The sequence below is a fragment of the Vanessa tameamea genome, chromosome 28 (genome assembly GCF_037043105.1).
Source record: "Vanessa tameamea isolate UH-Manoa-2023 chromosome 28, ilVanTame1 primary haplotype, whole genome shotgun sequence".
NCBI classification, from domain to species: domain Eukaryota; kingdom Metazoa; phylum Arthropoda; class Insecta; order Lepidoptera; family Nymphalidae; genus Vanessa; species Vanessa tameamea.
In genome coordinates, this window is record NC_087336.1 from 6,637,538 (window position 1) to 6,709,626 (window position 72,089).

The 72,089-nt window shown below is 34.6% G+C and overlaps 4 protein-coding genes across 9 annotated transcripts in view; 2 read left to right on the forward strand and 2 right to left on the reverse strand.

The window, feature by feature from the left end:
* Window positions 1–3,509, reverse strand: part of LOC113391797 (uncharacterized) — an 8,262-nt gene extending 4,753 nt beyond the window's left edge. Inside the window, exons 1-7 of the mRNA XM_064219407.1 lie at window positions 3,385–3,509; window positions 2,650–2,770; window positions 2,052–2,147; window positions 1,527–1,661; window positions 1,158–1,341; window positions 757–809; window positions 1–100 (exon numbers count right to left, since the gene is read on the reverse strand). Coding sequence (XP_064075477.1) covers window positions 1–100; window positions 757–809; window positions 1,158–1,341; window positions 1,527–1,661; window positions 2,052–2,147; window positions 2,650–2,770; window positions 3,385–3,463 — 768 coding nt within the window. The 5' untranslated portion in view covers window positions 3,464–3,509. The remainder of the gene's footprint in view (window positions 101–756; window positions 810–1,157; window positions 1,342–1,526; window positions 1,662–2,051; window positions 2,148–2,649; window positions 2,771–3,384) is intronic.
* The window catches only part of LOC113391780 (aldo-keto reductase AKR2E4-like), a 168,458-nt gene extending 145,184 nt beyond the window's left edge, over window positions 1–23,274 (forward strand). Inside the window, exons 1-7 of one of the 3 annotated variants that reach the window (XM_026627853.2) lie at window positions 7,149–7,210; window positions 14,920–15,015; window positions 15,804–15,986; window positions 16,336–16,452; window positions 16,748–16,915; window positions 21,951–22,151; window positions 22,441–23,274. In XM_026627853.2, the coding sequence (XP_026483638.2) occupies window positions 7,175–7,210; window positions 14,920–15,015; window positions 15,804–15,986; window positions 16,336–16,452; window positions 16,748–16,915; window positions 21,951–22,151; window positions 22,441–22,662 (1,023 nt within the window). In that variant the 5' untranslated portion in view covers window positions 7,149–7,174 and the 3' untranslated portion in view covers window positions 22,663–23,274. Of the gene's footprint in view, window positions 1–7,148; window positions 7,211–12,774; window positions 12,891–14,919; window positions 15,016–15,803; window positions 15,987–16,335; window positions 16,453–16,747; window positions 16,916–21,950; window positions 22,152–22,440 lie in introns of those variants that run through there. The other 2 variants (XM_026627854.2, XM_064219573.1) reach the window with 2 other exon arrangements.
* A 1,076-nt stretch (window positions 23,275–24,350) lies between these two features.
* Window positions 24,351–36,686, forward strand: LOC113391818 (F-box/LRR-repeat protein 20). Its single transcript, XM_026627906.2, has 13 exons — window positions 24,351–24,562; window positions 29,185–29,298; window positions 29,648–29,731; window positions 30,429–30,536; window positions 30,794–30,891; window positions 31,265–31,331; window positions 31,776–31,878; window positions 32,956–33,041; window positions 33,111–33,293; window positions 33,376–33,477; window positions 33,673–33,760; window positions 33,979–34,103; window positions 34,251–36,686. Exons 1-13 carry the CDS (start codon window positions 24,533–24,535, stop codon window positions 34,353–34,355), a joined length of 1,293 nt encoding a protein of 430 aa, XP_026483691.1. The 5' UTR covers window positions 24,351–24,532; the 3' UTR covers window positions 34,356–36,686.
* A 7,050-nt stretch (window positions 36,687–43,736) lies between these two features.
* Window positions 43,737–60,533, reverse strand: LOC113391811 (protein quiver). 4 transcript variants are annotated; one of them, XM_064219451.1, is made up of 6 exons: window positions 60,306–60,530; window positions 59,128–59,266; window positions 53,201–53,260; window positions 52,346–52,393; window positions 49,023–49,169; window positions 43,737–48,487 (listed from the first exon to the last, which is right to left on the reverse strand). In XM_064219451.1, the coding sequence occupies exons 2-6, from the start codon at window positions 59,150–59,152 to the stop codon at window positions 48,288–48,290; spliced, it is 480 nt and encodes a 159-aa protein (XP_064075521.1). In that variant the 5' UTR covers window positions 59,153–59,266; window positions 60,306–60,530; the 3' UTR covers window positions 43,737–48,287. The 4 variants fall into 4 exon arrangements, with proteins under 4 accessions (XP_064075521.1, XP_064075523.1, XP_064075524.1 ...); XM_064219453.1 differs by having other exon boundaries at window positions 60,374–60,527; XM_064219454.1 differs by having other exon boundaries at window positions 60,396–60,525.
* Between the last annotated feature and the right edge of the window lie 11,556 nt (window positions 60,534–72,089).

The following is a 72,089-nucleotide window of genomic DNA, read 5'->3' on the forward strand; positions in this document are numbered from 1 at the left end:
CTTATCACTAGCAGGCGAGTCTTCGAAGTCCACTTCATTATGATCTCTGTTCTCTTCGATGGCTTCAGACCTTGATTGTGGTTTCTTGACGCGTTTGTGCCTAAAGATCGACAACGTTAATTTTATAATTTGCTAAATATTGTATCTTTACTATCGAGATAGTTTCAATCTCTCTAGTGGTACCACCTGTACCTTTGTCTACTCTCTAAGGAGCAGCGTGGTGGAGTAAACGTTAAGGTAGAATATGAGATGATTTCACAGCAGTAGGGCACTTACGCGGTCTTGCTACATTATGTTAAACTAATACTTTTAGGGACAAAATTTAGTAAGCGCTAAGAAATTGAGCCGAGATGGCCCAGTGGTTAGAACGCGAACATCTTAACCAATGATTTCGGGTTCAAACCCAGGCAAGCACCACTGAATTTTCATGTACTTAATTTGTGTTTATAATTCATCTCGTGCTCGGCCGTGAATGAAAACATCGTGAGGAAACCTGCATGTGTCTAATTTCAACGAAATTCTGCCACATGTGTATTCCACCAACCCGCGTTGGAACAGCGTGGTGGAATATGCTCCAAATCTTATCCTCGAAGGGAGAGGAGGCCTTAGCCCACCAGTGGGAAATTTACACGCTGTTAATGTAATGATGTAATGTAAAAAAATTAACAATCTTCGGCTCACTTTAGTTTCCAATGTTTTACTTTTTAATATTGTAGTCGATATAATTTGATTGTGAAATTAACTGATATTACTGACCTCGTCTTATCACTTTTCTGTGGCTTTTCATCGTTTGAAGTGGAGAGTGCGATCTGAGGAAAAAATAAACGAATCAACAAAAACCAAAGATTTTCCATTATTTATATCCGCTTTAATTATCGTTCCAAACTTCCGATAACGACTTCGCCGAAAACAAAACGCCATTTAAACACGAGCATTGATGGTATCGCTGCAAAGCAATGTCAGAGTTACAAAAAAAAAATCGAATAACTCCTTTTAAATTTAATAACGTGCTTTTTAAACATTTGTTTATTATTGAACTGTAATGTAAGGCTTATATTATTTTTAACGTTTTTTAGGCATAGTTGAATATGTCTGCGGAATTTTATACCAGAATCATAATTATTGTATCGAAGGATAAGACTATTAGTAGTGGGTACGAGTGCGGGTACCACGATGTCGGGCGCGGGAGCGGGAGCGGGCGAGGGCACGGACGCGGGCGCGGGCGCGGGCTCGTCGCAGTCGGGCGCTGGAGTGACTTTTTTCGACGATCTTAACATTTGGTCTTGCGACTTCTGTTCCACGTCCGATTGTATTTCGTAAATGGGGCCCGTCGCGATGTTTCTGTAACATGCTTTGACTGAAATTAAACTTTCTACGTCAGAAATATTTCACTGAAACGTTACAAACTTAAAAGTTGCATCAAATTCGACAGAATGTTACTCGCATCACATCTCATCATTTGAAATATCGCTCTAGTCTCACTCAATCGTACTGACACGTATATAAACATAAATATAATTACTAACTTATTTCCAAAATGTTCATCAGATGGCGGCGGTTTCTTCATCTTGTACATATGGCTCCAGGGCGCGGCCGGCAGCGTCTCCCAGGGCTGGCCCAGCACCCTCGTCCAGACCTCTCCCCGAACCACCACCAGACATCTTCACAAAACGTATTTTATATTACAATTAAAGCAATTGCAACTTCTAAGAAAATCTCAAACCAAATTGCTCATTATAAATGTTATATAACATTTATTGATTTTATTAATATCTGAAATCTGGAACATATGAAAGCTGGAATTAATTTTAGGAAGTGCTTTTTTATTTTATCGAGGAAATACGTTTATATATTCGAGAACATTGGTGTCGTCTATCTGTTTATAGACGATAAAATACTGGTAATAATATTATGTATATATTTGATAAGCTAGAATGTCGCACATTCAGGGGCTATTTCACAGACGGCGTAATGAATCGAACCATCTATCAATAAAATCACAACAAAAATGTATGAACTACATATTAGAAGTTAGCTTGAAGGCGTCTTACCTGAGCCTCGTGCAGCAGTACGGGAACTGCATGTTGGTATCCTCCACGACCTCCTCGCATTCTATTGCGGACTCGGGAGCTTCCACGCGCTTGCAGCTGTTGTTCAAATAACGTTAGTCCGATATAATATACGATTGATTAAGCTGATGGCACAAAAACTGCCAGCATTTTACAAATTTTATTATGTCAAATTAGTGATGATCTAAGAGTCGAGATGGCCCAGTGGTTAGAACGCGTGCGTCTTAACCGATGATTTCGGGTTGAAACCCAGAAAAACACCACTGAATTTTCATGTGCTTAATTTGTGTTTATAATTCATCTCGTGCTGGACTGGGAAGGAAAACATCGGGAGGAAACCTGCATATTATGTCTAATTTCAACGAAATTCTGCCACATGTGTATTCCACCAACCCGTATTGGAGAGCAAGGAGCAGAGTGGTGGAATATGCTCCAAACCTTCTGCTCAAAGGGAGAGGAGTAATTTACAGGCTGTTAATGTAATATGATGTAAAAAAGTGATGATTTTAATTTTGGGTGCTACTGTCAGGCCGGTCAGCTTATCGATGAACTCAGTTTAAGTAGTGTTTTGAATACTCACCCCACAGTGTAAATAGCTAGGTTGCGCCCCCCCGGCTGGCAGCGGTGACGCGAACACGAGTACGCGTCTGCCCACTCCGTGTACGCGGCGTGTTTCGTCATCGTCCGTGGATCCGTGCAAACTGTTCATTTTTAATAATAATTTATAAAAAAGAGGTACTTCGATTTTAGTTTTTATTGTCGATAATAATTATATTTAAATCATCAAAATAAACAACTTCGCAAATCTTGCTACCATGATGCGATCCAGATCCTGTAATAAAGATTTGTGTCTTGTAACCATACCTATTTTTAACTTAGTTGTGGGTGTAACATAAGTCCCGCCCGATTTTTTTACTGACATACTCTGTAATTAAAATGGTGGGAAAGATTAACTACTGAGTTTCTTCCCGGTTCTTCTGGGTAGAATCTACTTTCTGAACCGATGGTAGCTTTACATTTAATTCAACACTGTAGTACTTCAAATGTGCTTTTATGAGCCTACTTGAATAAAGAGATGACTGCATTAGAAAACGTCTTGCCGTTTGCCGTCACGGCACATAGCATACGGCGTGACGGTCTTGCAATATGTGCCTTAGATGTTATGGTACATCAATGAACTACTACTAAATAAACTAGCTCAATGATTGATTAGATTTAATAGATGAAGTATTTATATTCTATAAATACTTCAAGATTAATCTTTAAACTTCGTTACAGCATTAGTATATATTCAGATGTAAACATATTTACTCACATTGGTCCTTGTAAGATTCTGTCGCCGGACCGGCCGTTACGACGGCTGTGAAGCATAACGCACTTATAAACTTAAACATCTTAAGCCAAGCAGCGTCAGCGTCTCGGTGCTTTCTATCCTTTAGGTTTTTCCGCAATGTGAAAATGTCAACAGCGTTCAGACAATGCAAGGCGCTCTGCGGTACTGTCGCGGAAGAAATGAGCTCAATTTTAATTGTGTTTTTAATTTTGTATCTTCTCCATATTATAAAACAAAGTCCTTCCACCGCGTCTGTCTGAACGGGATAATCTAAAATTTATCGAAATTATTCTCATTCAGTATCCATCATTGGACGAAGTGATTTTCGAGTATTTTTTATATAGGTGGCAAACGAGCAGGAGGCTTATCTGATGGAAAGTAACGACCACCGCCCATGGACATCTGCAACACTGGGGCGCAGGCGTTGCGTTGCCGGCCTTTAAGAAATGTGTACGCTCATTTCTTTAAGGTTCCCAAGTCGTATCGGTCCAGAAAAAGCGCCGGCCAAAGCTGGTTCCACATATAATGCTTGAGAGCTTTACTGGATCATGATATTTAAACGTTTCATGAACCTCACCTTACTCTATCCATATGGGACTTGTAGCTAGTAATAATAAGTAAAATTTTCTTTTCTAGTGTCTTGTTTTCGAGGAACATACAATTTAAAATAATATAATATTAGTACGCTGTCAGCTCATGCAACCCGCAATTGCCGCAAGTAATGATTAATTTCATTTGTGACGTATAATAACTAAAATAATGAAATGTTAATAATGGCTATTGTTTTCGACGCATGTTCTGATTTCATTTTTTTTATACCTGTAGTCGTTGGGTTTGAACGGCCCCACCTTATTAAGACCTAGGTATTTCGCCTGATCGACCGTTAGTTCCTTCAGATGAGCGTCGAACCTCAGCAAATGTAAGCTTGCTACGTACTCGTCCATTTTCTTTAGTTAGAGGTATACTCTGCCTGAAATTATATATTATTGTTTTTAAATATCCGTACAAATTAATGTTTCTTGTGGCATTAGCTCGTGGTCGTGCAAGTGAGCTACCTGATGGTAAGTGCCTCACATCGCCGTTGCACCACCGACGGGAACTAAGATGTTGTCCCGTGTGACGATTCAAAAGTGCTCGTAAAAGCCTACTTTAATATAGTATATTTTGATTTTGATCGATAAAACGGTGTCGAAGTATTAATCTCAACAGATAAACTAAATAATGTTAAGCTTAGTGATATTCATTTATTTGAGCTTTAAACAATACAGCTTTAGTTAATCTGTAGCGTTTCTTCGTAACGATACATCGCACGTTCACACCGCTAAGGTGTTTTGTTTAAAAATAAACTACAAACACACGTCCGGAGAAGTTGTAAAGATTGCTACCGAGAGATTAACTGCTTTAACCAACTACGACGCGATTAAGTCGGTAATGGTTTAGCACTTTATTAAACGTATTATAGACAGAATATACTTAATAGGTATAGCTTGGAAGCCTGTAAAGGTGGTGAGACGGAGTGGATACCGCTGATTTTTTAGTGGGTATTTCGGTAAACTGGGCGCACTTTAAATTACAGCCTGTGTAATGCCTCAATCCTGATATTATTTACTAAAATATCTAAGCGGAGATGTTCGATTATGTTATCTTTGTATAGTATTTGTCGAGACCATCAATAATGTTTACATTCTGTATTACATGGTATTGATAAGGACATGGTGTAGCGCCATGTCCTTATCAATACCCATAAATTGTTTAAAGATATTTCATATATTGATTCTTTTGTGTATTGAATAAGAATTATTTACATTCAGGACACGAATTTATATAACGTCGAATTGAAATGATTTAAAATGCCAGGATGAGGGCCTTCTTTATTTAATTGATTAAGTATTTAAAATACTTAAGATTATACATATATATTACATTTACATTACATTAGCAGCCTGTAAATTTCCCACTGCTGGGCTAAAATTTCCCACTGCTGGGCTAAGGCCTCCTCTCTCTTTGAGGAGAAGGTTTGGAGCATATTCCACCACACTGCTCCAAAGCGGATTGGTGGAATACACATGTGGCAGAATTTCGTTGAAATTAGACACATGCATGTTTCCTCACGATGTTTTCCTTCACCGCCGAGCAATTATAAACACAAATTCAGCACATGAAAATTCAGTGGTGCCTCCCTGGGTTTGAATCCGAAATCATCGGTTAAGATGCACGCGTTCTAACCACTGGGCCATCTCGGCTCATTACATATATATATAATGGAATATATCAACCCACTTTCTAGCATATTCTTTATCATAAAATAATAAAAACTATATGAAAAGAATCCATGAAAGAAATCCAAGGAGCTTTTTTGTAGTATTTACAAAAATATGCTCACAATAAGTGACGTATGAGTAGCATCGGAATGAGGGTTCCGTACCTCCACATAATACTAAAAACTTTTTTCGGTTTTTGGATTTTTAATACATATAAGCTAAGTTTTTTGTCGAATTTCATGATTCTAGGTCAACAGAAAGTGTGGGTTTTGACTCCCTTTCCGAATGTGTGGGAAATACGACGCACAACAGTCATATCTTGTGATTGCGTCGATTTAGAGTTTCGTTTTCCCAACTCCAAGGAACCGCAGATTTCAGTATTTATTTTATATTAATATCAACTTTATGCGTTCCTGAGTAAAGGCCTCGACGGACAGACGGACAGACAAGGAAGTGGTTCCTTTTTAACATGTTCCACACTCGTGCTCGTGAAGCCATTGGTTTTAAGTTGAACCTCCTTCTATCGGAGGAGAGAGTAGAGGTTACTTGTATTTATGCACATACATATACGCTGTTTTTAGTGCCGGTGTATTGATTACTCCCGTGACTGTCTATCGTGAAAGTTAGTATTTTTTATTATTTTTAAGTGAAATTGAACATCACCTAAATCATATCTGATAAGCGCCAGAGTCCTTCCGAAGCATTGAACTTGGGCCCTATTCCGATAACGTATCTCACCACAACATCACGGCCACTCATGGTAAATCCAAAAGTTCATCGCTTTCGTTATCAGGAACATACTATATATCTAATATGTTTAGAATTGAAAAAACAATTTTTGAACGTATCCGTCTGTTTGTGAATATTCTGTGAACGTGCTCGTCCTTGTGATGTATGAAAACCATGAAATATAACTTGATTAATGTGATAAAATCCTCTCTATCCAAAAGTCTCATGAACCAGCGAATTCTGACCTCCCCAAAATTTCATTATGGTCAGGTTTACCTACCCGAGGAACTGATATATTTTCATTAGGGAAACTATTAATAGTCATTCCATGGTCTCCGCCTTCCAAACATATCCCCGATCGTGGAAACGGGATGTGGATGATACACGCTGCTTCCATAATAGCCGAGATTACCTTAACTATACTAGAAATTTATTTTAAAGGTACCTTCACCTTGTCACCAATCTAGACAAATATTTGATCACAGACACCCACCCGGGACACCAACCTCTATACTCTTTTCCAGTTTGATGGTCGAGTGAGTTAGCGTAACCACAGGCATGTGCCGTGTCTATGGACAAAGTTTGACCTCATGTCCGAGAACGGTCACTTCCTACCAAGTAGTCCGTTTACACGTCTGGCTTCCAAAAAGAAATTAATTCAATATCCCGACGACCGGAGACGCGCGTTTTATCCGCTCGTATTTCGTAAATAGATAACGTATCAAATAAATACAGAATGTAGACGTAACAGGAATCCAGTCAAAAGTCAATCTTTGGACAAAATGGACGTTATTGGAGCCTTCGTCTTTTTCATATTGGTGAGTGATTTTACGTACATAATATTAAATCAATCATGAAAACAATAATAAATAATTCATGTCTTTTTTGTAATGCTTAACTGACAAAACTATTCAACCAATTTACATAAAACTTATACCGGAAGATGCGCGTGCCGGGGAAGGTTTAGTATATATGTATATAATATTCTTATAGAAGTACCTGCGCTTCGCAGTTTTAAACTGAGTCTGTTGACGCAGCAAACGTGAATTTCTTGTTCTTGTTAAATACAATTATTTTCACAAATCAATCATGGTTTAAAGTAAGGTTTCTAAACTAACGTTCATATTAAAATAACCCCCTTATTGACATTGTATTGTTGAGTAATGTTTTTTGATATTCTTTAGAATGTCAAAAACTGATGACAGAGGTTTGTGCAATAATCACCTCGTATATTTGTTATAGTCAGTTTATTATAACGCTCTCCTAATTAAATACTGACTGTAATCAAAATCACTAAGTTTTAGTAATTTATTTTATATATTTTATTGTAAATACGATATTTTTGAAATATCTGTAGTATTGTAACTAAAAATCGTAAGACAAAATTTAAACCACACCTATTGTCTTAAACATATACTTGTAGTAATGACAACAAGGTAAAATACCTTCATTAATTTAAAATATTGTTTTTTAATTTAACCCTTTAGAGTGGAGCCGTTATTTTTAAAAAACATATATTTTTTTGTTTTACTAAGGAGCCTTTGGTATTGGCTTCGAAACATCGGACACGAATTACAAATTCAAGATCTATTTTGTGTACACTAAACGAAAGCAGCTGTCTGTCCGTGTACCGAACTTTTCGCTCTTTATTCAATTAAATAGTTTATTATAATATTTTCATACTAATTATATCTATACCTTTAAAACTGTAGGTTTTCGTTATTTCGAACGTGGCGGCCGTGGTTTTCAGTACGAACTCACTTCGCATTTAAACTGACTTGGATAGGTAGTTTTGATGCTTGTATCCTTTAAGTGTTATGATTTTATAGTTTATATCGTATACACGTTCTGATATTCCACGCCACTATTCAGTAATAATAATATAGTAATTATTTATGTTCTTGTAAAAATGATTTTACAAGACTTTTTGTTTTTTTTTAACCATAAATATTACTTATTTAACATAAGAATTGATAACATTAAGTGCTTAAATATATATACAAATATGAATTAATAATAGTTACTGTACAAATATTGACCGCGTGGAATTGAGAAATTGAGACTTGTCCGCTATTAATATAATATTATAATAACAAAAAACTCGAATACTAGCGGATAACGGTTACGCTAGTCGGCGTAGTAAATCTTTTGTGGGACGATGTATTCGGTTTTACAGTATGATCATGGAAAACGTTGCAAAATTCCCCACGAAATGTTTCCATATAGGTTTTCATATAACTTAAAATATAGGTGCAGTCCATAATTGTATCACTTCTGGGAAAAGCGCTTCCAAAGCGGGTCAACTACAACTTTTTCTCATAGCACAGTTAGGAGGAAATCCCAAAAGATAACCCATTCCTTACGTCACCAATGTGCAAACGACCTTGGGAACTGAGATGTTATATATCCCTTGTACCTGTAGATGCACTGGCTCACTCATCCTTCGAGCCAGAACAACAATACATGAATAATACTAAGTATTGCTGCTTTCGGTAGAATATACGACGAGTGCGGGTAGCTACTCATAACGGCTTGCACAATAGCCTACCACAGAGTGACGCAATTAATAAGCAATACATCTTAAAACAAAACGGTTTCGGACGGTGAAGTTCAACACGAGAACAATTAATATAATCATAAATTAAGTACTTAAAATCAATATAAATAAATAAATAAATATTACATTATACATTACTCTGAACCCAATGTAAGTAGCTAAAGCACTTGTGTTATGAAAAATCAGAAGTAACGACGGTACCACATACACTCAGACCCAAGACAACATACAAAACTAATGAACTTTTTCTACATCGACTCGGCCGGGAATCGAACCCGGGACCTAGGAGTGGCGTACCCCTGAAAACCGTTGTACACACTACTCGACCACGGAGGTCGTCATATCATTGCTTCTTGGGTTGGCGTATTTAATATTTGTATTTAATCATTTCAATGAAGTGAATACTTTTGGTACGTACTATTGTGTTTAAAAATCAATTTGAATACGAATACATTGTTTTGTTCGACCTAATTTGCAAATGTACACGTCAGCGTTACATTCAAGTGATGCCAGTCATTTAACATCACGTGACGGTTATTCATATTATATAAAAAAAAAAAACAAGTTTATTTTACAAGATATTTTTAACGTAATTTCTTTTTTAACAATTTTAGACGATTTTATTTATTAGCAGAACACATCAGATGTGATTGTCCTGTCCATATAATTTATTGTTATGAATATATCGTGTTAGTAAGAACTAATAAAGTTATCTGTGATCATGGCCCATTGAAGTGAAAGTCTCTTTAGCCGCGTTGAGCGATTTTTCCGGAGAAAACACCGAGCTCGTCACGTATACATATGTATGTATATGTACATCAGGGATGTTATAGATCATTTCGGATCTGGATCAGGATATATGAAAAATATTTTACCGGTTTCAAAAACGGTTCCGGGTACGAAATAATTTCGAATTATCCGATTGTTTCGAATGGTTTTAGTGACGGATACTTGTTATTTAATATATGTTTCGATAATTATTAAACTTTATGGATATAATTAACTTAGGTAAGGTTTGGTAGCATTCAGTGCTTAAATATATACAAATTTATTACATTACAATTAGTTGAGAAGATTCTTAGGTAATAAAATAAAATTTTATAAATTTGGACCTCCGACGTCTGAACTTATAAACTAAACCTTTATTGTTTTAATGCTCGAGGGTCATAGGTACTGCAGCAGGACAGCTTAACTTGAACTTGTGGGCTACACGGCTGTAGCCCAACTGTATTTTAATGATTTCCACAAATACCTCAAGTATGCCATGAATTCAGACGAGATAGGAAATATGGTAATGTTGCTCTTGGAAAAAAAATCGCGCCGTCATATAGCTCCGCCAATAATTTCAATACACCTTGCTGGTGAGTTTTATAAATTTTACTCAAATTAAAAAAAGTCCCACCAATTTTATACAATATATACTTACCCTACGCCTTCCCAAGGGTTCTCTGTGCAATTAAAATATTCATGACATCTTTATCCATAGTAAAAATACATGCGTCCAATCCTCACTAATATTATAAAGGCGAAAGTTTGAATGTATCAATACTTGTTTCTCTTTCACGTAAAAGCTATTGTACATATGCATCAGAATAAAGCATATGCTATCATTTATAAAGATATTGTGTAAATAATTCCTGACAACCAACGGAAGCTGCGGGCAAAAACTATCAAAATAATAAAAAGGTGAGGCACATGGCATTCGCGATGCTGCGACGGTGGCTTACTCTCGCAGGTTCTTCCGTCAAGAAACTATATATGAAAAACAAAAGTACAGTACAGAGGACAGAAGTCCCACTGCAATCGTCTAAATGAAAGAGTACCCTAAGATCTGATAAAAATAAACTTTAGAAATCCACTCTGTATCCACAATTCAATCCAAGACAGGGAGGTTCTGCATGTTCATTGTTCAACCCTGGCTTAGGTTACGTGACCTTTCCCTAATCTTAGCCCAACATCAGATATTAGTACAGTCACCCCGAGATAGATTCAATTCTTTGTTATAAGTGGTACTTGAGCGGCGAGAGGGCAAACAAAAACACGTTCTGTTATAAAAACAAGCGAAGGTTTTGTATTTAATTAAATAAATATCTGCATCGAATACACTTTTCGTTTACTATAGAATAATTTAACGTGTGAGTATTAGAACTTTATACTTGATATTTTAAGGTATATTTCCGTTATAACCGATGTATTTGTTCCATTTTTATGCGATGTTGATTCTCGTGTTCATATTAAGTACTTTGGGATAACGCTACAGATATTTAATTTGTTTTTATTTTACAAAATAGAGCTGACCGGTCTATTCATAACCTTGGAGCTAGAGACTCCCTTCGAGATGTTTTTAGCAAACTAGATAAAAAAGCGTGAAATAATACTTGTTGAATTTCAAGCATATGGGTATATAATATATATTATTGTATTGAACTAAAATAATATGTCTCAAATTTTGGAAAATACCAATTACTGAGTTTCTTGCCGTTTCTCCTTGGTGGAATCTACTTTCCAAACCGGTGGTGGTAGCTGTACGTTTAATTCAACCCTGTCATTCCAAAAGTGCTTGTAAAAGCCTACTTGAATAAAGTTATTTTGACTTGATTTGACTTGAACTCTTGGATATAAAAATAGATATCCACTCTGTTTCTTGAGTCAGTAGTGTTTATCTCATGCTCGGTGATGAAAAACGCTACGGACACATGCAGTTAGATAAAATTCTACTTCGGATAAGTTCCAACCCCTAAATAGGAGGAATTTGCTCAGGAGTGACACATTTAGCGGCCATTACTTTCTCCAACAGCCTTTCTTATATTTCTACTGTTCTCTATGTCATAATACAAGCTGAAACTTAAGTTTCTACCGCCTAACATTAAGTTAATACTTCCTTTGATTAGACAATCTATATATCCCTTTAATTTGAAGCAAGAGGTAACTTTATTCTCTCGCGTGAGGAAGCACTTTAATTCTCTCTAAAAAATAATGTATAGTTTCATCACTGTTATGTTGTTCGTCTATCGCGCTCGTGTGCGTTCAGAAAAACATCAAAATATTACTTCAAGCAGGTAGGCTTTTAAAAGCACTTGCGAATCGATGTTAAAGTTAAATTGAATGACACGTAACAGACCTGTAAAGTCCCACTGCCGGACAAATACCTCCTACTGAGAAGGAAATTTGGAGCTTATTCCACTACGCTACAACAGTGCGGGTGGAAACACGAGACCTAATATCATCCGATATATTCAGGTTTCCTCACGTTGCTTTCTTCGCTGTCTAACACAAGTGAAATATAAACCCTAATCAAACTCACATAAGAGAGAAGTGATGCTTGCACGGGTTTCAAGTAGCTTAAAAACCCACCCACATTTTGGCCTTTTTTATGATATAGGTAGGCGGACGAGCAAATGATGGTAAGTGGACTCATCTCACGCTTTAAGAAATATTAACCATTCTTTACATCGCCAATGCGCCACCAACCGCGGGAACTAAGTTGTTGTGGCCCTTGTGCCTGTAGTTACACTGTCTCACTCACCCTTCAAAACGCAACACAACAATACAGAGCAATGCTGTTTGGCGGTAGAATATAGGTATATATATTTGATGAGTGGGTGGTACCTTGCGCAAAGCCCTACCACCAAGTAAAAATCGAACAGTATAGAATCAAAAAACGTTGTAACCACGTGACATTTAGTTCGCTAATGATCATTTTTAATATGAGAATAAAAGGCAACAAATCAAAATCGGCCATTATTAATATTCGATGTACCACTAAAGATGGCCACTCTCGTCAAGCGAATACAATTATAAAAACGTGTTTTGTACGTTGTTCGACATTGTGCTGAACACTCGCGGGCGAGACGGTGATAACAATCGCCTTGTTTACATAAATAAACGTTGTATATCGAGCAATGAAGTTGTTTATTGTACTATGACGACGCTCTTACAAGGTTAGTGTTATTCAAAATATAATTTTACTTATCAATATACTCGTAATGCGAAAGTGTGGCTGGATGGATGTCTGTGACTCAATCACGCTAGAACGGCCGAACGGATCTGAATGAAACTTGGCAGAGAGATAGATTATAATCTGGACGTAGGCTACTTTTTATCCCAAAAAATTAACGCGAAGCCGCGATTTTTAACTAGTGACATTTATAAGTTAAGTTTAATTTTATTTAAGACTTTTAAACTATGATGTATCTTTCTTTTTCGAATGTCAAATCAATGGTAACAGAGAGCGAGAGGGAGGATATTTTATAAAACGGATAAAGATATCATAAAATAAAACTAAACAAACATACACAACTTATAGAATATACATCGTCCAAAACATTCTTCTGAGGCACTGTACCAGCACTCTGGCTGTGTCTGAACTGCTACACTGTCACTAGTAGTGGGGACCAGCTTCTAAGATGGCTCTTTTGTTATGTTTTTGGTATCTATGAGTGGCGTTTCAAAACCCAGTTGAATTTATTAAAGTTATTTAAGTAAAAACATCTTGCTGTTTATGCGTATTCAAGTCATGACCGTGTCATCGGATACTGTGTGAATTGCTGTTATAGAGCTGATTGTAAGCTGATATAGTTTTGAGGGAAGCATTAATAGAGCCGAGTTCACTAGTGGTTAGAACATCTTTATCGTATACAGATTTTTCTTGTACTTAATTAGTTTTTATGAATATGACCTCCTAAAAGTCTTTACCTGCGACCGCGCCGGTTGTTATGAAGTTTATCTATATACTTATTATGTAAAGATGATGCTAATCAATTAGGGTCATTGAACTGCGTGCGTAACGAGTTCTGTACCAGCTGTGTAGAGACCTGATATGATACGTGACGTTACTCGGGACCGAAAAGATTAAAATTTCAAGAGCAACAGGACCAACAGCAAAAATGTGTCTATCCCGTTTGCTGTCGCTATTCCGAACGCCGTCAAAGCTAATAATTACATCTCCACGCGATTTATTGATATGTCTGCTATTTTACACTACAAAGATTGATCTATAAATATATCTATTTTGTAATACAACAATATCAGCTTAAGTACTTATATCCATATTTAATTTTACTTTTAAAGTTCTGATAACCACTCTACCGATATACCATAGACTATTAAATATATCGACCAATGGTATATCGGCAATTCAAGGTCAAAGATTTTTATTTGTTTTTACTCCTTCCTTAACTTGAAAAGGTTCTGTAACATCGAATAGCGGGCCACCTCATAAACGTTTGAAGGGTTAGCAAGAACTACCTATATTTTTTTCGCAATTTTTTCGCAAATCCATAGTGAAAATCATAGATTATTCAAGCTTTCGACCAATGATGTCGCCTCAATTTGCTGTCAAATGGTGTTTATTTGGCTTTTTACCTGTAATGGTTGGAATAGAGTGTATGTGTATTATTTTATTCAAGTAGGCTTCCACCAGTAAGAATACGAATCTCCACCAGCTTCCTTTGTGGTCATTTAATTTCGGTTGCTTTGAAATAAGTTTCTAGTGTTTATACATTTTTCGAGAACTAAGAAAACGGTAATATTTTTAATCACATTCGCAGTCATCCGCGTCATCCGCAGGACAGATTTCATAACGATGGCATTTTTGTGGAAAACAAAATCCAAAAAAATATTGAAATAATATCGTTTTCCATCTCGCATTTTTAAGTTTGGACCGATAATTATTATTTTAATATTGATAAATAACCAGTGTTTAATTTTTATAATTCAGAAGAAAAAATTAGATTTAAACTGATAATTAAAAAAAAAAATTAACTCAAAAAGGGTTCACTTTTGCATCATGCATATAGGGGTTAAATTTTTCACAAATAGTTACCCCTACTACCTCCAAACAGAAATATCCTGTCCAGGTATCAACAAATTCTAACTTCACACTATTTTATATTTAATACATATAAGAAGAATAACAACAAGGATCATATTTATTTAATGATTACACCTTAATATTTTCTTTTTAAACAGATGTCAACAGCGCTCGCTAGTGTGCCGAAATACAAATTGAATAATGGAAGGGACATACCGGCTATCGCCTTGGGAACCTTCCTGGGTTTCGACGAGGTGAGTGACTTTCTTGTTTCTTCATATCGTCATACACAAATTACATTATATGACGACACTAATCTTGCATATTTGTAAAAGTTAAACTGTGATTATAAGTTTAAAATTTAAAACAAAACTTTTGACACTTGGTGAATTTAACCGCCATTTTATATTATTCTGTGTTATTAATCTATTTTTCTTAAGTTGAATTTACAAAGAAGTTAATTTTAATTCTTATCTGAATTAAAAGTTAGTCTCTTGTTATTAAATTATCTCAGACTGAATATTCAATATTTTTAAAATTAAATTCTAACCAAATACATGAAATGTTTGAAACAAGTATACGCACACTGTATATTTTGTACTTTATAAAATTTGTTTACAACTCAGTGTTCAATTAAAATTACTAAAAACGTATTTTGTACTCAGAACACTGAATAGGTAGCGTATAGAGATGTTCGAATGAAAGGCGTGTCGCTTAATAGATCTAAGCAATACGCCTTCTTTAATGAGACTGGAGAAGTGGAACATTTAATATTTTTGGAGTTTAACATATAAACACCAAGCTTTCGTAGCAATTCTCCACGCCACTAAATATAAAAAAATACCAAAAAGATAAAATCCTAAATTATACTAATGTATAATGTTTATAAATGCCGCTGTTACTATTGGAGACCTGTCACTCACAGGCGTCAACATTCAATACTTAAATTTACAGCACAAACAAATAACAAACTCGCTATCCCAAAGTGTTATACGATGTTATAAAAATTGAGGTTATTTCTTAAAACCATACGTTTCAACAGCGTGGCATGGCGAAATCACAAAACAAGCAGCTGAGAGACGTGATCCTCGGAGCCATCGACGTTGGCTACAGACACTTTGACACGGCTTCAGTATACGAGACGGAAGGGGAAATCGGAGAGGCTGTCAGGATGAAAATTGAAGAAGGAGTCGTCCGGAGAGAAGACGTCTTTATAACTACTAAGGTATTACTTTTGTTATACTATATGAATAACTTCTTAAAGAGAAAGAGAGTTGGCTCATCACTGGCACGAGGGATGAAACCTCTTAGATCCCATCGGGCCGTTTAAATATAGCGTCTGTGAAGCTATTGGCTCTTTCGCATGACAGTCTTCCTAAAGTAAGTTTAATATAATGTTAATGTATCTTAACATTCATATTATGCTGCTGAAAAAATACTCCATTGGAAATAACTGTAAAGATTTAGTCGTAAGTCGTAAGCAATTATTTACGATAAGATTTAAAACAAGTTCAAATTCAACAGTTTAGCATTTTCAAAACTATGATAACAGTTTTTTTATGTTTATATTTCAGCTGTGGAACACTCAACATAAGAGAGAGCAAGTGGTGAAAGCCTTAAATGAATCGCTCCAGAAGATGGGGCTGAACTATGTAGACCTTTACTTGATGCACTGGCCAATCGGACTTAACGTGAGATATTAATTTAAAAATTTCAAAGGATTTTCTTCTATAAATCTAACGATTTCATAGATTTTAATATATTTTTTTCATTATACGTCGGTATTACCTATATAACTTACAATGCCTCGTCTTATTTAATGGCGACAGTTTTTTCATTTTTCACCCAGCGGATCGGAATGCGAATCAACGGGGAAATCCTGCACTGTTGCTACACGTGAAAAAGTGGTCATGATTTGTTCATATTTAGATCGGCATTTTTAATCAATAAAATACAATTTGCTATTTTACTCCAAATATATCTCAGGAGGACTACAGTCACTCCGAGGTGGACTATATGGAGACCTGGCGCGGTCTGGAGAACGCACAGCGCTTGGGTCTCGCGAAGTCCATCGGAGTCTCCAATTTTAATAAGGAACAGCTGCAACGGGTGATAGAAAAGGGGAATATTAAGCCTGTCGTTATAGAAATCGAGGTAATTATCTCGATTTTAAAGACATTAGAAAAGCTTTGTGATTATAAAACATTTACCACTAAACGGTAATTATGTTGTCGCTGTACTCGGCGTGTACACATCTCGCACACAGTTTTCGTCTTTTTTTATGTATATTTATAAGATTTTTTCTTGTATTCTTTTTATTAAGACGACACAGTTAATGAAACACAATTGAGTTTCTCTGTAAAAAGAGAAACGACATTTAATGTTTATTTATTAACAATGTCTGTTCCTAAATCACAAGATACTTTATACTTTACTTTATACAATTACGAGATTGATAATATTTTTCATTATTATATTTTTTATAAATTAGTTGTCATGTCACTGCGCGTTCGATGACGGTTGATGCGCGGAATTCAAATTAAAGAATAATACATTTTTTCTTTACATCTCCCCCCCTCCGTAAAGAAAGTCAGGTGAAGATGTTTTTTCATGCACGGTCTTTAATCGTAGATAGGAGCTGGTGTTAGCTTTGAAATGTGGAAAAAAGTGGACTCTGATCTCTTATGTTCAATATTTATTTTGTAAATTGAGTTTGAAATTTTTTGTAAAATTTTGTACGGTCCAAGTTTCAATTCATCAAGCTTCTTTCGATTCAGTTTATTTCCATTTTCTATAAAAACAATATCACCGACTTTGAACTCTATATGTTTTCTATTTTTATCGTAAATTTTCTTGTTATAATTATGTGATTTGATTGTATTTTCTAAAGCTTTTTCCCTAGCCTGGATTAAATCATGGTCAGTCTTCTTCTGTTTCAGCTCATTTGGCAAAATCGTAACATCTGTACCATAAAGTAGGTATTTAGGAGCATATCCAGTAATAGTATGCTCCGTTTCATTGTATTTTTGCACACAGTTGTGGGCTATAGTCGTCCATGCCATTTTAGTGTCATGTTCGTTTATCTTGCACCGGATTTTATTAACCAATGTCTGGTTTAATCTCTCATTTAAGCCATTTGAAAAAGGAGAATTCACTGCTGTAAAAATTATGGGAATATTTTTTTCATCCAAAAATCTTTTAAATTCCTTAGAATTGATACCTGGGTATTGGTCTGATAGTATTAATTCAATACCATCACTTTCTGTACAGTTTCTTATTAATTTAATGAAGTCATTAGCATTTTGAGTACTTGATGTTAGAATATACGCGTACCTGGTAAAATGATCTAATAAAAGATGTAAATATTTCTTTGTTGATCTGGAACCTCCGAAACCTCCAATGGTATCAATAGAGCATATCTGAAAAGGTTTTGTGGCGGGACCCAAGTGGGACATCAACCCATATTTAATTTGTCCTCTTGATTTATTCTTTAAGCATACTGTACAACTTTCACAGATTTTTTTTATGTTTTTAGTCATATTTTCTGCTGTATACACTGAGCTAATCATTCTCTGCATTTGTTTAATTCCTATATGCCCCAGATCTGTATGTACACTTTTCATGAAATCTATGCTAAATTCCTCTGATATAATAATTTTTTCTTTCTTCCTTACTTTTTTGTAGTAAACATTTTGTTTTTTCATTAACTTGTTTTTTCTGCATTGTATATATTCATTATTAACCTGGTCTTTTAGAATATCTTCTAGTGTTATTATATTAACTACTTTTAACTGTTCCTCTGAGTTTTCATTTGGCCCAAGTACCGGGTTTCTGCTTAGACAATCAGCTTCAATGTTGTATCTTCCTGGCGAATATTTAATTTCGAAATCATATTGTGATAAGTAGTATGTTAGATCTCCTAATTCTTCGTCTGTTCTAGATCTTATGTTCATATTTTCCAATGGTTTGTGATCAGAAAATACAGTGAATTTCCGACCTATCAATAGATGTTGCCAATACTTTACACATTCCTTAATTGCCAGACATTCCAGATAGATAGCTTTCTTCCTTTTCTGTACTTCAGTCAATTTTTTCGAAAAGTACGCTACTGGTTTTTCTTCATTGTTATTTTGTGGTTGTTTTAGTACTGCTCCTACTCCTAATATACTAGCATCTGTGTATATATGAATAGGTAGGTTTTGGTCAAAGATTGTTAATATCGGTTGAGAACATAATATTTGTTTCATTTCATTAAATGACTCCTGACATGCATCAGTCCAGTCAAAGGTTTGTCCTTTTCTCAAAAGGTTATGCAATGGTTCCAATTTAATGGCTATATTTGGCACATATTTATGATAAAAATTTATTTTTCCCAAAAATTGCCTCACATTCTTTTGAGTTTTAGGAGTCGGGAAGTTTTTTATTGATATTAAGTTATCTTTCAGTGGTCTGACTGAATTATTTTGTATTATGTGACCCAAGTATTTAACTGTATCAGCTGCAAATGTGCATTTAGAGAATTTTAGTTTTAAGCCTTCGCATTTTATTGCTTCAAAGAGTTTTTCCAAATATCTGATATGATCCGAGAAAGTTTCTGAGAAAACTAAAATATCATCTATGAAACATACTGCGAAATCTCCAAGCTTGTGTTTCCGTATTATATTACACATTATTCTCTGAAATATAGCTGGGGAGGTTTTCAAACCAAATGGCAAACAGGTCCATTGATAGTGTCCCTCCTGCGTCACAAACGCAGTTTTGTGTCTATCTGTGATACGTAAAGGAATTGACCAAAACGCTGAGTTTAGGTCCAGCGTTGAGAAAAACTTGCAATCTCTCGTCTTTAGTATTAGGTCGTCAATAAGAGGGAATGGTTGTGATTGAGGCACAACAATTTTATTTAAGTCTCGAAAGTCGATGCACAATCTTGATCTTTTGTTTTCATCTCTTTTATAAGCTAATGTGACTGGTGCTGCGAATGGGCTATATGATTCTTCTATTATATTTCTTTCCAATAATTTTGCAATTTGATCTTCAATCTCCTTCTTATCTTCTATTGTGCAACGATATGGTCTTTTGGAGCAATATTTTTCTATAAGTAGATCAATGTGTGCTTCATAACCTGTTACCTGTCCTATGTCATATTTGTCCTTTGCAAACACAGACTTATATTTCGAAATTAATTTATCAATCATGGCCTGTTTTTGAAAGTCTAAATGATTTATGCAAATTTTGAACTTTTCTTCAAGTATGTCTTCATTGAAGTTTATTAAATTATCATATTTAATCTCTTTAGAGACTATATCTATTTTGTCTGTTTCCTTGGAAACTATTTCACTTCTTTTTATAGGTAATTTCTGCGTAATTTTTAAGTTTTCGTTTTGAACTAGGTAAAATTCTTTTATACAATCAAGACCCACTAAAAAATCATAATCGAAATTTTCCTTGTCTATTACGAAAACATTCATTTTTTTTTCCACATCAAAGATGGCTATATCAAGTGTTATTACTCCATTTGCCTTTTTAACGCCATTAATCGTTTTTAAATTAGTATTGTTGCAATGACTGGTTTCCTTATTTTTTATTTTTAACAATTTAGAATTTATTAACGAAACGTTAGACCCAGAGTCATAGATTCCAGACACTTCAACATTTTTATTCAGTACTAATTTCACTTTGATCAATGGCGGTACTATTAGTTTTTTGGATCTTCACACTGCAATTCACATTCCAATTCTGAATTATTAACGAGCTTTACTTGCTTTTTATCTTTTTCAGTATTTGAATTTGTTTTAAACCAGCAAGAATCTTCTGAATGATAGCGTACGCCTTTATTTAATTTTTCACAAATGCTACATTTTTTTTTCTCTGGCTTAGTATCTTCTTTCTTCTTAATAAATTTTCTTCTTGAAACTAAATGTTCTAATTTTCCAAGTTCACTAAACAAATTTTTTGTTTCTACGATTTGGTCTTTGTTGATTTTGTCTGTTATAAAATCTGGTAAGCCGGCAGCAATGATATCAATAAGAGTCCCTTCATCTATTGTTTTTCTTACCTCTAGTAAAAGTTTTTCTTTCTTTACTGCATATTCTAGTAAAGATCCTGATTGGTATTTGTAAGATAAAGCATACTTACTAGCAGTCCAACCTCTATTAGCATATGTTTCCAAAAAACATGATTTCCATTTTGACCACTCGGAATGTAAGCTAAGTTTCATCATCATGGAAGAATACCAATCAGTGCATGATTTTTCAAGAAATAATCTGAAGATTTCAATTATTTCTTCTTCTTTTACGATACTAAACCTTGTACATTCTTTTTCAAATACTTCCATCCACTGGTGTGCATTCGAACTTTTACCATCAAATTTTCCAATCACAAACTTGTCAGCTAAATTTTTAATACTTTGTTTTTCTTTGTCTTGTTGACTTTTAACAAATGTTTCCAAAATTTTCACTATGGGATCTTCTGAACACCTTTTACTACCAATAGTCATTTGTTCTTGGGTAGTTTCCTCTAAAAATTGATCCTGAAACATCATGTTTCCATCCTCATCAAAATATGTTTGTAGTATATCCTGTGTTGTTTTTATCCAAACACTTCTAGTTTGATATCTTTTCTTTAATGTATTTTTCACGGTAAAGAAGGTTTTCGAGGTTTGGATATGTTTGTGAAGTGATACTGCTTGATATTCTTCAGGCATAACGAAAACTTTTCCATCTTTTGTGGCAATTGCGGTTATGGCGATATAGTTTGACTTTCCGTCTATTGATGGTTTAATTTCAAATGTAAACTTCAACGACTCCATTTTTTTACAATAAATGTCGTTTTATAAGATTTTTTCTTGTATTCTTTTTATTAAGACGACACAGTTAATGAAACACAATTGAGTTTCTCTGTAAAAAGAGAAACGACATTTAATGTTTATTTATTAACAATGTCTGTTCCTAAATCACAAGATACTTTATACTTTACTTTATACAATTACGAGATTGATAATATTTTTCATTATTATATTTTTTATAAATTAGTTGTCATGTCACTGCGCGTTCGATGACGGTTGATGCGCGGAATTCAAATTAAAGAATAATACATTTTTTCTTTACATATTTACTTTATTGATTAACTAGTATACTAGATATTTCTGGAATGACTTTCATACATTTTCACTAATATCGGTTTGTTCTAGATTCATCCACAAATAATCCAAAAAGAACTCGTCGATTACGCCCAGGCACAGGGCGTCGTAGTGATGGGCTTTAGTCCATTCGGTTCGTTAGTTATGCGGTACGGCATGCACTTCCCGGGACCCAAACTCGATAACCCGTTGCTGTTGGAAATAGCAAACAAGTATGGGAAAACCACTCCGCAGGTTGTTCTCAGGTGGCTGGTAAGTATTCATCAGGTGACGGCAAAATTAAAACTATTCCGAGCTTTGTAAAAATAATTTAGCCTATTTTGTTTGGACTCTGTTATTATTAATTAAATTAAATTAAAATCAAGCTTTTATTTTAGTAGACTACGATATAATGATGGTGGCTTGCGTTATGGTGAAGGTATTCAAAACGGTTACATAAAATGTAACCATTTTGAAGTTTTATTAAAAAATAACTTGCGATAAATTATTGTTTTTTTTTTGTATTTTATCGCTATAATTAACAATAAATTTTATTTAACAGGTGGACAGGAACGTTATACCCATACCGAAAACACTAAAATACAAGCGTTTGAAGGAAAATATTAATATTTTCGACTTTGAATTGACATCTGAAGAGATTGAGAAAATCAACGAGTTCGACACTAAAACAAGATACACTTTACCATCGTTTTGGCAAACTCATCCTTATTATCCGTTTGATAGAATCGATAATCCTATAGCGGATCCATTCGTGAAGAACTAATGCGGGCATCACATAGTTCTCGTTAAGCTTGAACGTTCCATTTTGTCCTCCGAGGTTGAATTGTTGATATTACCCTCCTGCCCAAATAAGGAGTGTAATATGTTAAACTGAATGTATGTATGTGAGTTTTCTTATTTTACTATGACTTTTATATGCCTGGATGTGCGGGGTATCGTTTCGTTAGCCTCCTCACATCACCGCTAGTGATTTTGGTTTAAATCAAGTCATTTATTCAGGACTGTTGTGACTTTTAGTTTTTAAGGTCAAATTGTTTATTTCCATAAACATATTCTTTACTACAGAAGTCAATTAGAGTAAAAACTTAAAGATGATACTCCCGACAAAACATCCGTCTGTAATGTAACAAATAGGGATGTAATAGCGAGCGTCCATTACATTATATTCGAATGTTACAAGCGTGACGTGTTGACGAATATCTGTATAAGTATGTATTGAGTTATTCTAATATTACCAATCGAATGAGACTGTATCGTGTTACATTACAAGCGAAGTGCTGTGTTCGTTGCAATGTTTGTCTGAAGCTGTTTACTGATAAATTATTTTAAGGCCATATTACATGCAAATCCTTTTTGTCGTCTTCCTTTAGCAACTAGTAAATTAATCAGTTTCAAATCAAATATGTTTAAAATATTAGGTATTAAGACTTTTCGGCGAACCAGTGAAAGTGTTGGCATAAGGTATTTAACATCTTATTTCCTAGTTGGTGAAGCATTGGCGATGTAAGCGATGGTTCATATTTGTTATAGTGCCAATGTTAGTAACCACTTACTATTAGCCTACATATTTTAAATAAAAAGAAATGTTCTCATACGTTGTTTGTAACATGATTTGGGATAATATCTACGTATTTTAATAGTGTTAGAAGTTTTATCTCGTCCACATTTTTCGTAACATCGAAAGAAATACTATAATAGCATTTATATAGAAATACAAGTAGGAAAGTATTATATTAAGACTCATTATATACATATTTTTTAAAGTGTAATTAAATAAAAATAGCTTTGTACAAAGAATGTGAGCTTCTGATGTGAGCGCGTTTTTTACTTGTGTTTGCGTAATAAAGTCTGAAATAAATTAAAATGATACAAACTTATAAGTAATTTTTATTTCTTGGTAGCAATTTGCTTTTAAAATATTTGTGTATACGGCTATTCTTCTAGGTGGAGAAATTATATACGGATTTTATTGTTGATTGAGAGTTATTCACACTCGGAAACCAGAAAACAATTTTATTAAAATAATCAAATAAATGATGAGGTTTTATAAAAAAAATATATGTTTTTTGGACACTATATTGCACTCTAAAAAAATTAAAACCGCTTCCAGTTTTTCAAAAATTAATTAGCTTAGATTTAATATATCTTAATAGTATAATAATGTTGAGAGATAAGTAACTGTGTGTAGTCACCCTATTACCTTGTCAATGTCATTTTAAGACGTTTAAACATAATCTGTGAATTCATAACTGTCATAATATCAAAACAAAACTGCTAGTCTGTTCCGAAATTATATTTTCTAGCCGTAGGAGTTTTATAAATATATTATAGATTATGGTTTAATATATGTTAAAAATACAGAAATTAAATCATATTTATCATTCAATAAAACTGCGACGTATAAAACCATTTTTGGACAGATTAAATATACATACGAAAGGTGTTTGACGATGAAATTTCAGAACGCACTGCAAGTGCAACAGCGAAGTACCTATACCGCGCACCTAGTCGGTCGGCGAAAAATCAAAAAGTCCTCCATATTTGTTTGTGCGATATTTCGCTAGTGTTTAAAATTTATAATAAGAGTGTGAATAAAATTCAACACTGTGGCTAAGGTGACGCCGTTCCCGAGTATGACTTATTCCGGAAGGAATAAATTTGAGGTGAGCAATCGATCCTTACGACAGAACTTTGTTTGTGTTTTCATATGATATGATCAAAAACAGCTGACATCGTATGTACAGACGCAGCGAATCCTTTGTTCTCTAGTGCGTTTTAAATTTCATCTATTAACCATTAATCGCACGTTCAAAACTGATTACCAAATATATTTAGATCTCCGTGTTAAACAAGTCAGATCTATTTTTGAACATTATTATTTTATTACAATTGTTATTTTATGCGCTATTCAATTGTTTTTCGTTTTAAAATAACCAATACTTATCGCATTAATCAATTAGGTCTAATTGATATTTTGTCGTAAGTGTAATGACCTAAGTTCAATAAACTCCGTAATGGTTAGATACCGTTATGTAGGCGAAATACTAAAATTATTTCGTTATCTTAACCCTATTGTTGAAATAATTCCCATGCACTTAAAAAAATGATTAATTATCTCTTTTAATAAATAAACAGTCATATAGAATTACTATAAGTGGTCATTACTATTATTAATTATCAATAATTACTTTAGCATTTGATAGTTTACCATATATCATATGTAACAATCAGTGTTTATTCTCATGTTATAATATGTCAACATCATATTTGACCTCCAAAAACTCAATAAAAATAAGATGTTAGAGTTGCTTATCGAGATCTCAGATGTGTGAATATGAATATATTTATTTAGATGGGATTATTAAATACAACATACTAAAACACAAAAAGAGACTATTTGTCATGCACTGTCGATTTAAATCACTTTATTTCTGCTATATTAATCTGTATTTAAATTACTTAGTACATATTTTGCATAGAAGATCAATGTAAGCCAAAGATGATGTACTTTCATGTCCTTAATTTGCTTGCTCAGTTGTGAAGGAAAACAGCGAGGAAACCTGCATGTGTTGATGATATTCTGCCACACATGTTCACTGTTGCCTTGACTAGCATGGAGTAATTTGTTGCAAACATACTTCTCAAGAAACTTGTTTCCATGAGTAGGGTAGTAATGTGTTATTGCTTAACATATTTTTATGGTGGTCTCCGACTGGGTGCCTCTTTTAATAGGGGCATCCTCATAATGACTATTTATTTCAGTTCAGCTACTCTTGTCCAAGTAGCTTTTATATCATCGTTGGATATCTCCTGTATGGCCCGCTATGTAATTCCTTACATTTATAAATCAAAACAAAACTGCATTCAATGATTTTTCAAATTTTTTAGTTAATTGTATTTCATGTTACTGTAACGTAATTTTGGCGCACGTTAAATGTTTACATTCTTTTAAAAAAAATTCAACAAAATGATTCAATTTCTAACATAAAATATTGGATGTCATCTGTGAATTGACTTTGACAAATATTTCTAAGGTTATGTTTATGCATAATTTAAAATTCGCGCAAATTTTGACATTTGAAATTAAATGCACTTTTTATGCATTATGCATTTCCGAACTAATTGTAATTTATTATCTTTGAGATGATCTTTGACATTTGTCTAAAGCTTCACTTTCCTTCCGCTTTTTGAGTCGAAATGTGATCCTAATTTATTTTCGAAGTTTTTATAACTTTTATTTTGTTTTAAACTGAATATTGTTGAAAATAGTTGTTTGAATGAACAGTGAGTTCTATTATTTGTCGCCTCGTCGTAAGTTTTGAATCTCTCTTCGAAATTTGAATTTATTCGAATTGTACTGTGTCGTAACAACGATTGTGGTTCTTTACAGGGAATTTTTAGAATATTTCCCACGATGCATTTTGTTATTTGTGAAAAATAACCGGAATTGATAGCGTAAGTCGTTTGGAATATTAAAGTAAAAGGTATAGGATTTTCAAATTTGTAATAGATTCTAATCAGAATTATTTCTCCTTTTACAGTTATTTTTCAAAGTTATTTTTTAACGTTATTTTTCAACGTTGTTTTTCGTCGCTTCATTCATCGTCATTTATTTCATGGATTAATCTTTCAGTCATTTTTTGGGATGATTATCTTGAATAATTTTCGGGAATTATTTTCTTTGGCATTATCTTCGATTGGATATTTTCAACGCTTTTCGAGGAACATTTCAACTTCATTTCGTTGGATAATTTGAAGTTTACTTGGTGAAGATGAATTTTTGGAAACTTTTAAGGAAGTAAAACTTTATCACACTAATTTATATTACTGGATCTTGGTATGTAATTTTTACATATTTATTTTCGCCGAAATTTAACCGCGCGAGATTTAATTAGAAATATATTTACATTTATAAAAATTTTGACATTCAAACTTTATTCAAACCTTATCGAAACATTATTGAAATTTTATTCGAACATAATTGTTCACTATTTGAATTTACTGTTTAAATTAATGTATAATTATTTAGACATTTGGTTTAATCAAGTTGATAAACTTGACTTGTTAATTTAAACGGATGTAAACATCCTGGTGCCCGATTATGTTAACAATTAAATTTAGAATATTATAAGAAAATTACTTTTTCTTGTATAATGTTAAAATAATTTATCTGACTTCAGGAGCACTTTCTTTTGCGGATTTGTTTAGTTTAAAAACTATTCCAACACTAACGGTTTTTTTTTTGCCTCAAAGAAATTTAATTTTTTTTTTATTGACAGTTTATTCTTCAATACCCACACCCAATTTTAACGTTACATTACATTACATTACATCAGCAGCCTGTAAATTCCCCACTGCTGGGTTAAGGCCTCCTGTCCCTTTGAGGAGAAGGCTTGGAGCATATTCCAGCACGCTGCTCCAATGCAGGTTGGTGGAATACACATGTGGCAGAATTTCATTGAAATTAAACACATGCCTCGTTTCCTCATGATGTTATCCTTCACCGCCGAGCACGAGATGAATTATAAACACAAATTAAGCACATGAAAATTCAGTGGTGCCTGCCTGGGCTTGAACCCGAAATCATCGGTTAAGATGCACGCGTTCTAACCACTGGGCCATCTCGGCTCATTATTTATTTCATAGTATAGTATTTCATATAGGATTTATAAATTAATTAGATTATTTAAATGTTCCTGTAAGGTGCTACTTGTATTAAGTATTTTATCTTTTTTAAAATATGTTTTTCTTCTTTGTATTATGTCTCCTTTCACAGAATACCTGGTGCTCTATAATATTATATAATAATAAAGGTACACATTAAAATTTATCATTAACAAAGTATCAACCATTTTTGTGTCTAACTGCCACACATCTTACTAAAATCTTTACTAAATAACTGTTAAATATCTCTGAGTGCGGCTGTAAGTCAGTTTTAATGCCTACCTATAATACACAAGACCATGTCCTGTACTGTCACAGATTATCAACTCACTGTTTTATTTCATCGTAATTTTAGTTTGTATGTGTGACTACACACTGAGAATGGTTTTATAGGTGTTATGTTAATGATGACATTGACTCCTTCAAAGTGTCATACTTTTTCAACATGTTTGTGGGATGAAATAAACTCTGAACATTCATGTGTACATTTTTTCACTGGACAAAGCTGCAATAACTAGACCTAATTGAAAATCAATTATATATGTTTATTTCTTGAGATCTCGAATCTGACAACTATGTCAAGTGATTTTGAAATTATTTAATAAATATGAAAGTGTTCTTACTAATCAGTCTATATCTCCTATTTTAAAACAAACTGGTACTTCAAATGTGATCTCATATTTAATTAAAACAACTCGACATGTTCCCCGTATAATAAAAGTGTGTTCCACAAGGATCTATATTAGGTCCTCTTCTATTTTTAGTATATGTAAATGATCTATCTATTAGGTTAAAGGTATTTATGATATTCTATTGTTTACTGCCGATAATCAATTACTTTTTTAAATAGACAAGATAAAATTCCACTGAAACGACGTAAGCAACGCATTATTTGATATCACACAATTACAAATATTTTTTTTTAGTTTCGGACAAACAATAAGCGTTGTTTATCTTATTGTAAGCGATCGAATTATAAAGCTTTAACTGATAAGGATTTTATAAAATTCAGTATTCACTGACTTCACTGATTCCTTATTTATCATACTAAACAAAAACACTCAGCGTCGCAGACCGCGTAGTTGAAAAAGGTCAGATTACAAACTGATATATCATTTTTCGGTTAGCATACTTGTATTTATTTCATAGAAATAGCATACGCTACCCTGATAGCATTACAAAAAACAGTCCGGACTATTCATTATATTGGGGCTCTGCACTACTTTCGGAATGGTTTCAATGAATAAAGGACCCATTGCAATTGCGTCACAATATGCTTACAAACAGTGTTGTGTAGATTCACAATAATTTCTTAATAGTATCGTCGACAATCATTGTGTAAACATGAGAAATAATCAAAGGCGATCCCGGGGCAAGGTATACGTTTCTATTCGTTAAATCCCACAGATGTTTTTAACTTTGCATATTATAAATTTATATATTGCTTTAAAAACTATTAATTATTTCCTATAAACGAATACGCAAATATTATAATACTTTGTAAAAATGCACGTGTTCTTTTGTTGCGGTATGCGATGTATGTATAAGAGATACAGCGATTTTCCGTCTGAGTCTAATACCACGACGATCAGCTTAAGAAATGTTGCTATTTCTGTTACAGATTGCTCGATTTTCGAGCGATGACGAAAACCACATAAACAAAAAGCTGCCGAAGGAATTACTGCTGAGGATACTCTCGTATTTGGACGTCGTTTCGCTTTGTAGGTGCGCTCAGGTGAGTCGACATCCATGGAGAACCCGACCACGGCTCACTAACAGAGAAACATTTTCTAGATTAATGCAACAGACGGCGTTTGAACAGCGTGAAGCTCCAAGACTAGTAAAATAGTATCTTTTCATGCTAAGTGTGTGAAAAAGTTTTATGTATTGAACTCATCATCACTAATGGAAGTTGTTTTAAAAACAACTCGTTTTGCTTAAGGACGGAACAATTGTCCATGATGTCTACTTCTGTTGTAAATCTTTTAATCTATTCTAAAGATTAATAACATTACGTTGGTGAGAATAATGTTTAATTGTTGTCAGTCTCCATATAAATGTATGTAAAATATATTTTATTAAAGGTGTCAAAACTATGGAACATTCTCGCACTGGATGGCTCCAACTGGCAGAGGATAGACTTGTTCGACTTTCAAAGGGATGTCGAGGTATTTAGTTCTATTTAGTTTATTAAAACTAAATTTTTAAAGTCATTCAATTCGTTTTTCAATACTGAAACATTATTTATTTATTTATGGTCGAAGTAAATACAACAATCCTCGGAAAAGTGACAATTGTATAATGGCTTACGAGCCGCCTAGCTAGGTGAAAATCTCTGATTCGATCCTGTATCCTGGGGTCATTCTAGTTCCCAACACTAGTAGCTAGCTTATAAAGCTACGGGTCCTGAAGTCCTGGGTTCAAGTGTCGTGTTCACAGCAGCCTGGAGTTTGGAAGTTTCACGTCAAGTCACAGTAACGCCAGAACTCATTCCGGTTTCGTCGGATTTGCCGTTCCATCGGATTACAAGGGAATGAAGAGTGCACTTATACTCTGCACTCTGCGCAGTTAGCCAAATGTTTATGATGATGTATCCTGGTATCGGTTAGGGAGACATCGTCACTAGCCGTAGCAGCCTGTGAATTCAACCGCGAAACAGTAATACTTAATATTGTTGTGTTCTGGGTTCCAAGCCAGTGTATCTACAGCCACAAGGGCCATAACAACTTAGCAGGAGTGATCGCGCATTGGTGATGTAAGGAACGCCTAATGTATGTTGCGCCAATGTCTATGGGCAGCGGTAGTCAGTTACCACCAGGTGACCCATTTGCCTGTATTATATATTTTGTATCGTCCTTATGTCAGGGTCCGGTAATAGAGAACATCTCCCACCGCTGCGGCGGGTTCCTGCGCCAGCTGTCGCTGCGCGGCTGCGAGAGCATCGCCGACGGTTCCATCAAGACTCTCGCGCAGGTTCTGACATCTTGTAGTTATACACATTATAACAACAGTCAACCGCAAGATCCGATTCGGTAAAATTTTAAATCTTATATTATAAATACGAATGCCACTCTTTCTGTTTGAAAGAGAAGGTATATGACACACTACTGGCCTTAGGCCCGCCATGTAGGAGTTTTCCACTTTACACAGGCAGACTCCCTCACGACTTTTAATACTTATGAAGGAAGGTCGCTAATCCCTGAATTTAATGTGTTTGATGACACTTTCAGTCGTGCCCGAACATCGAAGACCTGAACCTGAACAAGTGCAAGAAGCTGACGGACGTGTCGTGCCAGGCGCTCGGCCGGAAGTGCAGCAAGCTACAAAAGTACGCTGGTTCCGTTACATTGGTATTCGATGCGCTTTCTATTACAACACACACATATATCTTATCACACCTTTCCGTCATCCGTGAACATATACGAGATATAATCGGACTCGTGAGAAAATATCGTTTTGAATCCAATCCTTATATCGTCGAAGCACCATCAAGCGAGGGAACTAAGATGTTGTTCTTGTGCCTACAGCTACCAATGTAGCTGACGCACCTTTCCAACCGGACCACAATTACTCCTGCTTAGAGTTAGAATTTGTGATGGGTTGGTGGTACCTATTTAGACGGACTTGAACAAACCCCTCCTACCGAGTGATAGCACCACATATAGTATATCACAGTCAATACGAGTGTTATTTGCTTCCAGGATAAACCTCGACTCGTGTCCAAGTATCACTGACATATCGCTGAAGGCGCTGTCGGACGGCTGTCCGGTGAGTGACGTCATCTGGTGTACCTTCGTCCATAGACAGCGGTGTTCGAAGAAATATTGCCGTCAAAAGCATGTTTATAGAGCGGGTGGTAGCTTTACTGTCAGAATGTAATTTCATTTACATACCAAGTATTGCCATTGAGTCCTTAAATTGTTATCATTATATTTGCCATAAAGTGATTATCCAATCGTCTGCATGAATTAGATATTTTGATATGAAAAATTTGATGATAATTTTCTAGTAAGAATAAATATGAACTCCAAGGTATTAATTTGTTCCACTCAACAACTCAAAGATTCGCAACTTAAGCAACTTAAGCGACGTTAAAAAATCTCCTCTTTCAAGATTCCATAATGATACCATAGATTATTCAACAGTATAATACGCCTTATTTATAAATAGTCTCAACACTTTTGAGACAGTAATTTGCAATTAACATTCCAGCTCTTAACACACGTGAACGTGTCCTGGTGTCAGTCGATCACCGAGAACGGAGTGGAGGCGCTCGCGAGGGGCTGCCCCAAGCTGAGGAGTTTCATATGCAGAGGTAAATATGATGACGTCACGTCGGTGGTCAGCCTCGGTCCGGACTAGTCAAGAGAGCTGAAGATATTACAGTGAGAGTGGACAAATACTCTTGATATGATGCGACGGCTATTCGATAACGTTGGAAGGAATAAGGCGCAGGACTAATGGATGTATGTGCCGTCTGAGGTATGGGGTTGCAAGCGTTGCTAACTTCAAATCGATTTTTTTGTGGCCCAACCTCAAAATAGGTATTCTTATAAGCCAATCCACTCTTTGTGTTGAGTTCTAAGATGTTATGTCCCTTGTTTCAATAAGCACACTTATCCCAAAATCAAAAGAACAAAGATAAGGTCAAAGTTCAAAATAAAGTTGGTTAGGTAATTTAGAATAAGGAATTATGGACGGTTTACATCCCACTGTTGGGTAGTAAAGTTCTCTTTTAAGGTACTACTTAAAATCAAAATATACTTTATTCAAGTAGACTTTTACAATCTACTTTTGAATCGTAATTTTACAAACTATATTAAGTGAAGCTACCACCGGTTTGGAATGTAGATTCTACCGAGAAGAACCGGCAAGAAACTTAGAAGTTACTCTGTTTCCACGTTTAAAATAAAAATGCTGTATTGATTAATATGCCTTTTTTATTTACTTTTTACAAATGATTTATGAATCGGCAAAGTTAAAAATATCTGCGGAATTTTATTTTAGAAACGGATCTTGCCCCAAGAAGCATTTATTGACTTTGCGTCTTGCCGTCTGAGCTTATCCTTACGTCTCGTGCTTGTGTATACACTAGGAATAGAAGTGGACCTAAAATTGATCCTTGCGGAACATCCATTTTTAACGTAGCTCCAGAAGACTTTATTCTATTAATAAAAAGGGCTACATAGGCTTTCTCACAGTATTATCTTTAAATCCTGTGCTCGGTGTGAATTATTGACACCTACTATGCAAGTTGCCACTTGCTTAGTCTCAGTAACTTCAGTCCAGATTCGAACCCGTCTTTGGGTTCAGATTTGTCACTTGTTCTCCGTGTATTGTATCCGACGGGTCGCCTCTGTGCTGTCACTCTATGCCTGCTTCACCTTCGCAGGATGCAAAAACGTAAACGACAAGGCCGTGTCCTGCCTGGCGACGTACTGCCCGGACCTGGAGGTGCTCAACGTACAGGGCTGTGACGTGAGTGCTGCACACCTCGGTATTCATTGGTCTTGTGTCGTTGTTCGCGTTCTGCACGAAATCCCGCAGAGCCTGACGGACGAGTCGGTGAGCCGGCTGGGCGGCGCGCTGCGGCGGCTGTGCGTGTCGGGCTGCGCGCGCCTGTCGGACGCGGCGCTGGGCGCGCTGGCGGCGCGCTGCCCCGACCTCGTCACGCTGGAGCTGGCGCAGTGCGCGCAGCTCACCGACGCCGGCTTCCAGGCGCTCGCGCGGGTGGGTGCGGGGGCGGGCGGCCTGTGCGCCGCGGTACGCCAGGGACTCGAACTCAATTTATAGAGGTAGCCTCTCGTTGCAGAGTTGTAGGATGCTGGAGCGGATGGACCTGGAGGAGTGCGTGCTGATCACGGACGCGACGCTCGTCCACCTCGCGATGGGCTGTCCGCGACTCGAGAAACTGGTAACGACATATATCTATTTCAAATTTTAATCTCGTTTGGTGATCAGATCGGTGACCGGGACCTTTGCAGGGTGAGCCTGAGTTGCCAAGGCTATTGACGTGTTGAGAATGCGACGGATCGCTAGAATGTCTCCTGCCAATGCTTGGTTTCGTGCTTCGTTGTTTTATGCTTGAACACGAATTTGTGTGCGTCAGACGCTGTCGCACTGCGAGCTGATCACGGACTACGGCATCAAGCAGCTGTCGCTGTCGCCCTGCGCCGCCGAGCACCTCTCCGTCCTCGGTGAGTGCAGTTGTGCAGTTGCCACACGTGCCTGTGGTCGGTGAACCATTTCTCACACTCGTACATCCCGGACGTATGTTTGTGGCTTCTATTCGAACACTTTCATCGACATGGCTCACCCCACGAATGGGGATTCGAGTGCGCCACAAAAATGAGGACTGACCAATTTTTAAGTTAAATAGAAAACATATAAGTATAAGTAACCACATAAGTAACAGGTCTCGACAACTGCCCGCTGGTCACGGACGGCGCGCTCGAGCACCTGATCTCGTGCCACAACCTGCAGCTCATCGAGCTCTACGACTGCCAGATGGTCACCAGGAACGCCATCCGGAAACTCAGGGTGAGTACGTCGCGGCTCGTCCGCCGAGTCGCGAGCCACGGTCGGAGAGACCCTAGAGTCGTTTCGGATTTCGAGCCGGCCGAGTCACGGGGCCCGGCACCCGGTGCCCGGCTCCGTGACCGCGCGTAACCCGCCGCCCGCCCGCAGAGCCACCTGCCGCGCGTGCGCGTGCACGCGTACTTCGCGCCCGCCACGCCGCCCGCCGCCGCGCGGCCCCGCCCGCGCTACTGCCGCTGCTGCAACATCATCTGAGCGCCGACGGGCGGCGGCCGGTGCGACCTGCGATGCTTTAATCTAGATACTACTTCGCTATACTGTCCCGCACTGTTAGCCTCCTGTCTCTGACCCCTGACCGCAGCCCGGTGTCCCTCTCCGGGCAGAGACGCCCTATTTTTTGGCACCTCGGGACCGATTCTTCTGGAGAGACTCCGGTCCGTTCTGTCATCTCCGTCTCTGCCGGGAGCCGCGAGGAGCCCGTGTGGTCGTAATTGTGGCCTCGACGCAGAACTCATGAGTAGTTCTCGTTTAAAAAATGAAATTAGTCTGATCAGTAGAGCGCTGTGTCGTTTGAATAGTATTGAAGATATTCGAGTGCTGTCGATATTACAATGTAAACAAAATATACAAGGTGAGATATTTAATAATTCCTCGGGACGTAATCGTTTAGACGTAATGCTATTCACGCCTCCCGCGAACGCGTCTCGTTATGTGAACAATGTTGTTTTTATTCTACAACACGACTGGCTGTTTTGTGCTCCCCACACGCGTTGGACGTGATTGCTAACCCTCCCCCGTGGGAGGTTGATGTTATATACCATATGATCTCTCTCAATCGATGGTCGATCATTTGATCATTGTTCTACCAAACTCTTCGGCTTCAGGCACGTAGCATCTAAGTTTTCAAGGTTAGTGGCACATTATGAACGACCAAGAGAGGCTATATCATATTAATGCCCATTTTACACAATATAAATGTCGCGCGGAACAGCCAGCTTGCAGAAACATAAGGCCTCAATAACTGAATATAAAATATTGTTTACAAAATGTAACGATTTCGTCGGTTCGAGGTCTAAGTAGAATTATTAGACATAAGATTGTTCTAATAATATTAGCATTTTTTTTAACAATAGTTATATGTCATTTACTAACTTAACTGTTAATTTTAACGAAATATGTTTTATGTTTTTTAAATAATTTAATTTTACACGTCGCTTTATACGTTTCGTTGAAGTGGACATTATTTATTGAATGGTCAATTTTTTATTTAAAAAGTGCATAAATGCTATGCTGATAGTAACATATATAAATATATATTAAGAGAATTATATATCAGCTAAAATATTCGTCTTATAAATACATAATTATTTTCTGATTTTCTTTTAACATATATGTATATACATTTAAGTTTTTGGGTTTTCTAAATCGTGATAGTATTTAAAGCCATACACTTATACTGTGGCAAGTTGACATGGAGCAAGTCGTGAGAAAGTACAACTCAAGTGGTACCACTTATCACTGGTGTCTTCATTTGTAAATTATACAAATGCCAATTGTTCATTTGAGTATCATGTTGTCATGCTTGACCGCTTTTGATTAAACTTTTTGCGTTTCAAGTTTATGATCTGACTGAAAAATTAGTGTGTAGTTTTATGTAACTGTGATATAAAAGAGCTATGATATGACCTCTATAGCTGTAATTACACTGGCTCACTGGCTCTTCAAGCTGAAACAGGAATATGTAGTGTTGATATGTGTCTACTTAAACAATGTGATGTCTACTTAAACAATTAATATGCTTAATTTCTATTGAGGTTTAGGACGTGGCCCAGTATCTAGCAAATGAATGAATTATTCTGCCACTAAAATCAATAGTCTACATATATTGTTGTGTTTGAGGGACGAGTGAGTGAGTGAGTGAGTGAGTGAGTGAATGAGTGAATGAGTGAGTGAGTGAGTGCCAGTGTATGTACAACAAGAGAAGTAACTTTCCACTTCACGGGACCTTGTATGGAGTGGTGTATATTTCTTGTCATACCTTGCTACTATTTGACTGCCTCTCTCCTACCATAGAGTATAGTTTAACGGATTTTTGGTAGTTATTGTACCAACATCCACATCGAAGCTGTGTTTTGCAAGAACCAGCCCAGCAGCGGGTTATTTAAAAGCTGTTCCTTTTTTGCCGATCACAAACTCCATGGACTTGTCGCCGTATACTTATAAAACAGATAATAACTGAATATTTAATTGTCCAATAGAGAATACTTTAATTTATGAATAATGTATTTATAATTTGCAATCGGACAATAAGTGGGTGGGAAGCGTGTGCGAGGGTGTTATCTGCTAAGAGCTTGTTGATTTGAAATGTTTTTACACTAAGTACTTTATTTGTACTACAAGTGTGGTACATTATAAATAGATATATACAATACCAAAAAAATATATTGTTATATGTGATGTCTTAAAACTAAGTTATAACTTTAATTGGCAGTCAGTTGCTGACATTGGGATATATTTTTATAATAATGTATGTATTTTACATAATGTTTACAAGACTTGCATCGAATAAAGAATGCATATTTTTTATTTTGTTTATTTTTTTTCCCGCTTCTTTTTTTTTTTTTTTTTTGAGTTATATTTTTTCTGTCTGGCGTGTTGTTACATAGAGCCTGACGTGGACTTTGACTCATCTGTAAATTGAGTGTGGATTACGGTGAAACAGGAATATATTAAGTATGTATATATTTTTAATTATTTTCCATTTTATTTATTTTTGTTCGGTTCTAATAAAAATATGAATAAGGTTACGACAGATTCCGAAATTAAATATTTTAGATGAGGTAGCGGGTGCTGTTAACGTTGTCGGTAATCAGCAATTCACCACTAACGAGTTAGTAACTTCTTACTTAGAAATGCACTTTATGCGTCCGTGATCAAATTTTGTAATTACGATATACTAGCCTTGCATATCGATAGACAATCGTCTATCGATAGTTTGGGTGTCACCAATAGTATCGATAGTATTGCTGTTGCTCACGGAGAGCCATAAGATACTGACGATAGTATTGATACAAGACGATATCGATATTTCCTGAATAGTTTTCTAGGACAAATATCGATATTCAAACTTACGAAGACTGCAACATTGATTTACGCGGGCCGCGCCGGCATTTAACAACTGTGACAGATGACGCTTGTCAAATGGTGACAGTTTGACACACGTCTAGAAACACAAAACATCTAACCAGCTGTCAAATTAGACGTGAATTATAAAGTGAGAGTAAACGATTATTTGACCATTTGTTATCTCTTTCTATGTCGATTGGTTTTGTCTTGTAGACGTTCGTCTTCGCGGACTGTGCCTTTATCATTTTACGCGCTGAATAGAACGGCACTGGGCCATATAATCGCTTTGTCTGACCAGAGAGTGGTATTTCTGAGGCTATTGCATGATCCAAGGCTGGCTTTAGGGCCAGACGCTGCGGGTGGTATTTTTTTTTTGTAGCACATATCATACGAGCCGATTCCATGACATTTTTCTGGGTCAACACAAATAAGTATTACTAAAATGGTTACTATAAATATCAAGCCTTGATAGAGCCAATGATTATATGTTTCAGTTAGAACTTTATTCAGACCACGCTATGGACAAATTTATTCCAAATTTGTTTTGACTAATATGATACACATATTATTTTACTTTAATTTTATTTCTGTAAGTGCTGTCGGACTTTGCATACAGTCAATCCTTTATGTAGACATTTTCTACTGTCGTTTAGTGTGTCTCAGTAAAAGGAACATAGAATCACGTAACACGCTTACACAAATACAATTAAATTAGTAACTGAATCTTTGCCATTATTGAAAAATACGTTGAACAATGTTGCCAGTCTAAAGTATTTTCAGAAAGCGTTCAGATTGTAGCACAGTGTACTACATATAAATATATTATTATTATTATTATACTTTTGAAAGAAGTAAGCCGAGATGCATTTTCGTTGCCTTCGTCCAGTTAATGTAAGTTACCACTTTGCGTGTTCATTGTTCACTAGAAACTATTTAACTAATTGTAATATTTATATACTCTGTAATAAACCAATTCGATTGGTGTTTGTAATTAAATTAAATCACTGAAACTTTAACGTTAATGTACCATATGTATATACAAACCGAACTCATATGTAAATAGGCTCTGACAGACAGACGGACAGACACAAGAGTAATAAAAGGGTTGTGTTCATGTTGAAACTTTGTGCGATATTTGTTTAAAAAGATGTTTAAAGGTGCAAAGCGACCGGATTTTAGCTAATATATATAAAACTATAATTAGATATATAATTTATTGCATATATGATACAACTGTTAGTATCTAAATGTATGTTATACAATTTTCTGTTGTGCAGTCCTGCTGTCTGTACACATTACGCAACTTTAGATAATGTGCTCTTGATATAAACAATAAATATGAAACTAAAATAAAATGTGCTCGGGTACGATCCCTCACCGCACTGCACCACAATGTATTAATATCTTTATAAGATGATATTAATTAATCAAATACCACCCTATCAATACTTAACATGCTTGATCTGGCGCCCGGTAATTGAAGGAGCAGATATATTTTAAATATGTTTGCATGATGTAATGTATTCGTAAGTATCCTTCGCTAGAAATTCTTTATAAATAAATACTGTCATTTATGTATCCACCAATTTAGCAGCTTGCTGGAAAACTTTAGCTGAGAGGATGTTTCCGAGCAGATATTACTTATGATTATGGTCAGACACGCACGGAAATGTCTACTATAATGTTTTTCCAATAGACCGTTCAACATGTACAAAAACGTAGTGAAGTTGATCGAAGTATTTTGAAATAAAAAGTTTCAGTGATTTCCTTAAAAGAAATGTATGTACCCAATTATATAAGCCCACTCCCGGCGATCTAATATTTACTGTTAAGAGGCTGAAAGCCGATAGATGTCGCTAGTATGTAATTAAACATGATTTTAAAACGTAATTATAAATTATCACCCATATATTCTCATGTACGTGTATATATATATATAATGTATATGTATATAAAATGATTATGTAATTGTAACCGAAAAACATTATATTAAAAAAAATAGACAAATATTTTCATGTGTGACGTACAGCATTAAATACATTATTATACGTGAAACTTTGTTTTATTTATACTTAAACAATGAAATCATCAAAAGTCCAGTCTATTTATAATCACTTACTTACATTTGTAATTGTTGTAATTTACAATAATATAGATCTATTTGAAAACACCTAGTTTCCGAGGCAATACATCCTTCCGGGGGCACAGTATTCGTTTCTATAATAAGATTCCACACTTATTTTTAACATGGACTATTGAAATAATTAAACTAAAAAAAACATTGATAAGTAAAATATATTACCTAATACACGCTTATATTAAAGATACAAAAGCGTGGACTTGGAATTTGTTGATTTTTAGGCAGAATATATAAGAGTTCAATTGTAATTTACTGACATGCCTACTCTGTAAGTAAAATGGTGGAAAAGGCGTAACAACTGCGTTTCTTGCTTCGGTCGATCTCGGTAGAATCTACTTGAACCGGAACCGGGAATAGAATTACATTTAATTCAACACTGACGACTGAATTACGATTCAAGTGCTTTTATGAGCCTATATGAATAAACAATGATTTGATTTGATTTGTAAGAAATATTAACCATTGCTCATACCGTCAATGCGAGGAACCTTAGGCACAGATATGACAATAATAATAATACAACTTCTTTACAAGAACCAACAAAGTTAAAAGTAAATTTGGAACTTGACCTGACAATTCTCCATCTTGTATTCGAATAATCGTATGGCTTACATAACCTTCAAATTTTTTTAATTAATTAATGTCTTTAATTGAATATAATAATTGTTACATAACTGTGGTCGCTGACGACCTTAGATGTTAAAAAGCAATCTAAAATAAATAAATAATAAAAACAAACTGGCGGAGATTAATAGACTGATTAATATTTTAGATGTATTTTATGCCAAACTTAGTCATATTTTAGATCTGTGTGTACCCAGGAAGGCGTTTGCACGGGGAAATTCGCGTTACGTTTATTCCGAATGGTACATAGGAAAAATAATTCGAGATATTAAAAGTAAAGCATATCTACACAAAAAGTTTAAACAATCAAAACTTGACTGCGATTACGAAGAATATGCAAATATTAGGGCTCAAATTAAAAAGCCAATAGAAATAGCGTACAGAGATCACAAACTTTATGTTTTTTCATTCAAAATCAATTCGGGAAGGATCCCAAAGCGTTCTAGCAATATGTTAGGTTAAAAAAAAGCAGAGTTAATCGGCAAAATTTTGTATAAAATGGTCAAGATTGTTTGCGTGGCAAGGCAATTATTCTGTGGCAAGGAGCACAATCCTGGAGTATTACGGTGCTTGAGTTTTTGTGTTCCGGACCGCTACGTGTGGACACGGCGGCGCCCGCCGCTGCTGTCAGTGCCAACCGCCAGGACCAACCTACTGGCCAAAACGCCTCTCACGCGAGCGATTCGTACTATTAACGAAATCCAGAACAACATAGATATTTTTTCGAGTCAGTTCAGTGAACTCGCAAGAATAATTTAATTTTTCGTATTATGTTATAAGCTCGTATAGGCTAATTACTTTTTTAATGTCTTTTTTATTTTTGTAATTATATTCTCATTAGATAAATGCCTCACTGACGCATTAGGTCATAAGTAGGTACCTGTAATGTTAGTGATAAGGTTGATGAACAAATAAATAAATCTTTAATAACTTATTAATTCATATTGATAAAACTACTTACATTTATTTCATAATGAATAAGTCGCAGTTTTTTAAAACCAATTCATTGTATGATGTAATATGAGGAAAGTTATTTTTAAAGCGCTTTCTCCAATTGCCGCTTCCAAGTTTCTGTCATTTTTTAAGCTTGTGTGCGTGTAACTGCGTGTAGAATTACTATAGTCGGGCCAACCGATACGAAGCTTCGTGATACTAATAAATTATTTATTCCGTAGATATTTTGTATGGGTTTTATTTTCAATTGTATAGAAAATAAAATGACATACGAATCATAATAAATTACTGAAATAATTATAATATATTGGATATACTCACTGTTCATATCTAAATACTGTCCATAATAAATAAAAACTGAGGAAAATATTAAAATCGTAACCGTAAGTTTTACGGCGCTTACGATTTCTTGAGTAATTTTTTTATAAACTTTTGTCGTTAAAACTTGTAGTCCAAGTGTTGTGTGATAAGAAAATTCTATAAAAAAATAAATTACCCTTTAGGTAAGTACAATGGTACTCTAATTATAAATGGCAACAAACTTATGAGCTCATAAATGAATAAAATAAAGACACTGAGGTTTTTTTAATTGAACCTGGTGGTATTTAAAGTACCCAATAAATGCGAGGTACCTGGTTCTGAACAAATAATAATACAAAATATATTTGAATTGAGAACCTCCATTTTTGTAGTCGTTAAAATATATTGTCATAAGAAACATAATTTTTAAAAAGTTTAATATAAGTTAAAATAAATACTTTAGATCAAAACGTCTTAGCCACAGCTTACGTAGCAAAAAGCTGTGTGTTGAGAAATATGAGTTAGTATTGTTTGCCGATTACATTTCTATAAATTAAAATTCATTAAAAACGACAATGATGAGCTTGTGAACAATTTTCTTACGGGCTCTCATATTAAATATGGGTCGACAGTTAGACTCGCGTCTTATGACATAACTCATTTCATGTCATAACTTGTATCGTATCGATATCGATACACCTCGCCGAGTGTACGAATATCAACGAACTTACAATCGTGTCGTCTGTATCATTGCCTTCATGACTTATGAGGTGTTTAGGTGTTGAGGTTTGGAAATAAAACAAATACGATAACAATATCTATAAATATGGCACTTTAATAATAAAAAAAATGCATTTGATTATACGTAACCTTAGCAGATAAAAAAATATAATCGAGTTTGTGGGCAAAAAGTTTTATATCAACATATTAAGATTGACGCTACACAGTGTGATTTAATTACTAGATTTTGTTTTTGAACTACTCCCAGCAAGCCATGGCAGCAGGCAGACGATCGTTTATTAAAGTAAGGCCCAGTACCTAATTACACATATTCACAAATATTTTGCTTTATCATTATTGCGGTTTTTCGGACTAATCAAATCGTATCATGTTTTAAAGTAAATTTAAATAATAGAAGATCCGGTTACGAATTTTTTAAGTCTATATGTGTACACGAAGAATGTAAATCTTTTTTATTTTTTATTTATCTGCCAAGGCTAAAGTTTAAGATATGTAATGTCAAAATTACCAGAAATAATACTGCGCTGTTTTTTATTGTCAGCGTTGTAGCTTCATATAAATCCACACCGTCTGGACATCATTTGTATTTCTCTATTTACATTTCAATGAAATTAAACGGGACTAACTACACTTAATCACTGCACCGTTTAGAGTGGTTGGATATATGCTTTTTTTTTTTAAAAAAAAAGTAGTTCTATTGCGAATAAGTGTGTTTAGTCGTTACATTTATTTAAAACGATATATTAATTTAATAACAACTTAAATTGACATTGACATTTTAAACGTATGACAGACTTGCTAGTAAAGAGCAACGTTAACGAGGAAAACATGACTTGTAATAAAAACAGTGCGTAGCTAAATTTTTTAAATTGTTTTCGCTAGTAATAGCTAAAATTATTGCTGCATAGAAGGATTACTCTTAACGTACATTTAAAGTATCTATATTGAAAAACAACTGACATATAACGAGATAACCCATAGTATATTATGTTATAGAAAACGAACCGCAACATGAAAAATATCTTATTAAAATAATCATTTATTAAAAATATATACTAAGTGAAAATAGATTCATTATCATTTATAATAATCTGTAAAAAAATTAAATACACTAATTTATAATTATATAACAATTAATTAAAACATTAATTAATTACATTAAAATAAATTTGATATAAATGTAACATTTTTATAAAATTATTACGATACAGTCGAAACGCCGACCGCCATGTAACGAAATATAATTAACGTTACGTAACGTTACAAATAAGACGCGATTATTATCTATATATATTTATTTGAACTCCAAAATGTAATAGTACTTTAAAAGTGAAGCTAAATGATTTAGTTCTTTGCTTTTCAAGTAATATTACATCGTTTGGCTACGTTTGGTAACGGTTATAATCCCAAATATTTAGATTAATAAATATCTGAATGTCTTAAAATGATAGATTTCAAATTACTACACATTTGTAATATAAATAAATAATATTTATCTTATGGAAAATGTATTAACATTATTGCGTAATACTTATGAAAATTTTGTAGTTTAAAATATAAACTAATGAATATAAAGTGAGTATTTTAGTCTCATCTGGAAAGTTGCAGGAAGCCCTAAATCGTAAACATAATCTATGACAACATGACATACTCGTACTCGGAGAGTCATAACGCTATACGGACTTGACTCGCTATCAAAATCCAGATTGAAATCAATACAATACATTGACAACTAATTCTAAATGTCGCTGTTCTAATTATTTGGGATTTATTCATTTCAGATCAACGGATGACATGTGAAAATATTCACAAACAGGTCACATTGTTTCCAACTTTTGAGCTTCACAACATGCGATCAAGTGACGAATACAGACATACAAGTGTCATTTGTGTGAGGTGGGAAACCAGAAGACGCGATCTCTTAAATTACATTATTAATTTGCAAATGCACAATGTTAAATAAATCTCAATAATAATATTATAAATGGTAATTTTTGAAAATAGGACTACTTTCGTTCTTATTTTAAGTCCGCGTATTCCGAAGCTCAAAATATTAAATAGTCGACATATCTGGTGGTAACATGTTCACCTTAAAGCGGTCAGCTGGTAGAGTAAGTGAGTGAGTGCAATTTACATTCCATTAGAAGAAAAACGAACTCAATAACTTTTATAGTACTGTTAAAAAGCCTTAGTCATTTTATTATTCAAAATATTTCCTTTTATTGTTAATTCAATAAAAATATACAGACGTAGCCAAAACAATTTCCCTACAGGTGATTTAAGATAAACTTTACGTGATTTGATGTCATAGAGGTAATTTCTAACAAGTCCTAGTAACAATTCGCTGAGTCATGTCTTGTTTATGTCTACCACATGACAGAGTGACATCTTTCATCACTTTCCCGCTGCTCACGTTACGGTATGCGCGACAGAGACAGGACATAACCCATTGTCTATATTACAATAATGGAATATAGTTTTTAATGGAAAAATCGTTATGGCTACGCTTTTCGTTATTGAATCGTCCGAATACATGCTTAATACTAGGTCGCCTAGGTCCTTAGGTCATTCGCGTGGCACATGCCAAATGCGAAAGATATGTTATTCTAATAGCCTATAAAATTTAGAAACAGCTAGACTTCTATGCGTGATATGCAATCGCAAAGTGAAGAAGAAATTGTAATGGAAAATATTTGTTGAAATATCCTTTTTTATTTTCAGAGGAGAAGCCGAGTTCTAAAGTATTATCTGTATGTATTAGTTATAAAGCTTTGAAAGCTTTTAAAGACGTTTGTTTAAAACTTATTGCTAGTATTTTATTTAAAGATGGCAGCGCGAAAAAAAACCTAAAAAAAAAACATATTTCAACGATACATAGCATTCTTAGACTATTTAGTTGATAAATTAAAGCGAATTAAGTTTAAGTTATTGTTTACAATTTTTTAATTATGACTATATATTATTAAAATAAATTATGTCAACACTAGCGCACTTGTTACGTTCAAAACATTAATAAAACATAAAATTTAACTGATAATACTAAAATAACAGTTAATTTCTAATGTGGTTATTTTTAACGTTTTAATGTAACGGTATTGTACCTCAGTGTTATAACTTTTACAGTGACAACTGTTAAAAATGGTAGCTGTCAGATTTATAAATGTAGGTCTGCCAACATAATAATATTTACAAATCATTGACCGCACAGTTTTTGTCTCGTATGGCCATCGCTCGGTCACCATTTTATGTATGTTTAAAAATGATGAGCAGATCTGATTAATTCCAATTTAGTAAATATAATTTAAAGTTATAAATGTCTGGTTATAAGTGTTGACATTTATATGATTGTTATTTTTTGTAAATATCCTTTTGAATTGTACGAGTACCATTGCGATGTTGGCAGACCTGCTTACAAAGTGCCGGAAGGCAGCCCAACTACGGTGCAGTGTTCATGCTAAGATCACCTTTATTACTTATTTAGAACTGAACATGCAATGCTTCTTAATATACATATAAATCGTAATTAGCTTTTTATTCATCAAAACATGAACTGATTTTTTTATTTATAAATAGAATTTGTCGATATAAATATATTGTCATAAATTAATGAATATATTATGTAAATTGTTTTAATGGCAAAAACTCCTCTACGGCTAGCAATATCTGCTTAATCTATGGTCACATAATCGACGAATCGAAAACTTTTGTTCCAGACTGACACGTGTATGGCAGTCGCTTAAAACTTTAGTTTTTTTTTTTTTTTAATATAAAATGATTCATGTCGTAATTTTATTTCATTGTCTAAAGTTTCTTCACCTTTTTTTGATAATTATATATAATGATTAATATTTCTATATTACAAATAAACGAGAAAAATATCTCTCTTTTAACCGCGTGTCGCTGAACGTATGTTACAAAGCGTAGAGCTTTCATGATATCGATAAAAAAATTCGATAAATTTTGCAGCGCAATTTATTCAGCCTAGATTTTTAATTTATTTTAATTATAACGAATTATATATAAACGCTTATGTTATAAGAAGGAAGTAACTATACCAAATACACTATTATATTAAAGGTATATTTTCGTAATTTACAATATATTTATGAAATATATAAAAACGAAACTAAAGGATAAACTTAACGAATAAATTTATCTACATACGATATTAACGATTAAATTTATTTGGTGTTTATGTTCCTAGATTAACTTATAATTAGACACAATATTATGAGGTCATTGTACGCGTCGCCTCAACTAGAATCTAGCACTTCATTCATCTAGACCTAACCTAAGTCACGCAATGCATAAACTCAATTACAATATCAGTACGAACATACTGCACTCGTTTTATTGCGTCCAGGAATCGGATGTAACTATTTATCACGGCGATGCCTTCGGTATCTTAACATATTGTTCTATTATATTATGATTTGTACTTTCGTAGGTACAAAATGCAGTTCAACAGAGGAAACATATTTCTTCATCTCACTCGATATTCCGTGTAAAGGAAACGTATACAGTTTCTACTGATTTACGAGATCATATTTGCGGAATTTTATCGAGATTTTGATGATGACTGTCCTGCGTCCGTCCGTAACGTGCACGCTGTAGCCATCACCAGACTAGAATACTAAATCTTTATGTCTCTTTGGAACAATGTTAATTATTCAAATACGAATCTGTTTTATTACATTTATAGACAGCTGAGGCCAGTAATCGTTTTAAAACTAGTGTATGTTAGTGAGACGAGAGATGATGAGAATTGAAAAACAATTTATGAGGCTGCAGCGTGACACACCTACCGGACGATTCGCGTTTATTTTACTGACTGACTTTACGTGTGGCGTGTTCATAGCGATTTTCTTTTAATTGCGATGATAAAACTTTATTGCTATTGACTTGAGATTTTAAGAGACTGATTCGTTGTCAATATTCGGATGATTGTTCCAAACTCACATAGATTTATGTAAAATGGTACTTAAAGTTAATCTTTTTCTTCAAAAGGCATAACAGTACCTATATATTTTTTCAGGTATTAGTATCAATATGACGTCTTAACAACGAGTTATTATAATAAGTACAGTACAGTGGACGTTTGGATTGTGATGTCACCCAGCACAGCTCACCGGCTAGCAGTCACAACCAGCGCCACCAGTGCGGCGCCGGGTGGCGATCCGTCTGAATACGTTTCCTTTACAAAGTATAAGTTCTACATCGAAATCTAATGAATCACGAAGTTATTCTCACATTATAACGAAATTTATAATTTCTATATCACCTTTGAAACTATTCTTGGAACCTAACCTATGTCCTTAATACCCAACTACTTACGCGGCAGTTCTCGCTAGTTCTCGTCGCTTCGTAATCTTTATCGTTTATTTCTACCTAGATAGTGCTTCACGTCTATAGAGTGCGTCTATGAGCAAATTCAAGTTGGTCTTAAAATTGGACCAGTAAGTTAGAAGCGTCGCGAAGTATCAGTTATCGATAATAATCAGTCACATCACTATGTGACAGCACTATTTACATGCTAAAAGTTTGAAATATTTGTAAAATTAATTAAGATTTTTTAATTATATAATAATTATAGTCGTTTTTATATTCGCGTAATATTGGAAAGTTAGATGAGAAATAATTTAAGCGTTTAGTTTTCACAAATGTGTTTTTGGGGGTGAGATTTTTGTTACAAATATTTTTTCACGTTAATTTTATTAAGAAGACGGCTCGAGTGATTTTGTTTGTTTTTTTTGTTTACCCGCGTCTGTCGACGAAATCAAAATGGCAACGCAAACAACAATAATTTTGTACACTTCAACAATTTGTACAAAAACGAAAAAACAAATTAAAAATGAACTACACTTAAAGTAAAATCAAACTTGAATGTCCTTAATTGTACAGAAATTAAAGTCAAATAAGTCAATTTACTTATAAAGGAACCCACAAGTTCGCAGCGGTTCGATGGCATTTTGAGTTCGCCGTGTGGCGGGGGTTTAGGAGTAATGGTTCGTGTACTTAATGAAATGTTATTAGAAAAATTGTTAGATAAACGCTTCCAGCTAAACTTTAATACTGCGCTGTGAAAACTAAGCACCTCCAAAAACTATACTACAGACTACAATTGGACGAAGATAGTAATTAAATAACTAGGGTTGCGCCATCGAGTCGATCGATATTTTGATTCGTGCATCTCGCTTGCACACTCACGAATCAAAAGTTTATCGAAAAACGGTTCGTCACCAACGTGCAAGGAAATGTCGATAGATCGATCGACGCCCTCTAGCGGTAACTAGCGTCCTACTTCACCTGCAACATGCACATGCTAACAAGACTAGTGCTGTCAACGCCAGCGTGATGTCGACAGTCGATGCGCCGTTGCACATGTCCTCCTCGCAGAAACACATGTGACCAGTGCCTGTACTTTCCATCATGCAAACGTGATCCACCATGAACAGATTTATCTGGAGCTGCGACGTGCAGGTGCGCCGGACGACCTCGTACGCTGCAACGGAACGTTCGATAGCGTTACGATCTCCTTCGTCGTTTCAACTCGATCTCCCACTCCCGAGCGACGCCGGGTGGCGGTGCTATCTTATCATCTAATCGTACTTAGTTTCCAGCTTCTGGTTGTCTATTCAGAGATGAAGAAATCAGTCCATCGATTTAGACTTTTCCGAGACATTACGAGTAATTTATATATCAGAAAGTAGGACTCGGTGTATTGTATATTTTATGTTTTGTCCGCAGGGAGTAAGCAGCACCCATCGTATACCACCACCAAAGAGCAACACTCAGTGTTGTGTAACTACGGGCACAAGGGACAGAACCTAGCAGCCTACAAGGTTGGTGACGAATTGACGTCGGGGTATTTAAATTTTCTAACAGGGCCAATGTCCATGAGCGTTAGTGACCGCTTACCTTTGGGTTACCACTTACATTTGCTAGGCTTCTCTACCTATTTGCTACCTATTGTAAATTATAAAAACAACAACTGATAAAAGTGGAATACTTAAGATAGTAGAGGGGTTGGCACTTACGGCTTTTGGAATAGCGAACCATCTTGACACAGCAGCCGTTGCAGGTCTGCAGCGGCGGCTGGTCCCGCGGCAGAGCGGTGTAGTTGAAGGGGTCCTTGCAGCGAGCGTCCGTCCAGCTGTCACACTCATAACAGTAAATCGTGCGCGCTGTTAAAGGCAAACACACGCACATTACTGATTGTCTGCTCGCCCTACTGCCCTCCGGTTATAAGTAAAGCTTGTTAGTGGGGATGGCGATAGCTCAAGGGTCCATGTTCCATCGAGCCGTTGAGCTAGATGTCATGAAGTTTATGTTCGTCAAATTTGAAAGCAATGAAAGATGTAACGCTCCTGACGACATAGTTATTCATTTGTCATATTCAGTGAAATGCTTTTTATTAATGTAAGTGTTGTTAGGTTTAAAGTGTTGCGACGATTTCAATGAAACTCATATACCATGTGAACTATGAAGCTCACGCCACTACGGCTGATGCGATTATTTGCGCGTGATGTATTTGTACTGCTAACTAAGCCGTAAGTGCTTATGATATTATTCTTAACTAACCCTCAATTACGTTATCTATCGAGGAATCCTCAATCTCTTGAAGAAGAAATTGACGTAAAATTGAAGAACTAAGCGGAAGCCGGACTAAGCGGCTGCATCACAGCATTTCTCGATAAATAACATAAATGAATAATGTCCCCCTGGCTGGTTCTGGTCAAGTTCATTGAACCCAGATCCTCAATGTCTGCAGTATCAAATTAGCAACTCGATCAACGAGGAAGCCCAGGAGTAAACGTTAGTGAATACGGATTAGTCAATAATAACGATGTACTTATATCGGCGAATATCAAGTTGAGTAACTTAGCTCTTATTTAACGGGCATTCGTCGCGTGTACTGCTTACAAGCCTTGTCTAAGCAATAAGCTTCAAATCCAACTTAGAATAATCCTAAATTGTAAACAGTGCTATATTGTATTTAATTTCGTTAAACGGGACGTCCGGACAACCGGACAACGTCATAATATACATATATAACGTATAAAAAGTAAAATACTGCTTACAGAATAATACTACGACGAGAGGAGACAGCACTGTACGGTATTCTACTGTAATTTTGTCCGTCTGCGGTAACAAGTACATATATTTTAATATATAAATTTTAATCATGCATTACGCGGCCTTTTGTGCCAGATTTCTTAGACCGAGATTCATAATGCAGGTAATAGCCCACATGCAAAACTAAGGTGACCTAGTCACGCGAGCTTTGTACAGCTCAACATGCCGTCGCTGTAAACTAAAGCTTTTATTGTGTTACATTTTAATTATTTTGATGAAATTAATCGACTTAAAATATTAAGATTGATTCAGTCGTTTCGCTCGAATGTAGTTTCAAATTTATCATTTAAATGTTGTTAGAGTCTAATATTATACAAATATAAAATGGAAGAAATAGAGGTTTAGGGCCTACGTGTAACACGGAAACGAGATCAGAGCATGTTATCCGTACTTTAGAAGAAATAAAAACTCGATAATTGGCTTAAGTGAGGTACCTCACGCGGCGTCACTATCGTAAACCTATTATATCGATAAGCTGTAAGTGGAAATCGTTTCTGGTCTGCCAAGATAATTAATTTACTATAAACGCATGCAAGTTTTATTTCCTGACGTCTTGATATTAATAGCATTTTCAATAGAGTTTTAATAGCAGCCGCGCAACCTTTTAGTTTAACGTTTTTTCCTATAGAAATAGACATCTTTGTTTGTTGACGCAAACATAGCGTAGAACACACGAGCCCCGCATTAGACAGCAGGGTGACACGAATTCAAACAATCATAATTATAGTTTACGTAATTACGATACACACGTAGTTACGGACACCGTGAAGTACACAATTTCTAAAGTAACGTCACCGGATGAAAATACTTAGCGCCTTTAACTCGACTCGCGTGGAGGGAGCACTGTTTTAGTTGCGTCAAATCAATTTACTTTTATATAGATGAGAATCGGAAAAATAAACCTGGTAGTAACGTCGCCTGCCCGCAATGATACGGCGAAGCAATATTTTGTTAGTGAGTACTTTAGTTCGTGCTTTTTCCATTATATTCCGCGAACATCGAATCCCGTAGAGTAATTGCAGTTGTTTTATAATTAATAATTACAATCGGCACGAGATGTATAACTTTTAGATATATCGGCGAAAAAGTTTACGGTAAGAAGTGGATTACACTTTTTACGGCACCAGAGTCTACGGGTGAGATGATCGCGTACCGAGTGGACAAGTTATTTTATTTAAAATTACTAAATAAATTTACTAAGACTCGGTGACATTTTTAATAGCGTGAGGCACACGAACAAATTTTTTAGTAAAACATGTAGTCACGATTTTTACTTGAAACGTTTGAGTAGAAGTACACTACCAAACCGCAATCTCTTATTTGCGCAAATTGCAGTAAAAACACAAAACAGTATTCCTTACTATAAACAAGCAGCCTCAAGGTGTTCCCTTTGGTGTAGTTTATATAAAGACACAACACAATTCGTAATTCATAATCGTTTTCTTAAATTACAGAAGCTAAATTTACTGCGTCAACACGCGTTTACCTGTGCAAACTAGCATGCTCGCGCAAACCTTAAAGTATATTCGTTTAATTTATTCTTTAATGTGAACCTTGAATATAAGATTTCTTCTAGTTTTTTAATTAAGTAATATTTCTAGCAGCTGCCTGATAGTGTTGCCGATCGTATCGACGAATATATCCATCATATTGAGCGTATCACTTAAGCAATCGCATAAATTAAATGCTTCAAATCTTTGACATTTTCAACTTAAACTATCAACGTTTTTTTACGTTTTTTCAAACTAAAGTCGTGACCAACATTTATTTAATTTTAATAAAAAAAATATATCAATTGGAAATGGTTTATGATATTAAGAATATTAGAAGACAAAGCGGTGAAGTTGAAAGGTTAGTTAGCCCAGCTTACGGTTTGCGGAAAACAGGCGACATTAGTTTTGTCACTAAGCACCTCTTTGTACAAGTATTACATAGCGCAAGGGTTTATAAGCGATAATTTAAGCAAATCGTTGACTAAATTAGTAATACGTATAACAAGATTTAGTTGTCGACTTCGTACGACACCTAAATATTTTATCGATCAATGTTTTTTATCAAATGGGTTATTAATAGCGTCACTATTTCAATAGCGAAGCTGTTCGTTATTTTTCTTAATGTAAGCCGCGTCTTCGGCTGCTATATTTCGAATTTAGTCGACGATAGGTAACGGGTCAAATGCTGGAATTTAGCTTAGCGGTTTTATTCAAAGGAAATAAGTACTTACTTTGGCATTCCGCCTGAACAAGAGGACTCAGACTTAGTGTCCACAATGCTGAAAATCCATGCTTCAATTAGTAAAAAAGAAAAAAAAACTGAAAAAAAACACACACTACACGAATCTAATAGAGTTCTTACGAAAGAAGGAGAAGTTCCTGTAAATAACTGAATTAAAAAATGTCATGTCTATTAAAAAAAAACATGTATTCATAAATATATAAGTAAAAACAATGATGATAAAACAAGGAGAAAAATGCAATTGTTACATTTCATTCAAAACTCTAGTGTTAAGAGATACCTCATTACGCAATGAAGCACTCGTCGCACACAGAGTACAATACGATTGAAATTATTTGTTTTACAATACGATTGATACAAAATAAAACTGTTTGATCGTCAGTTATTCACAGGAAGCATGTTTGAGTGTAACGAAATACCAATTCTGCAGTGTCTGGAATTCAGGAGGAAGAAAGTACAACATGCACACAATTTAGTCATTCCTTTTAAACATTTAACACACATTCCTATGGACACTCAAACACAAACAAACGATTCGTTTCACGACGTCGATATCGATACATTGTTGACAATTTAACTTTGCCAAACGACTATAATACATTTCCAATTACAAACATAATTGAGCTAAAAATATTTAATAATAAAAAAAATCTTAAAGCTTCAAAGCATTAATAAAAAAAAACACATTCAACTTAAAAAATATGCTTATAATATTTGTACAAAAAATAATAATATTTTTGTAAAGTACCGATATCGACATCCACAATACACAACGCTAAACATTTTGACAGCTAGTTACGTCCACACGTGACATTCGACACAGGCTAAATATCCCGCGTATTACCAGTCCTGATGCAGGAGTTCCCTTTTACTTGCTCCACTCCGAACCAGGACATGAGGAGAACTGAAAATAATTACAACATACATGAAACAGGAGAGAATTGATTTACTTTGTATTTTAATATTAAGTACATATATTTGTTATTTTATTCACTGATAACCGAGATGGCCCAGTGGTTAGAACGCGTGCATCTTAACCAATGATTTCGGGTTCAAACCCAGGCAAGCACCACTGAATTTCATGTGCTTAATTTGTGTTTATAATTCATCTCGTGCTCGGCGGTGAAGGAAAACATCGTGAGGAAACCTGCATGTGTCTAATTTCAACGAAATTCTGCCACATGTGTATTCCAGCAACCCGCACTGGAGCAGCGTGGTGGAATGTGCTCCAAACCTTCTCCTCAAAGGGAGAGGAGGCCTTAGCCCAGCAGTGGGAAATTTACAGGCTGCTAATGTTATTCGTTTATCAAAATGTTTGTAATAAATTAAAAGCACATAGTGTATTCCAGTTTTATATCGTTTTACACATTCATCCGTATTTCCAGTGGGAGGAGTGAGGATAAGCAAGAGGAGTGAGTTTGCTAATAGTTCGGATAAATACACGAATACACGAATACCCTACAGAGAGCCCACCTAAAGAATCTTAATTTATTTTGTTGTTATATCGTTATATTTTAAATGTATTACGAATAGTATATTAACTTATAACTTGCATTCGTCTTGATTATTTTATGAATATATCTATCGACTATCTTCACTTTCATTGCGAAACTCTTCATAATTGATGAATATCTGAGTAATAAATTTAATTCATTTTTTTTAAAAAACTATTTGCTTTTTACTTGCCCAGGCTATTAGTTTTTATTGCCTTATATGTTCGGTGATATCGTAAATATAAGAGGGACAGCCTAAAATAAATACATTTTAAAGTTATTTTGATATGTGATTAGTACCTACGACATTATCCTGTCGATCTTAATATATATTTTTTAAAAACATGTAAAAATTAGCAAACGTAAAGGAATATGAAAATTGATATTCTAAAATGTACGTTTATCGCAATACCTCTTTTATAAATATAACAGACATATCTCCAGTTGGCAGTTTGATTCGAACTTTGGTCTCCAAAATGCCCAGTGTCCGTCATTAATAAAATGACGTTATATTAATGGCGCCAAAGTGGGACGCGGGTAGAGCTGGCAAGTATTCTTATCGATAAATCTTTGCACTAACGATTTTATACCCGCAAACTGACAATTATGATGCGGACTTTTTTTATCAAATAATGACGAATTAAATTGCCTTTTCACAGTCGACATTCTTAGAATAGCACATTGAATATATTACAAATATTAGGGATGTACGTATAAAAAATAACGTTTTTTATTTACAAGTTATAAGGTTTTTTAAGAATAAATAAGCAAATAAAAGCGAAATTAAATTGTTACCATAAACTTTATATATTAGAATTTTACATAGGGTTAAATGTTTCTGTTTACTGTCGTCGTAAAACTGTTCTGTGTAAAGTCTGAGCATTTAAAATCATTGTTTACGACGCTTTGTGTATAGTACATGCTGCTACACAATTAGAAGAAAACGAAACGACTATGTTTACATTTTATCTAATCAAGATTACATACGCTCATGAAAATAAAAATAATAATTTTAATTGCTTGGTTCAACGCAAAAAACCGTTTTTTTTTAGATTTTTGACGTTAGAAACTTATTACGTGAAGTTTTTGTACTGTGAGCTTAATTTATTATATTAAGTTCTAAGATGGACTAGACAGAATACGTAGATCTTAACTGAAGAACGCAGGTTCGATTCCGGGCAAAGACTGAGTTATAATATGTTTAAATTTTATTCATAAATCAATTCTGTAGCAATAGTTACATGATGTGTTGAAAACCAGCAGTAATCACTGCTATGCAGATGAGAGCAGCGTAGAATATGTCGGGAACAGGTCGAAGAGAAACGGATCAAATTTATGCCTAAATTTAAGTATTTATTAGTATAATATAAGTATTTATTAAGATACCAGTTTGCGAGATAATTTAAGAACATTTCCCTTTCTGGCTAGTAAGAAAATACTTAAAGTCGGTATTTCGTGCGACATTTACTTCTGCAGTCGACTGGAAGGTAAACCCAAATTAGCGTCTAAAAAGCTCGGTGTGCCCTTCAAGGCGAGACGGTACTTCACGTCGGCTCATCTACATCGCACAAATTCGGCCCCACGTGGAGTAATGCACTCATCTCTGGGAGTTCCCAGTACCAGTTTCTTCCATATGACCTTTTTAAACGTAGAGTGAATTGTAAATCGAGCCCGAATTGTTGACGATCAAGGTATTTTCGACCTTCTCGATCCCTTGACTTTGCGCTGAGATGTTGGATCACTCTGTATTTACCCCATTTTACATAGAGATTGCTACGTGGAATTGTTAGGATTAACCCCGTTCGTTAAATTTTAACTTCGGACATCGTGTTAAAATTTCAAATTTCAACCACATTACCTCGATGTCTGGAAATCTACAACAGCACGATTTACAAGACATTTTCTGCCTCGTGCAACCACTTTGTCTTATCACCGAAGGTTTTTGCAAACCGATACGACTTGGGAAACTTCAAGAAAAGAGCCTAATATTATCTTAATGGCCGGCCACGCATCTGTAAGCCTTTCGGTGGTGCAGAAGTCAATGGGCTGTGGTAGTCACTTTCCTACAGGTGAGACTCTCGTACTTGGAAAAGAAATCCCGTACTTGATGGTGAATGGTGTAGTCCTCTGAATATATCGACTTAAATTTTTCGACATATTATGTCTGGCGCACTGCAGCAGCGTGGTGAAGTATGTATCTCGCGGGAATCCTTTGACTAGTAATTTGATATTTACTAACTGTTATTGCTAATCGTAATTATTGACGACAAAATTAAATGTTACAAAACCTGATTACAAAAAAAACCTGAGGGACGTAGAATACGCGACATCCGCGCTACAGACGGTCGCTGCTATTTCGTAAACCCAATTGAAGACGTAAGGTTTTGCGCAGTACCGTAATATACAAAGTTTTCGCTTGTTCGTATTTTATCGTTTTTTAATTTGAGCTTTGTAATTAAATCTACATACTAACCTAACATTATCTAACATAAGCTTAGGCATATACGTATTTATGTATATAGATCTTATGCGTTACTTCTGCTGTGGGTCACACGCTGTGTACAGTAACAACTGGTAAGCGGTAGTTACCCATACGGGCGGATATGTCTCCTATCACCATACTAAATACCATTTCATTAAAAAGAGAAGGCGTTACCCAGATGAGAGACGATTACAGATTTTTACTTAAATTTACTATATATACATAACTAACTGAACACGCTACTTTACTCGAGCGAAATTTATATAACTTTAAAGTATATTAACCTGATTGGTTATAATTTCACAAACATTATTTAAGTTAACTTACTTAAGAAATAATTGATTCCCCATACAAACATTCACCGCCCCTTTTTACACACTTGAGGAATATTTCCGTAATAAAAATCAACCTATGTCCTTCTCCGCAATTCAAATTATTCATACCAAATTTTATCTAAATCAGTACTTTAGCATTTATAAAAATTTTGCGTGAAAACTTAAAACGTCGTAAAGATCGAAGAGTTATAATACCAGGTCAAGCATCGAGTCTCTCTGATATTATTGCATTAGTTTATACTCTTATAACGGATAATTTAATTAAATGTATTCATTGCAATTACTATGCTATTTTATTTTTAACTAAAGTTCAAATGTCAATGTGAGAAAGAAAACTAAATGCACAACGTGTACGACGTCGCTACGCAGTCAACATATAGTTTTCACTCTCTTTTAAAATTTATAAACGACCCCAGTAAATTGGTATTGAATTAAGATTCTTGAAGATAATGATGATCGTAAGTTCTTAAACTTTCTTATTTTTCTGGACAATAACGATACGAATTAATGTAATTAATTAATGTAAATTAGTTACTGCCGTAAATTTATTAGTGAAGCGATTACGTTTATACGTTAAGTTACGTATCAATATCTGAGCTTTCAGAGAAACGCATAAGATTCTGATTTTAGAAAACGTCATTCAGGAATGCAAGAATTAAATTCAAATATAAAACAATGTACTAGTACACTATCTGCCTGACACGCGTACTCGGGAACGCATTATTTAATTTCCTGCAAAACATGTCAACAAACTGTTATTTTCCGGTGATAAGTGAACTATTTTAAATACATGTACACTCACTATCTCATACTAGATGTGGACAGTGGCTTTGAAAAATGGAACGAAGCTCCGATGACGATGAATATGGAATTACTTATTTATAGTCGTCTGCGAAATCAATAATTTTCTAAAATTACACTATTTGTAAATATTCATCATGCTAATAAGCTTTTTAATTTGATAAGCAGATATTTCACAAAGAGAAGCAATATTTGTAAGAATTATTTTTTTACAACATCGGTGATAGAACTTTTGTGATCCTGTTTAAGTCATAGCCAATTAGTGCATGGGCCATGCCATTCCTCCTCAACTACCGACTTAACTCAATTCCTCACCATTTTGTATTGCTGCGTCAATTTAAATAGCGAGTGACTCAGCATGATTACAGTCACAAAGGTCATAACATCCTATGTTCCTGTCGTGTCGCAGATGTTGTCGCAGTGGTATACCAGTAATAAGTGCTAAATATTACCTACTATGGTATATTCTCTATTCTTCTATACACTCGTGTGTATAGGTAAAGGTGAATACAGGTATGAAAAAAGAATTAAACATCTGAAAAACTTCAATCAAGATCACGAATTGAATGCATGGGTTCTGAGAGAATTAAATTATTTGTATAATATATATAATATAATTTGTATAATCCAAGAGATTCTCCAATATTATAGCATCCCACAGATTATCACGGAAATATATATATCTAACTATATTATGTATATATGTTATGGTTTAACGATAAGTATTTAAAAGTTTCATATTTACATGAGTTAATTGTATTAACAATACTGCATCGTTCTCAGATATATGTTGTATTAAAAGTGTTTTTATTTGAAATAGTAAGGCACACTAATGAGTCTTCTGATAGTAAGTCTCCATCGCTCAATGACTTTGGCACTGTGAGATATGTAAACCATCCCTTATAACGCCAATGTGCCACCAACCTTGGAACTAAAATATTATGTACATTGTGTTTGTTACACTGGATCAATTATCCTTCAAACCGGAACACAACAATACTAAATATTGTTTTTAGGCGGTAGCATATCTGATGGGTGACCTACCCCGACGGGATTGCACAAACCAACACCGCCAAGAAATTAAATCGATTTAATTGATGAACAAACCGATGGATGTAGTGTAATTAAAGATAATATTTCGATTCAGTATCCTGAATAATCATGTCAATAGGTGGCAACCCTGGTGGTGAGTATCTCCGCATTTTCTCAGTCCTGATTCGGCATTTTACATATAGGTCAAGTTTGGCGAGCTGCCAAGTTTTATTAGACTGCCATTTGACATCTGCAGACCATTCGATAACAGGGGTGACAATTTACTACATTATTTAATAAAATGTTATAAAATATTGTCAAAGTCTAGATCTTTATTCAACAAAGCTTTACAATTACTTATTTATTGTCAAATATCTGCCGTTTCGAAAACCAATGTCTCAGACCTGCGAGAAACCGGTGAATGTAACTAATGTTGTTTACAATTTATAAATTTGTATTTGGAGTGACTTGATCGTTTCATTAAATAATATTAAATCACTCGAAAGTATTTGAATAAACTTAAAGGTAAATTTTAATTATCAATAATAATTACAACTTTCCAAACAGCAACGTATTTTTTATGAGTTTTCATTAATTAAAATTTTATAATATATAAAAACAAATGTACCTGGAACGGGAAATATCCAGCGCATTTTCGTCTTTTCTCCCGATCGCCACAATGTCAACGGTTCCAAGTCTTCAGCTCGACTGATCCATTGCCACACTGTCCCTCAGTTACACATTATGTTATGTTAGCTTAAGCTCAACTCCAGCTGTGAATAAATCTTATCATTTAACCCGTATGTGTGAACACAACGTATCGTTTCTAACATGAGCCTAATGGAGTGACTAAAGGAAATGTTAAATAAATAAAAAAACAAAAAGTCTAGACGTAGTTATTAAAATCAATGTGAAAAGTTACGCATACTGCGAAGCCTGAACGCGACGTGAATAGAAATTACATAACATACTACTTTCTACTAGAAAATTAAGTCTTATCTAATTAATGACTACAGTCCTAATGCAAATTACTATTTAACTATAAACACATAATTTTAATTTAATAAATAAAATCATTAAAAAATTTTTTTTTATCCAAAATGTGTTATCGGTATATTTTGCACATCACTATTTTTTAGAACGTTAAAAAAATATCAAAGAAAACTACGCTACGTCTTGACAGCTGAAATGGCGGGAAGCGTCATATTTTTACCGCAGCCGTATATATAATACGCATCTTATTTTAGATGCATCTATTTCAAGTGATTATATTCGAAAGTTATTTTAGATTAAATTCAAGATTTGTATATGTTTTATTTATTTTATTCAAACGACCTTGCGACAAACCTGAACTGACTTTTTTTTGGGTAATTTAACATGCAAACATTACTACTTTAAGTCTTTTATGCATGGCAATGTGTTTTACGTTTAATATAATTAATAAAGAACCTTATAACACAACAAGATTATCTAAAACATTGTCGAGCCATGACTTCATAGCGTAAAAGTCGTCGTAGCAAAGTTGTGCGCAGACATTATTGATTTTTATGGAACCCTCGTCCCAGTCATGCGAGTATTGTTTACTTCATAAAAATTCAACAAATCACTCGTTTCATTAACGATATTTATTCCATAGTATAAGGTTTTTGTAACTTATACATCATCCGGATTTATAAAGAAAAAAACTGAAGTAAATAACTTCGTGTCACGATATGTACTTATTTCTCAATAAACATAAATAAGTTAAGCCTTGAATGTTAGATTTTCTTTTTGTTTTAATTTCTGCAATAAATCAAAGAGCCTTACCGAACACTATCATTCTACGGATCGCGTCGAAAAATAAAAATCACTATCTACTTAAACTACGCACGCACCGACTGTTATAATGCCACTAACATATTAATTTTGTTAAATTAACAGTTTTTTAACGTTTCATAACAGTTTTCGGTGATAATTTTTTTCACAGCCCATTTTTTGGGACGTAACCTCCTCACTGCCGCGATAGAAACACACTGGGCCGGTGTTGCTACATTTTGTGTCTAATTTTACCCACAAAATTTAAGGTGCGTAAATAGAATGACGTTTATTGTTGATTTATGTCGCTTATAAATATGCTTAGTTTCGTATTAAAATTATTATTTTGAGACACTTTGATTTTGCGTGCCAAGGTTGCATTAACTAGGTTCTCTTTGATTTCGTATTAATTTGTAATAGTTCCAAATATATTTTTTATTGAATATTTCCTTGGTGACTTGTTTTGTTAAAACTATATCTTACTAATATATTTTTTAAACTGACAAATGGATACGGTTTTCGTTTTATGCGAAACTAAGATAATTAAATAAGGAAATTGGTGTCGGGAAATAATTAATTATTAAGAGACTAATAATGTTTTGTAGCTTGTATGAAATTATTAAACTATATGAATGTTATTGTTTTTGAAAATTGAAAATAATATTTCAAAGAAATTACCCTAAATTAGTCTATTACGCGAGCAGGCAACACTGAAATACCGGCAGTATGCTCTTTACCGCTATGCGGAAAACTGTGCTAAATATATTATAGGATTTTAACCCATTCACGAAGATACGACAACTTTGAACAGCAACGTAGGGTTTTAAAAGATTTGAAGAATTTACGTGATCTACTTATTAGTAATCATTAGTGAAATTATTTGATTTCGATCTTTAACATATTTGATTAAGCACATATAATTTTTTTAAAAGTAATTTATTAATAATTTGTTTTATTTTTATTTCCAAGAACTGAAAACTATTAATCGGTAGTTTTTACGAAACAGCATAAAATTCATCGCTCGTATGATATGTATACCGGTGACGGTTTCCCAGATATGAGGGGGCTGGATGATACTATATTACTAAATTTACATTGTTTATAAATATAAGTATATATAACACTAGTTGTTACTTGCGGCTTCGCTCGCGTTTTGTGGGCTGGTCGTTAGGTGTTACGCATAAAAATTAGCCTCCGTTCGTCCTCGGGTTAGTGGTTCAGCCGTGAAAGAGCAACAGACGGGCAGACAGAGTTAATTTAGGATTTATAATATTTGTATTAGTTTTATTTAGTAAGATTTATGCAGTAATAATTATTGCTAAATTTGGAAGTCTTTAAAGGATTTTTTAAACGAAAAGACTAAAATTTTGAATGTTTTTGGCGTATTTGAATATTTTCCGAGATATCAAATTTTGGAAATCTTTTTATAGGCATAGTCGGAATCGGAGTTCGGTTACCAGCTTTCGGGAGTTTATTCAAAAAAACGATTACGAGAACTTCTTAATCTTTATTGTATCAGAATTAAACAATGTAGGTTGTCTCCGGCTCGTAACGAGCAGAAACTTACGTGGTAGTTACTGTTTTATATATAGCCTCTTTTCCCTTCGAGGAGAAGGTTTTGGAGCCTATGCCACTACACTGCTCCAGTGCGGGTTGAAACCCAGGAAAGCACCATTGATTTTTCTTAATGCTTAATTTGTGTTTACAATTCATCTCGTGTTCAGTGAAGGAAAACACCGCGAGTAAATCTTTATGTGTCAACTAATTTCAATGAAATTTTGCCACATGTGTATGCACCAACCCGCGTCGGAGCAGCGTGGTGGGGTTTTCTAACCTTTCCCTACAGGGTGAGCAGGCCTTAGCCCCGCAGTGGGACATTTACAGTTGATTACTACTTCAAACGCGACCGCTTTGTGTGACACAGGACACTTCACCTTCCTGTACGACTTCATTAACATCATTTAGCAACGAGATAATTAGTATTAACTCTTAACATTGTATCAATAATAAATATAACCTCAAAATATATTATACAGATGTAACAGCACACGTAGATAAATTAGACGTAAGTATGACGACGTGTGAGCTAGGTGATGAGAGTGTGTCGTTTATAAATAAAATTAAATATTTACGAATGTTATCTGAGATTAAAACGTTGGTACACGCAATTAATGTATTTATTGCTACTTCCGAATATTAGATGGCGTTATGAGAAATCTTTTACATTTCTCCATCGCGATGGCAAGATTCGCTAATTATTTTATATAGCACAATGGAAAGATACACAGTTAATCGCACACAACTGTAGCGTTTATTAGCAAACGAAGCCTCAGATTAGTGACGTCACGAAAACGGTCGTGTCGCCGATTAAGCAGTTCTACGAGCGGATGCCGCGGTGCGATCCCGTAGGAGACACCACCAGGACGAGCGTCCCTCGGAGTCCGAGACCGCCTACGAGCTCACTTTTTATGATACCATATTGATGAATATATAATATATGTAAATAAGCCAAAGGAATGATATTTGTGTTATAATTTTAAATCCGCAAGATTAGCGAATTTGCGCACTGTTCGCTGTCTCTCTCGCACTGCTGTAACGTTACAAAGCGTGTTATTATTTATTCCAGGTCGCGCACTGAACGCACACACGCGCACTTATGTAATGCTCGAATCTGAACTGTTACTAATTCTACTCATCCAATTTTTTTTCGTTAACTATTATATACTTTGGAATTGTTAAGCGCTAGGACTAATTCGGAATGTAGAATCTTTCAAAAATAACAGGCGAGAAACTCAGCAGTCACTCTTTTTGACCGATAAAAATATTTTTTCATTATTTGATAAGCCTCATCATTCAAGAGTTTCTAATAATCAAATATTGCTATTGTAATGGTCAATTTTGTTCTAATATAATGAAGTGTTTGCGAATGCGGTTTATAAACATATAACATATGAATCCTCATCCAAATAAATATTACTTACATTATTTGATTACACTCAATATCTTAGGAAGTATTATACTTTAAAAATAATGATCAAGTACTACTAAATTATATTTACCTACATATGAAATTGGTGTTTTGTAAGGTATTTGTATAATATGTTTAATTAATCAAAGTATGCACCGTTATTATCTATGCATTTTTGCCATCTCATAGGTAGTTCATTGATCCCTTTACTGAAAAATCCATGGAGGCGAGAGTTAATAAACTCTTGGAAGGCGGTTTGGACTGCCGCATCGGAGTTGAATTTTTTCCTTGTAAGAAGTTGTCCAAATTCCTGAAAAAATGGTAATCTCTTGGAGCAAGGTGCGGGGAGTAAGGTGGATGTCGCAGATATTTCAATTTTAGCTGATCTAACTTAGTTGTTGTTTGTTGTGCAGTGTGTGGTCTTTCGTTGTCGCGAAGCAGCAGTGGCCTAGAGCGATTGACCAATCTCGGTTGTTTAGCAGCTAGTTCTTCCTTCATGGTTTGCAGTTGCTGACAATAGGTATCTGCCGTAATCGTTTGGCCAGATTTTAGAAAGCTGTAGTGAAAGAAACCAGCGCTAGTCCACCAAATATTCTTTTTCTGAGTCAATTTTCGTTTAGGGCAGGATTTGGCTGGGTCTCCAGGTTTCAGCCATTGCAATGAGCGCTTCCGATTATCGTACAGTATCCACTATTCATCACAAGTAATGTTACGACTTAAAATCCCTTCATTATTGTATCGGTTGAGCAAAGTCGACGCGTGTTTGCAAGTTCGATTCGCTCAATTCATGAGGTTCCCATCGTTCGAGTCTTTTTACTTTCCCGATTGGCTTCAAGTGGATTAATACAGTTTTATCACTTACCCCGAATCCTGCAGATCTCTGAAGTGCTTTGTGTTGGATCCGCTTCCACAATAGCCTTTAATTCTTCATTTTCCACTTCGGTCTACCGCCGCCTACGGGGTTGGTTCTGAAGGTCGACATTTCCAAAACAAAAATTGTGCTTTTTGCGACACCAGCGCCGTACGCATCATAAATCCTTCGAGCTGTTTCTGCAGCACTGGTGCCACGGTAAAACTCGTACTCGTAAATATACCGATATTTCATGTTTTCCATTGTGCGGTAATAAGCGACGTCAAAGAACTGTTTTAAAAACTCAAATGAACCAGCTAAATGAGTTTATAAATTTAAATTTGGAATTCTTAACCAAAGAGAAGATATTTCAGATCAAAGTGGTCAGTACTGCAAAACGCTAAATTCATATGTGAGGACCTAATAATAAGGTTATAAAACCCGTTTACCAAACTTACTGAAGTTGCACTCCCACTGATAACACCGTGATGTACCGAAAACAGCTCCTTAATGTACTTAGATTTCATCATCATTATCATTATATATTATAAATGAAAGTCGCTTGCCGCTGTCTGTCCCTGTGTATGCTTAGATATTTAAAATTATACAACGGATTTTGATGCAGTTTTTTTAATAGATGGATTTGTTCAAGAGGAAGGTTATATGTATAAAATATGCACAATATAGTAGAGAAACACTCATTTTAGAGGTTTCTAAAGTCTTGTCGTAAATAAACACATCTTTTTGTGCTTACATTGCAAACGCTGGCTAAACCCTGCGAGATAGATCAAAGTAATATACTACAGTATTGTACACAATACTGTAGGATATTACTTTGATGAAACCTTTTTAAGGTGTACCTTAAAAAGGTCTTCAACAAAGTCCGCGATGTCTATCTCTTAGGGATAATCCACAATAACCATTTTTATCCTTTACTTTTTACGAAAAATAATGGCTTATTTATGAAGCGATTTTAAGCAATACAACATTAATCCTTATCCAAATAAGTACCTTAAATACATTGTGCATGTAATATAGATCAATATGTAATTTTAATGAATATTTTAGAAGATATTACAGATTTAAAATGTGGTTTGTATTGTCTAGTGATAAAAAGCTATGAATTTTGTATACAATGACATTCTGTAACATATTTAGTATCAGTATTGCACCCATGCGAAGCCGGGGCGGGTCGCTAGTTATAAATATTTTCAACTTCTATGCGAACGAAGTCACGGGCAGAAGCTGATCGTTAATATTCTGCCAATTAGCTCTCGAAATTAGAAATGATAACTTGAATGCCCCCCTTAGGCTTATTAGGAACATGTTAATAAGTCCAGCTCTCCTAACCTTGAAAAAAAAACTGCTTCATATATTTAAATATATATATTTGTATCCCATTTGGAAATCAATCAATACTAACACAACCGTTTTTATACATATTTCAAACGTTAAGATCAAGTGTAACTTATTGAACGTTTATGCACGGTTTCATTACAAAACAACTGATGAGATGAAGCCCACCAAGCTCATCGCTCTAGGCTGTCGGTCAATTTACTTGTATGGGCGAGCCGGCTCTCGACGTACAACTCCGTCAATTATGAACCGAATTGCATTTTTTTTTGTTTGGGAGGCTATATTTCGTTTTTGGTCACATTTAAATTTGAAGAAAAATTACCACCTAAAGGTTAAAAGGATGGGATGATTTTTTTGGTACCGAATTTTATTAATAACTTATTTTCTTTGAGTATCATTTGAAGTCGAATTTTCTTGTCAATGTTTTATATTATTTACAACACTCGTGTGAGTTTTGGAGAGGTGCCACCTAAAGGTTAAAAGGATGGGATGAATTTTTTGGTACCGAATTTTATTAATAACTTATTTTCTTTGAGTATCATTTGAAGTCGAATTTTCTTGTCAATGTTTTATATTATGTACAACACTCGTATGAGTTTTGGAGAGGTGAGTAAATGTTAAGTGCGGCGCTGCTGATTCGCTGAAAGCCTCTTATGAATGGAACGTGTCGCGTCCACCACGAAGCTCCACCGCGGTTTGGTGGTTACACGCGTGGCAGCATTTTATGCAGGTTTTTTTAAGAGCCGACCTTAAATCATTACCACTCGTGTCAACTAATTCTCATCTCTAATCATTGATTATGTTTAACTTATATTTTAAACACTTAATGCTATTACCAAGATGTATTTCTTTCGACTTTGAAATATATGTTATGATCTACACATACGTGATCGAGCAATGTTTATTATTTCGGTGATACATATCGTGTAATGTGACAGAGCACGGTGGGACCACCTGTAATTAGTAACATTTGTCAAGAGAACTTTGAAATTAAATTTTGTTTTTAATGTATTGATATTGTATCTGCTGTTGGTTGCCCTACTAAAAAAAAAAATTAAGCGCATGACATTAACATTGACTTAATGTTAATGTTTTTCATATAAAATGAGATGAGAGAATTTGAAAATAAAAACTAGATCAACACGCGTTTGCTACCACTTTTTTTATTTTAGGTCAATACGATGTATAAACTCGGTTCAGTAAGACAAGGACTTGGCAGACGAACAGCCGACCGTCTGCCAACCGTCTGTCCTCCTTGAGAATGTTTTTGAGGGCTGGTTTCCCATCCTCTGCATCGCACACATTTTCGATTAATGGGTACGTTTAATAAGCATTCCCCAAGTCGGCTCCGACGTTACCTTCGGCTTAGATAAAATCAAAACTTACTTTAATCAAGTAGGTTATTTAACCAACTATATTAAGTGAAGCTACCACCGGTTCGGAATGTAGATTCTACCGAGAAGAACCGGCAAGAAACACAGTAGTTATTCTCTTTCAACGTTTAAAATAAAAAATAATGTTAGTAGAATACAGTAAATTAATAATATTTAGTGATTTCTGAGATGTTAAATTAGTCTGAAATATTTAAGCGTCCATAAATAGGTGCTACAGTGAGTGAATAGTCTCCTATCATTATTATAGAAACGGATACATTCCCCCAAGAAGGATTTATTGACTTTGCAGAGTCGGAAACTTGGCGTTATAAGCTTATCCTTGCGTCTCGTGAACATACAATGATTTTATCATTATCAAAGTGATCAATGTTACTGTGAATATGCATAAAATTGTTGTAAATGTATTATGACGTAACAGTGAGTATTCCTACTTCGTTAAAAACATTCTGAAGGGAGTCTCAGGCTCCAAGGTTATAAATAGAGCGGACTGCTCTCTTTTGTTAAATAAAAACAGATTCAATATCTGCAGCCTTACTCCAAAGTAATATGACATAATACTATACTAAAATAAATAACCAAAATATACTAGACGAGCGGTATCAATATCAGTCCAACTTTTCCTACCGCGTATGCTGCGGAGCTGAGTCTTCCTGTCAGGGACGATAAAAAACTTCACTGAAGTTGAGAATCCAAATGAATGCTATTCCCAAAATCACCGTAGTATCGGCTACATCAAGACAGTCACATTTTAATGATATATTATAATTTTATGGAATTTTCATCTTGGCATCTTGCGGGACGGCATGTTGAGGGCGGCTGCAGTTTATTGTTCCTGGCTGTACTGGCCGTCTTCGCGTTTGGACATAGGGTATAAAATAATATGTAAATACTTCATTTCATTTCGTGTATTAATTTGTAGTACAGTATGAGATGTTAATAAGTCCTTCGCCAGCACTCTCCAGGAACCTGTCGGAGCGACATACATATTTCTCCGCAATAATTTTGAAATAAGCTTTGAGTCATACAATATGTATGTATGTATGTTTAATATAATATACGTTGACGCAAAATACGACGAGTAAAAAATACGATTGAGAAGTGTAAAAAAATAATAATTATAATTTTACTAAATATTTCATAATATTAGTAAAATCTATAGTATTCGGAAATTTAGTTTTAATGTTTTAATTATTCTCATATTTTAAGCGAATACGTAATATTAATATTTTTTAGAAACCTAAGAATGTATCTCGCTTCGTGCAAGTAAGAAAACTAAAAAATAGCACGCATTTTCTGTGTCTCGCATTGCGGCAGCGAGATGAATTCCAGCATCCAGCGACTGTATTGTTGTTTGTTCGTGACGCTTTTGCTTGTGAAGTGGCTTCTTATGTATTTTTTAGACTGCGGTAAGCATTCTCCGTTTTTTTGTTCACAACTTTAGTTACAAACATTAAGTTCTTCGTTTTACTTTAATATTTTTTTCTCAGACTGATACAGTTAAATGTTTTAATTGTTTTATAAATGAACGAGCAAAACCGCCGGCAGAACTTAAAATGTATTGTTTAAGGTAATACTTTTTCTGAAACGGGTTGATTCATCATTTTTATTTATGTATTTGGTTAAGTGGACTACATGAGCTAAATGCAAGTTTTATAATGCAAAAAAGTATATGATCCAATGCAGTAAACCAAATGAAAAAAATATATGATAATCTTGAGGATACATGCTAGTTATTTGTTATTTTGAAAACATGATGTAATTAATTTGGTACGATAGAAAAATATCGCAATTTTACCAGATTATTCTACAAGCAATATACTACTTTACCTCTGCGTCACTTTTTTAGTAAAATCAATAGATTTTTTTTAAATCAGAAATTCTTATTTTCGAACAAATAGCGTACGCATGTGTGCGTAAACGCCGTATACAGACATTGCCGGCCGAGGCCTGATGCTATACAGACGTGTCGATCTTTTCCCCACATCATTACGTTACGAGATATTTTTTTGTAATTTTAATTGTTTCATGTTTTCTTGTAATAAATATTATTCTTTCTTGTAAATAAATATATTAAGTTAAAATAATGTAGTAGTAATTAGGCAATTGTTTTTTATTATATTATTTGTTATAAATTTTAATTGTGTAAATATGGGAAATAAAGTGAAACGCGTGAGGAAAACTAAAAAACGTGTATAGAAATTAAGCGCCGAACATACATATGAACGATATTAAAAGGTACGAGTATTTTATTAGTAAACATTTTGTTTTTTTTTATAAATTATGAATATTGAAAACATCTATTAGAAAAAATGTGCAATCAGTTCGCATAGAATCAGATTTTTCGAGCTGTTATTCAAATATTCTGACAGAGTATTTGGTGAAAGTTAGGAATAAATCAATTGAGAGTGACATTCGATCCCCATGAACTCGAAGCAATATGATATTTTTCATTAAAAGTACTATGGGATACATTTAGATACATATTTTTTAAATACATACTTTTATAATTAATAAAAATATAATTACTAACATATATTTATTTTTTACAGAATAAAGAAAGTCGAAAGCAATAACACGGAAGCTATTTATATTGCGAAAGAGTTTAATTTTATCGATTTTGTTTATAATAGGAATAAAAGTTATGTATGAACTAATTTTAATAATAAAAAAAAAGTAAAGTCGTAACAATAAAAAAATGTAATTGTTGTGAACCAGAGAACTAGAATATTTAGAAGTGTCATTTGTACGTAATTCAAAAATTTTAAGTTTTAGTAACATCCGCTATATTGGATTGAATATGGAAGCAATTCATGAATCGTGGATTGTCATCGAGACTAATTATGTGTGCCAACTTTCAGCTCCATAGCTTCAATGGAAGTGGGTGTAATATTGATTGCAAAATTCCAGGACATATATACATACATTCATACATACAAGTGAAATAAAATAAAATATTTTAATAAAAAAATTAACACTAAATGTTTTTTTTTTGTAGTACCAAATATAAATAAAATATTTTAAGTTTAATTAAATCAGTTTTATTTTTTAATCTATTTCGAATAACAGTCAAAAGCAATACAAACAATTCTAATATCCTATCTTCGAGATTTATGATTAAACCTAGTATGATTAACCTAGTTAACCAATGATTCAACCAAATCGACTCGACGACATTTTTTTCTAGTAAATATTTAGATGTTTTTTTTTTTTAAATTGAATATATTTTTCTTTGTGAACCGATATTAATAAAACGAACAAACACTACGCTATATGTTACCCCACGGTTACTACACTACAGATTTCGAACACTTATATTTAATATTAAATTGGTATGTTTTAATATTTAGTATAAGAACTAATTGTGGTAGGTATAATAATATAAATAAAAGAAAAAAAAGGTTAAAACTCACTGTCTATTTTATTGTATACAAAATATAAATAAAAATATTGTAAGTTTAATTGAATCGGTTTTATTTTATAATCATTTGTTAACTAACATCGAAAGAATAAAAAAAAAATCTGTTGTCCTATCTATTTTTTATGAGATTTTTGATTGATCTTACTTCGCTCGGTTTGGCGCCATCTATTAGAATATTTGGGCGTAACCTCGTTACCTCGCTTAACCATTAGTTCACGGCCTTGCCTTAAATGCATTTAAAGAGGACTCTTTCAATGTAAAATCACCAAATTTTTTTTTTATTTTTTTCTTTCCTTGATTCTTAATAACTCAATTGTTTCTGTAAATAAGCGTAAAATTGATCAAAAATGATTCGCTACGCTACGGCTACGATTTATCACTAACGCCATCTAGTGAATAAAGTCGGACTTTACCTCATTTGTTCTTTCTAATAAAATATCAGTTTCGTTGCGAATATTCCTCGTGATTTAATTGTCTTGTTACCGACTTTAGTTATTTAAATTTAAACACATTGCGGAAATATACGATACTTTAATAAATCACAAACTATATCCTTAAAAATATTTAAGAATTTCAATTGATGCTTTCCGTGTGGATTTTAATATTTATTTTGATTAACAGTACGGTTTTTACTTTGACTAGAAATTAAGCTTATAATTAAAGTCGAACAACCAGCCATTCGTTTGACTGGACACGAACGAGAAAGAAGTATTAACTAATAAATATTATAAATAGTATTTTTTTTTAAAATTATTTTTAAAGTCCTAACGTCGAAAAGTAAAGTGTTATAGTGTAAAGTAAAGTGTTGTGAAGTGTGAGTGATATAAATAATAAGGGCGTAACAGTATTGTGTAAACGTGATTCCTACTTGACACCACCAGTTTCCAGTTTTATTCAGTCAATTATTACTTTAATTCATAGATCAAGGACAACGTGAGAGATTGGAAATCAAATTAATTGTGCCGCTGTCGACATAGATGACATAATATGTACGTATAAGTTGTCGGTTATTAAGAAATGTGCCGATCTGTAAGAAATTTCTTACTCGCTGCAAAGGTGATATATCTCATTTCCAAAAATTCCCATTTTAAAAATTGTTCGACAGTAAACCAGATGATTAAGCATTGGAGACAATGGTCTTCGACGGAGGAATACAGAATGTAAACTTAACAGCGATCAATATATAAACTCGAAACTCTTGGCTTTTTATGAATCAAAATCGTAAGTACTGGCTTATAGTATTTTAGCTTCCGTTGACTAAGGTCTAATTTACGACAGTAAAAAATGAAGGTAGGTAGGTAGGTAGGTAGGTAGGTAGGTAGGTAGGTAGGTAGGTAGGTAGGTAGGTAGGTAGGTAGGTAGGTAGGTAGGTAGGTAGGTAGGTAGGTAGGTAGGTAGGTAGGTAGGTAGGTAGGTAGGTAGGTAGGTAGGTAGGTAGGTAGGTAGGTAGGTAGGTAGGTAGGTAGGTAGGTAGGTAGGTAGGTAGGTAGGTAGGTAGGTAGGTAGGTAGGTAGGTAGGTAGGTAGGTAGGTAGGTAGGTAGGTAGGTAGGTAGGTAGGTAGGTAGGTAGGTAGGTAGGTAGGTAGGTAGGTAGGTAGGTAGGTAGGTAGGTAGGTAGGTAGGTAGGTAGGTAGGTAGGTAGGTAGGTAGGTAGGTAGGTAGGTAGGTAGGTAGGTAGGTAGGTAGGTAGGTAGGTAGGTAGGTAGGTAGGTAGGTAGGTAGGTAGGTAGGTAGGTAGGTAGGTAGGTAGGTAGGTAGGTAGGTAGGTAGGTAGGTAGGTAGGTAGGTAGGTAGGTAGGTAGGTAGGTAG

Excerpts from the sequence above, each read along its gene's own strand:
- LOC113391818 (XM_026627906.2), top strand. The coding sequence starts at position 24,533 with ATGACTTATTCCGGAAGGAATAAATTTGAG. Across the intron at positions 33,294-33,375 it reads GCTTCCAGGCGCTCGCGCGG|AGTTGTAGGATGCTGGAGCG; the intron begins GTGGGTGCGGGG and ends CTCTCGTTGCAG. Across the intron at positions 33,478-33,672 it reads GTCCGCGACTCGAGAAACTG|ACGCTGTCGCACTGCGAGCT; the intron begins GTAACGACATAT and ends TGTGTGCGTCAG.
- LOC113391811 (XM_064219451.1), bottom strand. The coding sequence starts at position 59,152 with ATGCGCTGGATATTTCCCGTTCCAG. Across the intron at positions 53,261-59,127 it reads CTGGATATTTCCCGTTCCAG|TTCTCCTCATGTCCTGGTTC; the intron begins GTACATTTGTTT and ends AATTATTTTCAG. Across the intron at positions 48,488-49,022 it reads GGTTCGCTATTCCAAAAGCC|CGTACGAGGTCGTCCGGCGC; the intron begins GTAAGTGCCAAC and ends GTTCCGTTGCAG.